A 72,089-nucleotide genomic window follows, 5' to 3' on the forward strand; every position below is an offset into this window, starting at 1 on the left:
GGTACAACTTGTGCAAGAAGAGGATGAAGTGTCCATTCTCCAAGTCAAGGATGTGACCCAAAAGTTGGAGAGATATTGATGCTAAGAAGAACACTATTGCAGACATCCAAAGAACCATTGTATAGGAAATCTCTCTTCAAAACCACATGTAAGTGCAAGAATAAGGTATGTAAGGTTGTAGTTGATTCAGGTTCTACTGAAAAATATGGTTTCAAATGGAATGGTTAGTAAGTTGAATTTACAAAGGATTCCTCATGAGTTGCCATATAGGGTGTCATGGTTGAATGATAAGCAATCTCTTTTGATTAATGAACAAGCCATTGTTGATTTTTCTATTGGTGATTATAAGGAAAAGGTGCTTTGTGATATTGTACCCATGGACTGTTGTCATTTGCTTCTTAGAAGACCCTGGCAGTATGATAGGCATGCATTGTATGATGGGAAAGAAAATACATATACTATAGATAAAGGAGGACAAAAATACACATTGTTTCCACTTCTAGAGGATGATGAGGGTGCATGTACAAAGACTAAGGTGATCATCTATGGGAAGAAGGAACTCATACCAGTTGACAAAAACAATAAGTGTTGTAGCAGACAAACTGAAAACTAAATCAAGTGTAAAGGATGAGTGGGTGGTTGATTGAAAGGCTAATGTTTTGATTGGAATGGTAGTATGCCCTTTAGTGTAGGGTAAGGTCAACAAACCATGTTAATGTGCAGGTACAGATGTACAAGGTGTTGTTCAGACAGTGAATTTAATGATAGATGTACAAGGACAACTTGGTCACGGTGATGAAGAACATCATGCACATGAAGACGCGGTGAAGAAAGAGGTAAAGGACAGGGTTTCTCGTCAAGGTAAGAGTTTGTGTGAGTGAAGGAGGAAAACTCCAATACCATGTCTCAGTCCAAGGACAACAAACAAACCATATTCAGATCTAAGTACCAAAGTGCAGTCCCATTTACAAACCAACAAGGATATGACTCCAAGAAGGCAGCCACAACTCCAAGGCTTGGACACATGGAGAAGACCTGTAGATGATAATGTGTTTGGAGAGAATAATGGAGTGTATATCATTACTTACTCATGGGACATGAGTTCTTTTCTAAGGGGGTTGTATGGTGCAAGAGGACCTAGGCTACCATCAAGCCTCTATGAGGCAAATTTTGAATATTTTGTGTTTTGAAGTATGCAGGTTATAATAATGTCTTTCAAGGCCATATAAGATGTAATAAGACCATATATGTTGTAATAAGTTCATTGAGACCAATAGTTTGTATGTTGAGTCCTAATGGGGGCCATGTTGGCACATATTGACAAAATTGGCCTAATGTGGAAAACATGTCTCAATAGGTCAAGTATGATGTTTGATGTTATGTAGGGGTTTTATGAAACTATTTGGACCTATTTGTGTCATTTTTGAGTCATTGAAGTCATAGGTTGGGTCTAGGATTAAAGTTAGCCAAAGTTGTCAATAATGTCAAAAATTACTCAATGCAACTTTTTGTGTTTGAAGGGGTGATTAGGTGTTGGTTAGTAATGAAAGATCAAATGTTGGTTTTAACCATTGGGGAAGGAATTAAGACCTTTAAATAATCCTTTCCATGACCTGAGTAAAGGTTGATGTGTTGGAGAAGAAGACAATTAATAAAATTTTATTGTTTATTGCACTTTTTTTGAGAACTCCCACGTAATAGTCTGTTCAAACTCATTATTCACCATTAAAATGCATTGATCCACCCCTAGAGTTATTTGTGCATTGAATGAGGGTGAATATAGTTTGATTTTTCTTTTGTGGCATTTGATTTTATTAAGAATTTGTAGAGATGTCTTATTTTGACAAGCGGAATTGCCCTTCTTCACCAACACAGTATTGTTGGATCAGGCATTCGCCCATTGTCCAACATTCCCCACCGCTGCCCCCCGTGGTGATGTATTTTAGTGTACTCTTTCATTTTATATTAGTTGCAGGCCTCCATGATGCATTTTTCACGTGCCCATTGATGTCAAAGTGTTGATTTGACACTACACAGTCTGAAAACACAGAGTTTTCATGAAGATTTGATTGATATAAAAGCAACAAAGGTGTTGAATGGTGTTGTAAGTGAAGAGAGGGATGAGTAGGGCCCCCCTTGGCATGATCCAAGTGTGAAATAAACAAGGAAGATAATTAATCCATGGGAGTTATGATTGTCTTAAACCTTTGAGTTGGCTATCATAGTTTGACAGTGTGTTACAAAATTACTGCATTTACATATTTAGAAGTGGATTTGGTGTTGGTTTGAGTTTCAAGGGTGTGGTAGGGTGGATCCCCATTCTCATAGTTTGTATTTGAAGGGTGGTAAGAAAATAATAGTCCATTCAAATATGGATGTACCTGTCTACTACATGACTGTCCCAAAGCATGTTTGATTGTCCTAATAAGCAATGTGTTGATTGTGAATGAAGGGTAACCATGTTGGGTAGGTTGGATGGGTATAGAGTCAAGAGTAGGGGTGTTATGAAGTCCTTTGGAAGGGTGAGTAGTTACTTGGCTTGAGGGTTGAGACAATGCACAATTGGTAGATCTATTAGGAATGGTTCTTGTGTGAATGGAACGTAGTGGGTTTAGGTGTGATTTGGTTGTTGGAAGTCCTTAATGTGGACTTGGGCAAGTTGTACAAACCTAGTCCAAGATATATCAATGGTTGAAGATATGTTAAGAAGCATGAGTGTGGGTTTGATGTATTGTACCTTGTGAGTACTAATAACCTTGTGAGGGGTCATGTGAGGTTTTAGGGAGTTACCACCTTATTGTGTAGGTGAGTTGGGAGAAAGATCTCCCCTAATTATTGAGTTCCTTGGATGCTCTGCATCAATTACATATTGATGTGTAGGGATAATGAAAACTACATCACTTAGGTGAGATTGCTAGTTTCCAATGTTTGATTTTTCATTAGAGCAAAAACAAGTTTTGAAGGGACCTCAAATACCTCTAACAAGAGAGAAAATTTTGACTTAACAAGACATTAAGACAAGACACAAAAAAAATGAACAAAAAAGCTCCACATAAACATATAGAATAGTACATACTTGGGGCAAAACAAAGGACGAACAAAGAACTAAACAGAAAAAACCAACAGAAAAACCAACACAAGACCAACAAAAAGACAACATTAATCCAGTAGCTGCATGGACTGCTCCATCTCTTTTTTGATATCCCTCATGGTACTAGTGATTTACCTTAGCCTTTGAAAATCAAGAGGAGGAACCACAATCTTTGTCTTCAGAATACCTCTGGTCCTTTTTCTTGGTCTAGAAGTAGCATCCTGCTCAATAGTATTATCCTCCACACCCTCCTTCAGTTGAAACCAGTCCTCGAGACTATTTATCATGTTTTTGAAGTTGTCAATAGTGGCACTTAACACCCCACGACTATTATTAACCACAAACTTAATAGCTTCCTTGATTTTTTTCACTTGATCTTCCTGCGCTGCCATCCTAGTCTCATAGCTCTTTTTGAACTCATCAAAAGTTTCCATAGTATATTTGATGCAATCAATAACCGAGGCCTTGTCTTTCAAAGATCCAAGGCTAGGCTCGTCCGCAATTTGAGACTACTCCAATTGCTTGATTTTATCTTTCACCATGTCAATATTGTTGCTATCGTGCCTGTGAAGTGTATACCTGTTCCTACAACACAAAACACTCAATAAATCATTACAAGCATGGTTAATGAATTTAAAGCAAAGAAAGATAAAACCATAGCTAAGCAATCTATCGCCTCCTAGTAAATGCGAGTATGAATTTTTCTCTCAGATTTGGTTAGGCGAATTCCAGTGACTTGACTACACCTAGATGGAGGATTTTGAATGATAAATGATGCATTTAAGCTAGCAAAGATAATGATTAAGCTACATGATTCCATGATTATGCTAGAAAATATGCTAAAATGATGCAATTAAGCTATGATAACAATGCTCAAATGATAAACTAAGATTGCATATGCCTATAGTAACAATACATGAAAATGCAAATGAGATGGGATCCTTATTGCTCCAAAATGGGGTCTATTTATAGGATTTCCAAGGCTAGGGGTGAGGTGGCATGAATCAACGGTCAAGATTAAGTCTGAAGATATCAATGGTGAAATTGGATGAGGTTGGAAAAGAGGTTGGATGAAAGGGAACACTTGTCATCTCTATGGTGACAAGTGTCAAGAGGCTTCTAGAAGAGGTTGGATGAAAGGGAACATTTGTCATCTGTAGGGTGACAAGTGTCAAGAGGATTCCAAGAGAGGGGACATGTGGCCTAAGAATTCCATGTGTCTCAAGGGGAGAGTATCCACACCATTAGAGGTTAGGATGTGCAAGCTACAATAGGTTTAATTAAACCCAGGGTTAGATGGAATGGGTTAGGTTTAGGTGGTTAAAAGTTAGAAGGCATGTGGGCAATTTGAATTTAGAAATTCAAATAATAAGAAAATACTAATTAATTCTTAACAACTCATAAATTGATTTGTTTTAATTAATTAGGAGATTTAGAAGAAATGAATTTGATGGGGAAGAATTAATTAATTTGAATTAATTAATCAAAGGGGATCATTGAAATGAACCTATTAAATAAATCCTTAGATTTATTAATAAGTAGATGAAAAGGGAGGATTTAATCAAATTTCTGATGAATTCATTTAAATTGGGGAGGGGGATTAATCAAATAATTTCTTATTCAATTAATTACCTTTAAACCATTTTTAGGTTTATACAGTTGCTACTCACCCTCTGCTTCAACTGCAAATCCTTAATCTCATGAAATATCCATTTGAAGATCTTGAACGTATCAAAAGCCTCATCCCAGGATAAAGCCAACATATCAGTTACCACCTTCTTATCAGAGCTGAGTAGATTGGAAGAAGGATCTAGGCTGTTAGGGAAGGGTTGGTGAGTCTTAGGGTTCTGAACAGGATGAGGGTCAAAAGAGGCCGAGGGAGAGGGAACTTTTCTCTGAGTAGCTTTCCCCTTATTTTTCTTAGGCGATAGGGGGGAGAAATCCTCATCCTCCGAAAAAGTATGGTAATCATCCTTTTGGGACTGATTCTTCTTAGAGATAGAATTAACCTCAAGAGGGGAGGAGGGCATAGGCGACACAGATTTAGCATGTTCAGAGATCAACAAGATAAGACCAACATGCAACATAGGAAACTTAAAATTCAGAAGGAAGGCTACCAGTTATGAAGTTCACCAATTGGTGGGTAGAATGATAATTTCTCAAGCTAAGGGGAAAGAACATTGTCTTAACCTATGACTTAATGAAGAACTTGGATTCTTGTTCCTCAAGGGGTGATGAAACAACACAAGACATAGAGAGGCCCAAAGGTGGGAATCCTAAGAGACAAAAGGATGCAGTGGAAAGTTCAAAGCATAAGGAGTAGAAAATAAGCAAAGCAACTTTCACAATCATCCCTTCTTTGATATAAGAAGTTGGATCATCCACAAACGAGGGTAAAGCTCCAGTCGTGAATGATCAATGAGTTGAAAGGGAAATGCCTAATCCACTTCAAGCAGAACAAAATATAGAATTAATTTAGCAAACCATTCCTGATGGTTCAATAATAATAACAAATATAGACTTGGAAAATTTTTAAGCTGAAATTCCAGAAGAGGGTTCTCAAGAAGGAATGATTTTCGCCCTCAAAGGAATTGGAGAGATTTATGAGAATTTTTTTTTAATAATACTTATTAAGAACTAAGACATAATTCATTGTTCAATTGTTGGCGAATTTTGTCTATTTTTGCAAGTTAGAATGGTTTCTTGACTCTCAATAGAGTAGATTTAATTTTCAAGTTGTTAGATTGAATGAATGATTTGATAGGAATTGTTCAATGTGGAATCACGTGTTCATACTTTTGATAATTGCATGATTTTTAGTTATTATGCAAAGTTAGCTTAAACCAGTAAATGAACTTTAACTTCTATTGCTTTATTCATTGTTCAAAATGTCGGTGAATATGAGTGATATGAAAATATTTTGATTTCCTTAGAAGATTGCACCCATTCTTGTGTAGTTGTTGAATTTGGCATAGCAAGAATTGGTTTTGGATTCCACTTTTGCAATTTTCGTCTCCAAAATTCAAAGGATTAGATTAGGATTAGAATTAGCCTCCTAAACCCTCATCATTTTGCCTTTTTTTTACCAAGTCTAGATAGAAGTAGGATTGAAAATAACTCATTGAAAATCATTCCAAGAAAGAAGAAAGTTACAAGTGTCAGCAATCAGTGGAATCCTTTGATTGATTCATTCCTTGAACAATTACATAAGTCCTCCTTGAGATTACCAGCATACCACAACGAACCAACTGAGACAATCCGCATGAATATGGAACCTTGGAGTCATCTTTGTGATCACACAGTCCATCTATTTAGCACATAGAAGATTTTGATCAAGAGAGAATAGGATCTTTGGGTATTTTATTTTGAGTTGAGCATGCATACAAAACACACCAACACGCTCGAGACCGCAACCTCAAATGATTTTTGAACCTCGTTTCTATCTTTATCTATATGCCTCCATCTAAAGCTAAGTTGTAGAGAAAAAAAGACATAAAAGAAGCTTTCTATTTCAACAATTGATTTGTCTTAGGAGTGAATATTTAATAAAGATGAACCTGGAAGAAATATCTTGAGTGTGAGAAATCGTCTTGTTGCTTCTTTTAGTGGCTTGGGCAAGAGAGACATATTTGAAATTTAAATTCAAACAAATGTCATTTTTATCATTAATGAGTGTGACAATTGGATTAGGCAGAAATTGCAATGATCGTGATTGTCAAAAGTTAGAGGAGTGCAACAAAAAATAGAATGGAAAACGGAAGACGAAAAAGTCAAATAACAAGTCAAACGGTAGTATGTGCTCTTTAAGCCATGCCCTATTTTACTACTAATTCAATTGACATACTTTTTCTACTTTAGATCTTTGGTGATATCCAATGCATTTGTGAAGATACAAGTGTGGCCTAACAAGGTGGCTCAATTGACATACTTTTTTCTACTTTAGATCTTTGGTGTATATCCAATGTATTTATGTAAATAAAAGTGTAGCCTAATAAGGTGGCTCTAAAAAGTGGCTCACCTTCAAATCTTGTTTGATCATTGGGGTAGTGCTCATTACATGTGGTGTGCATTCCTCCTTCACCGCCTCAAGGCCAATTCCCATATCAAGGTGAAAGATGTGGTCACAATGGAACTTCTCAACAACACTCCAAAGTTGAGGTCATTGGTCACCTTCAATCACCTTCTCCACTAGCAAGTCATTACATTAGGTGGTTCATCTGCAATTCCTCCCTCTTTCATGTCTTCTCAGTGACATGGGTGGGATCCTTCTACTAGACAATAAATTTCATTGATTACTTTTGGCTATTTCTCCTCAGCAATATATACTAGATAGTCAATCTCTAACCAAGAGGAACAAAATGGTGATGACAGGGACCCTTCTCTAGCTATTGGCTTTATCACTCTTGCTACTTTGTTATCTTTTCATGTTAAGAACTTCAAAAAAATTGATCAGTTATTTCCTTTTTGGGGCTATTGTTCGTGACTGTGTGATATTTGATGTTTTCCTTTTTTGAAGCTTGATCCAATTTGTGTGATTTTGGGGCATGATTCCATTATGTCCACTCTTTTTTTAAATTATCCATAAATAATTTGTGCAATAATATATAAAATTATTGCATAAAAAATTATTAATTAGATTTATCTATAAATCAAAGGACTGCTTTCTTTACAATGTTTCAAGTGGCAACAACATATTTACGCATAAACGGTTGTACTTGGACTCAAAAAGTGCACTTGAACAGAAGAATAAATCATTTCAAGTAGCATGTAATTTTTTTTCTTGTAATTGGAGAATGTCTCAAGCTTTGTTAGCTCTATATAAACTTGGCAATGCCAGAGTTAATGTGTTGCATCTAAGTTTTCTATTACATGTAATTCATAATAAATCAACCATCATACAAGGTCACACTTTTTAAATATCTTTAACCCAATAATAGATTAATTGCTCAATAAATTCACCGAAAGAACCAAAATAATTTTCATCTATCTGATTTATAACAATTAATACACTGAGTTAATTAACAAATGAACAACGAAAGGAAATTCAAATGAAACCAATCACACAAACACAGTTAACACCTATATACCCAGGAAACCCCAGTGTGGGGAAAAACCTGCAAATGTTGAATCTTCTATTTAGCTTCAAGAGCAAACTTTCCTTCTGAATGCAGTCCTAGTTTCTACAACAATCTTACATATATAGCCTTCTTGATGAAAACATTAATTATGCAGGAGAAGTGAAACTTTCCTCATAAGACACATCCTAAGAGAAACTTCCTTACATAACTCAAGAAAGAAACTTTCCTCATATGATTCAAATTGGAACTTTCCTTACATGATGCAAGAGAAAGGAAACTTGTCTCACATAACTCAAACTATCTTACACATAATATTTATCTTGGTGTTAACCTCACAACTCTAGGAAATTTTCTAATTAATAATAAAAAACATTCTCTTGCTTAACATCCAACACGAGCTACACTTAAGCAACTTCCACAACCACACCTTCTGAACTACATAAAACTTAACACTCCCTCTTAGTGAGGAAGGTGTTCTACATAACACCTAGCTTATCCCTGAAGAATAGAAACTTGCTCTTCATCAAGGCCTTCGCCAGGTTGTCTTCTATTTACTCATCTGTAGGAATGTACTGTAACTTCATTGTCCCCTTCTCCACACAATCTCTAATGAAGCGGTACTTGATCTCAATATGCTTTGAATTGTCATGAAACACTGGATTCTCAAAGAGTTTGATACAACTCTGATTATCATAGTAAATGATTGTAGGATCTAGCTCTTGATCAAAGAACCCAACTAGAAGCTTCTGAAGCCAAATAGCCTCACATGTAGCCATACTGGCTACCATATACTCGACCTCTGCAGAACTCAATGCAACTGAATTTTGTTTCCTGTTGTACAAAGAGACTGCTCTTGATCCCAAATTAAAACAACACCCTGAAGTGCTCTTCATGTCAGCTGTACTTCCTACCTAATCTGCATCGGAAAACCCCTTGAGCTTCGCTCCATCTTGCTAAATATACGTCAGCCCATAATCAAATGTGCCTAAGAAATACCTCAAAAAATGTTTCATAGCTACCTAGTGCACACATTTAGGTTCTACCATAAATTGACTGAGTTAATTCACTGCAAAATAAATGTTTGGCCTAGTGTTGACTAGATACATAAGAGAGCCTATCAACTATCTGTACAAAGTTGGGTCCATTGCCTCTGATTTGGAAGCATCAATCTTCTTCCACTTGGTCACAAGTGGCGTGGACATGGGCTTACAATTTTCCATCCTAAATCGCTTCAAGATATCAATTGTATACTTCCCCTGTCGAAGGAAGAACTCTTCCTCTTTCTGCCACAACTCCAATCCCAGAAAGTAGTGCATCAAACCCAAGTCCTTCATCTCAAACTCTCCTGCAAGATTCCACTTGCAGTGTGCTATGAGCTCTTCTAACCCTGTAAGAAAAAAGTCATCAACATATAACACCAATATGAGAAGCTCACACTTCACCTAAACATAATATAAGTTTGCATTAGCATCACTCTTAGTGAAGTCCACACTCTGCAAGTAACCATTAATACATGCATACCATGCCCTGGGAGCCTGCTTGAGCCCATGCAGTGCTCTCTTCAACTTGGACACATGAGAATCCCTCCCATGCACCTCAAACTCTCTAGTTGTTCTATGTAAATCTCTTCCTCAGTCACTCTATTGAGGAAGGTTGTATTCACATCCATCTGGTGAATCCTCCAACCCATTTGTGTTGATATAGAAATGATAGCCCTTATGGATGACTACCTAGCTATCGGAGCAAAGGTCTTATCATAGTCGATCCCTTCCTTCTGAGAAAATCCCTTAGCCACAAACCTTGCTTTGAAATTTTTCACACTACCATCTGCAATATGCTTGATCTTATAAAACCATTTCGACCCCACCACTAACTTGTTTTCAGGCCGTGACACTACCTCCCACTCACTATTCTTCATGATAGAAGAATACTTCCACCATAGAATCCCTCCAAACATGATTCTTGGATGCCTCCTGAAAGCTAGAAGGCTCCACTTCAATCAGTTCACTCATGAGTGCCATATAATAAAAAAACCGTTTGGGAGCCTTTCTCTATCTGACTAGATTGTGAGGATCACCAACATACTCCTGGGCCTCTCTTAGTGTCTACTCAGATGCCATGTTTCTCCTCCTCCCTGTGATAGGAGTTTGAGACTGAGAAATCCTCTGTTCTTCCTCTTGATCAACTTGCTCGGCCTGCCTGCTCTTCTCTCTAACTTGTGTGACTAAAGTTTGAGGAATTTGTACAGTCTCAACCTTAGGTGTCTGCTCCTCCTGAACCTCCATCAAGCTTCTAAACTTCTGAAGAGCCCTTTCCTCCTCAAACTTCACATCTCTACAAATAACTATTTTCCTGATGGCAAGAATGTAAACACGATAGGCCTTAGAAGTTTCACTGTACCCAACTAGGATACCCCTCTCTATAGTTGATTCCAACTTGGTTCTCTTCTCCACAGGAATATGACAATACACAAGGCATCCAAAGATGCGAATGTGCTCTAGATCTAGTTTCTTCCCAGTGAACGCCTCTTCTGGAGTCAATTTGCCCAACACTTTGTGTGGGCTCCTATTCTGTAGACACGGTTGTATGGCAAGCTTCTGCCCATAAAAACCAAGGCAAATCCTGATCATGAAGCGTGACCTTGGCTACTCCAACTATAGCCCTATTTTTCCATTCAAGAACCTCATTTTGTTGAGGGTTGTACGAAATTGTCCACTCTTTCTTGATACCTTCCTAAGCACATAAATCTTTGAAGGCATTCAAGGTATACTCGCCTCCATTATCAGACCTCAGTATCTTGATCTTCCTCCCTATTTGGCTCTCAATGAGAGCCTCAAACTCTTTGAACCTACTGAAGACTTCATCTGTATTCTTCATAAAATATATCCATGTCCTTCTTAGAGAAATCATCAATGTAGGTAACATAATACTCATACCCACTCAAGGATGTTGTTGACATGGGCCCACATACATCTGAGTGTATGAGATCCAAAATTCCTTTGCATCTAGTGTCATTGCTTAGAAAATTGGTCTTAGCATATTTCCCAAGAGCACAACGCTTGCACACCTCATGCTTTTTGACCTTCATCTCAGGCAGCCCCGCCACTATTTCCTTGAGCACATTAAGTGCTCCATGGTGAAGATGAGCCATCCTCCTGTGCCATAATTCTCGAAGCCTTCTACAGCTGCTCAACAATGCATGTGTTGGCTCAAACTGTAATCAAAACAAGCTACCATACCTGACTCCAATCACTTTTTCTACCTTGGAATTCTTAGGACCGATATAGACTTTGTCCTCTTCAAAGGTCACGATGTAACCCTTGTCCTCCAAATTAGAAACAAAGATTAAATTCTTTGTCATGCCAGGGACAGACAACACATCCTCCACCATAGAGGTTTGTTAGACTCCCTCTGAAACTTGGCTGTGCCAACACCAGTTGCATGGTACTTGGCATTGTCTCCAAGCTCAATACAAAAGTCCAACTTCTTCTCCTCCAACTTGGTGAAATAATCTCTTAACTCCCGTCATGTGGTAAGAATCCCCACTGTCAATATACCATACACTTTTGGCAATTGAACTTGAGAGACAGACAATGAGTGAAAAATCATTCTCAAACCATGTTGCAAACTCATCCACCTCTGCAGTAGCCGCAACTTGCTTCTTCGACTTATCCTTGTTTTTCTTATTTGAGCACTAACTAGCATAGTGACCTATCTGATGGTAGAAAAATCACTTTATCTTACTCAGATCTTTCTTCTTCCCATCCTTGGAATAAAACCCTTCAGTTTGCCCTTTATTGAATTTATACTTGTCCTTGCTTGTAAGAGCAAGATTTTCTTCATCTTCAACCTTCTTTGTCAGACCTACCCGATGAGAATTTTCATGGATTTCTTCATGGACAAAATCATCCCAAAGCCTCGCCCAGTCAGGTAGGCGATCTCTGTCGACAACACACTTGACAAACACTTCCCACTGCTTCAAGAAGCCATTCAGGCCTATCCGCACAAGCTTATCATCAACAATTGTCTCCTGTTGGATCTCAAATCAACAGATTGGATAGGTTCTAAGGAAATGCCAACTCCTATGATCAAACCCTCCAATTGACTTGGCCAATTTATAGAGTGAACCTATTTGGTTACTAACTCCCTCACTTTAGGCTCTGCAAGACCTAGACGGGTATACCTATTCACTAGTGGTTTTCGATGACTAATGCTTTTTTATAGCAGATTGAGTATCTTGGTCTAAATTCTTCCTTGCCTCAGAATAGCATAGTTTCCTAGGAGAGGTGATTTTAGGTGAGTTCAAGATTGTTGTTGTGGAAGCTATTCGATCTTTGTACTTGAAATTTATATGTATGTATACTATTGCTAATTGGTTCTATGAATCCTACTCACTCATCCTATATTTTTAATGCAAAGGTAATTAATATGGTAAAGGTTGTGATTTGTGAATGCCCAGTGTCTTTCCTATTATCTGGGCTACAAAGTTATATTTTTCTAGGACTTAATGTATGATTTGTGAGACAGTTTTTAAACCTACCCCGTTTGGTAAATCTGTCAGTTACTATTTCTTATGAGATCTGCTAAATGTTTATATCATTAACCGCTTGAATGAATTTAACCCTAACCTTAAGGGACCATTCAAGCAAGAACTACAAGGAACAATTACAATCCACGAGTAGGTCTTTTTAATCCAAATTTATAACATAGGAACATAGACTTCGTTGTAAGAATACAAATAACCTTATCTCCTTTAGATAATATCACAAACAACTGCCTACAGAAAATGAGATAATCCGCAGCACATATGCAAAAGAAAATGACTGATTCTATTAAAAACTTCAAAATGGTGCAATAGTATGCCAGAGACTATAGTATCTATCCAGTATCTAATATTCTATTAATAATCTTCATTTTACAAAATTTGCTCATATAAGTATGTGAGCAACACCTATTCTATGAGAAGTTATGTCCCTTCATCATTAACAATCTGATTACAATTTCTTAACAAAGTGAAAAATAAAAGATTAAGCATGCTGAGATGATTAATATAATTGTCATTCTTATAGCATCTAGCGGCCACACTCTTCCTCTTCATATCTGTCTCCAATGAAAAGAGATCAAACACTGTCTGGTTGACATGTGGGGCTACATCTTCATCCTGGTCAAATCTAGCCACGACTTTCTCCTTAATTCATGCAAATTCTTTTTGCCATTGCTCTAATGGAGTTAGTTCGCCTTCTCTGTAGACAACCCATATTGTTGCAACACAGTCCTCATCCAATATTTGGAGGTCTTTATTTAGTGTGTCTGCATATTTGTCGTGCTCTACCAGGTATTGGTCCCCTTGAACTTTCTCTTCTATAGTCATGGCCTCATTATCCTTCAATACATCTTGCAATCTCGCCCTCAACCTCTCATGCTCTTTTAGAGCTTTCACAGTCCCTGTGTATACTCTCCAATATTGGTTAGCATATGGCAACATAGCTTTGAACCTGTGCTCAATGACATCATTTGCCAATTTGTTCATCTTCTGTCGGGCATTGGTCAATTGCTTTGCTAAGTTTTCAACCTTTCTCCTATAGTAGGAAGCATCTGATATAGCATCTAAGACCTTTTGTCAGGTTTAAACCCCATATCTGGTTCATCTCCCCCCATAATAGGAGTCTTTTGTGACAATTGTCCTTGTAGCCTCTGGGTTTCTTTAGTAGCCTTCTCATACAAGCTTTTGTAAGTGTTGTTCTCCCTGACCAAAAACTCTGTTTGTTCCTAATTCAGTTTTGCTACATCCACGTTCAACTTGGCTGTGATTCTGGGATCAGTTTTCCCAACTTGCTGGATCATCAGGTGGCCAAAAACTTGATCTGTATCAACAAGTATGGGTCTCTTCTTCTTCGGATACAAGGCCCATATTATGAGAGCCTTTTGATCTAGATCATAGCCTAAGCCCATAAAGATCTTGTCTATCTCTTCTGGTATGATCTACTTGTTGGGATCTTGCTTCTTGAGGAAACCGTCAAACAGTATTGCAAACCTCATGTCCCACCCTAAGTAGATTAGCACACCAGCATCCTTGAGTAGCTGCCTTCCTTTCTCAGGGGTCATTTCTCTCTTAGCAAGGTCCACCTCTTCTTGTAACCTTTGGGCTTGTTCTTCCTCTGTTTTCTCTTTCATAATATTCCTAATCTGTATTCCTTTATGCTGGTATAAAAATGTATCGAACTCTCTAGAGGAAACTAAATCATTATCAACAATGAAATCTTCATGTTCAAACATCCTTATATCTCCAACATCTTGGACATTGTACTGTCCCGTCATCAGATCCATCTGCACACCACCCTCAAATCCAGGAGGATATTCTTCTCTAGGGGAATCAATTGGAATAACATTAGAGATGGATTGAGGAGACAATTGAGCCAATGGCTCTATATCCCTGACAGTTTTAATGTGCCCCCCATAGACATAGGCAAGCACTCCCTCAAGCAACTCTAGAACATGCTCCATAAGTTTGTTTGTTGTGTCTAAGGGATCTTTGATGTTTTGAAGCATGTCCTCATTTATTCTCCCTCAGAAGAGTTTCCATTTGTAGGCTTGTAACACTCGCTCATACTTAGCCCTTTTTTCATTAGCCTCTTCCCTTTTCATGTTTCTAATGAAATCATCAGGTATGAGCAACACATGCTCTCCAGCCTTAAGTTTCTGGGATGACCTTGCTACCCCTATGTATCCCTCGAGATCAAAGTTTGGCTTGGGGTCACTTTCCACCATCTTATGATAATTCAATTTATTTTGCAACAAACCATAACTCTTTGAACTTTTGACAATAAAATCTAAAAATACCAGTAATCCAGGCACAATGGATTGTTTTCCATGGTCAGTTAAGTGTTGGGCACTTACTATTGACAACTGCCTGGCAATTTCTAGGCATGCCACTCTGTTAGGCACAGTGATAGATAATACATATGGGTTTCCTTCAAATCCATACACTCTTATTTGAGTGCAATTCGAAAAGCAGTAAAAATATCCCCAATTGTGCTCAATTGCGGCGTCTTCGCCATAATCTTTTGGCCTTAAGAATCTTTGAATTTCAGGAGACAATGCATGATCACACGGGTATCCCAACAATCTATATAGTGTCTTAACAAAGTACTCCTCGAAATGCCAATACTGGTTGTTGTTGTATCTTTGGTCCCATGAAGATATCCATAGTTGCACAGGCTTCCTTATCCAAGCCTTATCATATGCCCTGATGCATAACTCATCTAGCCATAGCCCTTTGTCTTGTCCAACATACAACAACATGTGCATAAGAACAAAATAGTACTTGTAATGCACATTAATCACATCTCCTTTCAGTTTTTCTAGTCCATGATTGATGACATCAACAAGATAAGTAGAAAAATCAAATAACCGGGGATCTTTAGATTGCAAATCTGCACAGATGACCATGGCAACTATATCCATCAAGGGATGAGCCTATATTCCCAGACCTGAACCTGAGCAACGCAGTAGTATGTATACTTGAAGTAGGGATGAAACAAATTGACATCATAGGGAGCTTTGTTATCTTTACCAAATGGCACTATTGATCCTACAACCCTGGGTCTATGGATAGGGAGTCTCCACCTCTTATAGATGTCCTCAAGGTTGAAGTACTCTTGTGCCAATTTCTTAGTACCAATTTGCTCTTCGAATCCCCAATCCAGATTAAACACAGTATCAACAATTTCCCTAGTAATTGATAGTATTGGTTCCCTCATGTAATCATATATAGTTTTGGTCTTGGGGTCATAATTGTTGGCTAGGGATTTCATAAGTTCAACATTAACAAAGACATTAGCTACTGCTAGTTTTCCCAAATTTAGTCCCCTGAAATTGTTCACAAGTTCAGGTGCGTTCCTTTTGACATACCCAAAAAAAAACAACTCATGGCCTCTTATCTCTGTCCATATATCTCCAAGATTCTCAAATCTGTCTTCTAAACCCTCCTCATTAGCCTTAACCTTTTTAGACCTGAGGCTTGACGAGGGACATTGATCAATCAAATCTTGGGCCAGTGAACGCCCTTCCCTCTTTTGTCTCTTAGGTTTATCATCTATAGATTGGGTTTCTTTTGCTTTCCTAACCTTGCTGGCTTTCGAAGATGACGACTTCATTTTAATTATAGGGTTCTGAGGGTGAAGAATGAACTTGAATTCCGAGGGCTTCTCTTGTGAATCCTATTCCAAATTGTTTGGTTCTGAATCGCTCTCTGTGAATTCTCTTAGGCACTGTCAGCAACATATCCTTCTTCGTCGATTTATTGAACATTTATGGTTAACTTACCAGTTAATAATTCCAGTTAAGCAACGGTCACATAGGTATTCGTTTTGAATTTATGGTGATGTGACTTTACTAAGATTTGTTTTGATCTTTGCGGCAACAGGTAATCATTTGTCTAGTAGTGTTTCAAATTTTCCATCGACGCTTATTTAATATTACACCTGTGTTGTACTTCGATGAAATCATATGTCTCGATGGCTTTACCTTATGTTTCCCCGAAACATCATATTCCATTGACATCATTCTTTACTTCGGTGAAATTAACATCATCGTCGACACATCTCTTGGTCTCATCGATGTCCGTATTTTATCGAAGCCTCACTTTAAGTGTCTATATCGATGTAATGTTTTATTAGTTCATCGAAATCTTGCTTTCAATGAAAATCCTTTTATCGCTAAGTCTCTCCATCGTCTTATCGATGTTAGAATTCCATCGAAACAATTTTTTTATTATCCAGCCCTTGTACTAGCGTTGATGAAATTTCCCCTTTTGGTGAAAGAAGAATACTCTCCTTCGACTTCTTATGTTTGGCCGATAACAAGTCATCGATGGAAATTTCTTGCGTTTCTTCGATCCTTTATCCTTCAATGAGAAAACTATTTTCGATCAGCATCTTTTATGCCTCTTCGATACCCTCTTTTCCTCAAAATAGCTTCATCGATAAAGTATCCATTGTTTCCTTCGATATTACTCTTTCGGCCAAATTTCCTCCCTCGGCGAGCTGTTCACATGTCTCATCGATACCCTTTATTTTATCGATGGGACCACTTCTGATTTCCTCAATGTACTTGTTGTCGATGGAACTAATGTTTTCGGTGAATCCGTTTGGTGATCCATCGTGGCCAAGGTTAGTTCGATAAGTCACTTTGTCGATAGGATATTGGTAAGTTTCTTCGATAGAATCATTTTGGTCAGACTGGGCATTTTGATGAAGGATGAACACCTATTACTGACAACTTTAGTTTAGGCGATGACCTAGGGATGTTTGGTATTGGTGGGATTTTTATGGTCTCTATCGAAATTATCAAGGACATATTTAGCCTTTTATTATTCTTTTCAAAAAATTATCTTAGCTCCCTATAAAACCATGGATTTTTACATTTTTAAATCTAATGCTCAACATCTCCAACAACAACCAACTCATTCCCGACCTCTGTCAATTTGGACAAGAGGTCACACTCTCACCCTTGGATATCTCGGTGTTATGCAACTTGTCCTTGAGCATCATCTTATGACTCTGATAGTCGCTCTGATAAAGTTTTGTGAGCGTATCCCACATTTCCTTGGCAGTGTCTTTCCCAGATAGATGAGGAATCAAATGATCTTTTACCCCATCAAGGATAATCCTCTAAGCCTTGGCCTCCTTGATTTCATGCGAATCTAGGGCAATAGGATCATTTACTAGTGGAGTCACTTCTGTACTAGCATAGGTCCACAACCTATTCTTCTTGAGAATGGATGTAATCCGAACCTTCCATTGTAAGAAGTTAGACGCACCTTCAAGCCTATCCTCATACCGAAAACTAGTTGCCATTGCAAAATAAAACCCTCGAAGAAATTGAAGACTGAAATCTGAAGGAATCTATGATACAAAAACTTGGCTTTGTATTAAGACTTTAGAGCTCTGATACCATGTTAATTTCTACAACCCAGCAACAGATTAATTGCTCAATAAATTCACAGAAAGAACCAAAACAATTTTAGTCTATCTGATTTATAACAATCAATACACTGAGTTAATTAACAAATGAACAACGAAAACAAATTCACATGAAACCAATCACACAAACACAACTAACATTGATATATCCAAGAAACCCCAATGTGAGGAAAAACCTATAAATGTTGAATCTTCTATTCAGCTTCAAGAGCAAACTTTCATTCTGCATACAATCCTAGTTGCTACGACAATCTTACATATATAGCCTTCTTAATGAAAACATCAATTATGCAAGAGAACTGAAACTGAAACTTTCCTCATATGACACATGCTAAGAGAAACTTCTTTACATAACTCGGGAAATAAACTTTCTTCATATGATGCAAATTGGAACTTTCCTTACATGACGCAAGAGAAATGAAACTTGTCTCACATAACTCAAACTATCTTACACATAAAATTGCTCTTGGTGTTAACCTCACAACTCTAGGAAATATTCTAATTACAGAATAGAAAACATTCTCTTGTTGAACATCCAACACAAGTTGCACTTAAGCAACTTCCACAACCACACCTTTCAAACTACATAAAACTTAACAACACTTACACTAATTAATGGTAATGTAGAGGTGAATAGAACCATCTCGTACACATAATATGAGAGATTCTTAGAAACTTTTAGTTTTCACACTCTCATTACATTTACATAGAAATTAAACTACCACTTACATTGTTTCATGTGGCAACAATACAATCACTTATAAACATTAAATGGTAGTGCTTTGACTTGAAGCATTTCGACTAGCATGTACATAAATTTTCTTGTACTAGTAAAATGTCTCAAACTTTGTTTCCCATCTTAATTTTTTTTTAATTCCAGTCATGATCTTATTGAGTTGTGTTAAAAAAAAATCAAATAGCATCATAAATATAAATAAATAATAACTAAAATGATAAAAAGTTTACATAGGCATATTTGTCAAACATCAAAAAAGGTTTTATATGTATAATTCAGACGGACAAAATATCATCTTCAAATGATTTGAAACCAAAAGAAAATATGTGAGTAAATGCATGATGCATGATTAGTAATTCCTGAATTGAATACAAACGTAGATAGTTATCAACTAAATTATATATTGTTAGCAGGTAATAAGAAAGCCCGGCTCATTACATAAAATAAATGTCGAAGACTTTGACGTATGCATTCAGCATTATTAAATAGCTCAATTATATTTTGTTGGAAGGTGGTAAGAAAGTCCAGTCTATAAATCGAGGCTCGGTTATAAGCTACATTTACATGAGCTCATACTTCCAGAGTTGATTAGTACTTCCATTTTTTGCTGGCCGCTCATTTACTTTCAGAACTTGACAACTCTTTCTCCAAGAAATGTTGCATTACTTGCCAATAGCGCTCACCAGCCATATACCAAGTGTTCATATGAGTACCTTTTGGAAATTCTTCAAACATACACCTTCGATTGTGCTTTGTTTTTTCATATAGCATGCGCATGTGGGCTGGAGGAACCAACTCATCTCGAGAGCCAGATATGAATAAAATTGGTTGCTTAATCTGGAATGCAAAGAGAAAGTCAGAAAATGATCTAATGGACAAGCAGAAAAAAAGTACTTTCCCATACAGAAAAACAAATGTAAGAAATCCTATCTACATTTAGCATTATTATTTGTGGGTATCTTCTTCAAAATGATTTCCTACCATGACTAGGCCTAAAATATGCATTATTAGGTTAAAAACATGATTTTTGTAAAGAAATGTAGGATTTTTGGTCACGTTAACATTTACGATCATGACACCCTGATTTTGAGTTTGTAGATTGAATGGTTTTGTAGTATCCTATCTTTTGTAGTTTTTTTTCTGTTTCTTGGCTGTCCTTTGCTGTCTTGCTGTTCTTATTGCTATCTTTTCACTTGTACAACAGTCAGGCCCTTTCAAACTCCCAATAACATTTAGGATCACACCACGTGTTGGGATTGCAGACTAAAGCTCCTCTGAACATGATCTAAATTGAACTTCCCTACAAAAATCTACAAAAACAATAAACACCAGATTGAACATTGAATACCATATCTCTTATGGAAGGGGATCTACCCTTAATTTGAAAAGAGTCTCCTTCAGTGGCTTTAACTTAAGCCATCATCGCTGTTTGAGTTGTGATTTCCACTGCCTCCAAATGCCACTTGAATTAGTGATCTTCAAGCAATAACTTTGGCTTTGAATGCATTATTAATTATTGCCATAGAACAGTACAGAAGCAGACTGAAACCAGCACATTACAGGGTTTCAATGGTATATTTATTATTGACCAATCCACCAATTAACTGTGCTTATAATACCCAATATTACCACCAAATCTAGCCTTAAAATACTATATCTCCCAAGGATCGCCGTGAATGAATTAAACTTGAACTCCCATCCCTGCTTGAATTGTGATTTCCACTGCCTCCCTTATGCATTGCTCAATCTAGTAGTCCTAGAGAGAGCTTTTTTCATCCTCAATGCATTATTAACTATTTGTCATAGAGTAATCCATAAGAAAACTGTAACCAGCACATCATACGATTTCAATAGAAGTACATCAAGCAATCTGCCAATTACATGCACTCAATTTACTGAATGATAATATTATACATCAAGACAAAGGGCAGTTATGCTATTATTTAGTACATGATGAACCTGAAGAAAATCCAATACACTGAAATTAGAGGTATCAAATATACTCGCTAGACAATCAGAAAGTACAGATGGACTGGAAAAATTGAAACCATGTAGAAATCTGCTTCATTTTTGACAGTCAGGTATAGGAATTGGAATCCAGAGTTTTCCAAGTTCAGTACTGATTCTTCAGCTACGGATACATATAAGGCACATGTCTCTGGTACATGGTACCAAAAAATCTCAATAATTAATATGATTAACATAAGCTGGTAATCGTTATATTTGCAATTGAACATAAGGCTGGTTCCAAGGATGCATAGTTAATTGACGGATGTCCTGTTAATATTAATCTTCAAATGCCTTGTATTGCTGACCAGTTGTTTGCATTGTATATGAATATTTAATATTTATAGGTTATTTTGTATCTTATGGACTGTAACCCGTGTTGTTCCCCAAAAGATTTGGGACTGCTGAAGACTTCTTATTCTGTCGCATAGAAGATAGAAAACAATCAAGTGTAATAAAAGTATTATGATGTGTCATCAGCTTATCTATTTTAAATATGGGTATTCCACTTTATTGTATTCTCCTTCCATGACAATTATTTAGCAATGTTTCCTCATTTCTGGTTCCATTCCATCAGATAGAGAAAATTATTGCAACAGCAAAGGCACTGTAACTGGCACAGAGAAAAAAATGTTCTGTAATCATTGACTACCAATGCTTAATTCGATTTACTCACATAAGTGAAAAAATGAATATAAAAAGAAAATAACAATTTATTACCACAGTTCGCAACCTCACCTGATCTATAATATCAATAGTATTCCATGGAGAACGAACCAGAAAGTTTAAAATTCTTGGATCATTGGAACCAATAAAGCGCTTCAGAGGAGGTAGCACAACTCCAGCCATGTCCAATACAGAAGTAAATGTATTCTCCAGTATCAATGCTGAAAACTGTGATATGCCAAAAAAGAAGAAGGTGAAAACAATGTATTTCTACCCTTAATATCTCCCAAAAAAGCATCTGAACCAACAAATATCTATTCACTGACGTAGAGGCCATGAATTCACTGTAATGACAAAAACCATCAAAGAAATATAGTGTTGATATATTATCTGTGTTGAAAACTGGATTAATTCTAATTTAAGAGTTAGTTTGTTGTTTTATATTAGATTTACATCAAACTATAATCACCACAAATCTGAAGTCTGTCTGTGAATCAGCAACTATGGAGATAGAAAAAATCACAAATTTTTATATTAGATTTATATCAAACTATAATCACCACAAATCTGTCTGTGAACCAGCAACTATGGAAATAGAAACAATCACACATAACAACTCATATACCCTAGGAAGAACTTTCAAGAGAAACCCAGCATCAAATAAGTACCACTCACTATATCAATGAAATATGGTTATCATGCAATAAGCAAGCTAGTTGTAGTGTCTCCACACAATGGTCTAAATCTAGCAGCATTCCAGCAGCACCTCCTTATTCCAAACACAACAAATTTTCTTTGTGTATCAATCCAATGCTCCTATCCTTTACATATAGGCAAGAGGGAAACACGAAAACTTACTAAGATTCTCAAATTGATACAAGTGAGATTTCCCAAGATGGACACTCAAGTTTGACCCTACACCTGAAAGTCATTCCAACTTCTGAGGCAAAACCCCACATTAAATCTATTTTTGTGTGATCCCAAACTAAATGCATCTCCAATGTTATATACAACATTATAAAGTGGTCCCTAGGTTGTCTATCCTAGTGTGATGTCAACATCCCAAGGTGCACCACATCTAACCCAAAACAATATTACAATGTTTATGCAAGGTATACCACACTTAACCCAACAATCTCTCACTTGTATACATTCGAGAGGGAGCCAAACAAAAACAAAATATTACTTAATGGATAGAGGAAAAAGTTCCCTTGGCTCTACCACACCAAGAAACCTTCTTTACTAACTTCTTGGACAGCTTCTTCATGGAAAAAACAACGCTTTCCATCGATACCTTTTTCACAACCTTGTTTCAACTCACAACTCCAAATGTAGCTTGGCTGAGGTCCTCAAAATCCTAATAACCTCTATATTTTTTCTTCATTTGAGACACGTGTTTACACCCAATAGATTTCTTCCACTAGGTAACTTATGATTATCCACAAGACCCATGTAACCACCACATCCACCACTCAAAGCACTAGCATCCAATCTGTACAAACTTTGACATAAAATGTATTTTCAAGTGATCCCCAAATTAAAATTATCTCCAATGCCACATACAACATTATAGAGTGGTCCAATAGATTAATTTTTTGAAATGTGCACTCCTAGTTTCGACTAGGAAAATTGTGTTGCTGCAATTGGAAAGCATGGAGGTGGTGTTGGTTGAAAATTTTGTACACTTGGGGAAATCTACAAAACTGTGGCTTCAACCACAGTGTGTGAGTAAAACTCTCATAATTAAGGGAAGACTCCCCCTATCTATCTAATACTAAAACTAAAATAGGATGGAACAACAGTCTTTTTTTTTTTTTCAAGAAAGCCAATATCATTTTCTCTTCACAGAAAAGTGATAGCAATTTAATATAAAACAGCAGTAACAACTTTTTGAAATGAAATGAGAGAAAGGAAATAAAGTTTCCTGAAAGTTCAAAGACTTCCATCACTTCCTTCGGGATGGGACAGCCATATCAAGATCAAAATCTTGACTATGTGAAGTCTTATCTACCTTTTTCTATTCTAATGATATTAAGAACAAATTATGACAGCACAAAGTCTGAAACTTATTTCTTTCTACACAAGACAGCAAGAACTAGTGTGAGCTCAAAGTTTCACAGCTATTTCTTATTATAAAATTTACTTCTAATCTCTCTTAAGAACGAGTGTAAGCACAAAGTCTTACAACTTTTCTCAATAGAACTTCTACTTTAACTAAATTAATCTCCAATACTTGTAGCACAAAGTTTGCAAATCAAATTTGATTAAGCCCTTTAAGAAACACTTGCAAGAAAGGTAATATTGAACATAAACTCAAGAATATAGCACAAAGTCTCAATACTTGAGTAATTTTCTTATATTCCTTTCAATCCATCGATTTACACATAAAGCTCAAAGACTTCTTTGCTTCAAATTTGGCAGAGTTTTTGCTTGCTTTCCAAAAGATAAAAAAATACAATAGACCCCCTCAAGTATTTATAGGAGAGGAGTCATGAGAAAAAGGTGGGAGAATCCTAACTAACTTAAGAAATTCTCTCAACCACCAAGACTTATTCAATAACTAACTATGACTTATTCAAAGTTACAAGTTCTATTCTAAATTGACTTGTTACTCGTCTACTTGTAATTACAAAAGTGCGAGTAATGACTTGACTTGCAATTTACAAAATGTTTTTACAAGTAAATATGTCAAAGAAAAACTACAACTAAGAGATTACAATTCTGAAAAATGCAACTAAGTGTTGAAAAACACTTAAGTTGAAGCATGTGAAGACATGAATCATTCAAACTTCTGGATGATCGTTCGTAGCTCAGCAGGATTTGACTTGTGGGTATTCTTGGCAACAATCATGGTCTTCACAATGGTATCATGGCATTGAAGAAACATAGAGTTGTTCTTCTCCAAAGTGGACTGGATTTCATGCAAGAAGATTTGATGTTTCATCAAAACTTGAATTGAGGCAGCTGAAAATTGTTCACTCCTCCACTCATTATGAATCTTCATTTGTAGATCAGCGAGCACTTCTTCTTTTGGTATCAACTCTCCATTCCGACTCATGATATTGCAAGAGGCCTTCTCATAGTGAGAAACAACACCTTGGAATACTTCAACTCGCAATCTCATTGCGTCATCAATCTCTTCAATGAGGGATTTGAGGACGAGGGCTTTATTCTCTAGAAGCTCTTCAAATTCCAAATACATGACCCTAGAAGGAATAATGGCATGCTCCCGAAGAACACTCAACTGTTGTCGAGGCATCTTGCATCAAACCATCAAGCTATCTTCTACCCTTTCCAAGTTCTGTTTGAAAGTTTCAGAGGTATGATTCAATTTTTTTCAATGGTCTCCAACTTAATCATCATTTGGAATATGTCTTTTAGCACTTGCACACACAGATCATGAAGTTGATCCACCCAAGAGTCCAACGCTTGTACCTTCTGAGCAGCTCTTTCAACCAAAGATCCCAGACTCGGACTCGGCTCTGACTCGGCAAGGCTGACTCGGCTCGGATTCGGCAATGACTCGGCAACGACTCGTCGAAATAAGAAAACCCTTGAAATTTAGAGATTTTTAACAATTTAAAACTTGTTTCATACACCCATTATTGAATTAAGCTTAAAGACACTATAACATCATCAAATAGAAGCTCTTATGATGTGTGTAGTATCTTGAATATTAAGAATCTAAGATACATTGATAATTGTCACAGCTCTTACGATGTGTGTTCTATTTTTTTTTTGTTATATTTCTCAATACTTTCCACAATCTTATGTTTGCATATTACCAAACAATATCAGAACAGTGATTAGGCCAAAGTCAAAGAACTTCTTTACAAAATTGAATTTATTTTACTGGAAATCTTTAGAAAAAACACCTAACTTGCAGACCATTATTTTTTTTAGCAATGATTACAAACTGCAAATTATCTGATGCCAATAGAAATAGAATTTTGTGAGATTTCCAAAAAGTGATCACAGTTAAGAATCCAAGTCTTATTAAAAGTTTTATGACCTCCAAAAGTTGGCCTTCCAAACCTGCAGAACTGTGTTTTTTCTGTTATAACAGAGACTAAAAGGAGGAAAAACTGTAACTTGCAATACAAATAAGTGAAACCAAGTGTTGTGTTTAACATTGTGAAGGAATTTTCGTACCTACTAGCCTACAAAGTAGTTATATCCAGAATTTTTGGAGGAAAAGGGAACTTATGTAGGTGCATTTTCTAGAAAAAAAGAAAAGCATAATTTCAAAACTGTAGTCAGCAGGCTTATTAACCATGGCAATACCCGAAGAGTCTAAGGACTGCCCAGACAGTGTAAGGACTCATAAAGACAATCTACAGGTAACAATAATAAAGGCAAAACTGGTGATTCAAACTCGGGTGAAAAGTGCTCCCTGCATCATCCTCCATTAGGCTGTTAGATGCAGCAGTTGGTATACGATTCAAGTCTGTATGACAGTGAGTTAAGGATTCAATAGTATTGTTGGTGGGTATGGACTGTCCATGAAATAACCAGAGATCGTAGTTTAAACTTTAAAGCCACCCATTCTTCGTGGCAGACTGGTCGGGTCACGACCCTCGGACTCGGCGAGTCAGGGAGTGACTCGCTAACTCGGCGAGTCAGGCGAGTCACGCCCCCCGACCCGTCCGAGCCCGGGTCAGGGTCACCGTGACCCGGCAGGGGTCACCCGACCCGCTGACTCGCGTGACTCGCCGCGAGTCACGGAACTCTGCTTTCAACTCCCCAAATCGATTCTTGTGAATCGGAGGAACTTGAAGGATTACTCCCTTCACCAGCAGGCTTTGTGATTTTATGAACAGCTGCAACAAGTTGCATATTCTCCTCTTCTAGCTTGTCTTTCTTTGCCAGAAGTTCATCATACCACTGTACTAGTGAAGCTACAGATTGTTGGGCATCATGCCTAACCACTTCATGCATTTGTTTACCCAATTCTATCCTTGTAACCCTGTAATCAGTAGCTTGCATTTCCTCACGTGGCTTATCTGCAAAAGGCTCAACAATTTCAGCCACCTTCATCTTATTACTATCAACTGTTACCCTGGAGATTGTTTTGGCTTTTTTAGCAACCTTGGGCCTTGATTGTTTGAGTTGCTGATAATCAAAGACATAGAGAGATATTTCCCGCTTCATCCTCTTGGGAGTGAAAGAACTAAGCCATGGAGGTAAAACGACTAGTTCTCCTCTAGTAGCTACCGAAGGCAAAGGAGAAGCAGTTTTTGTTTGAACAGCCGTGGTCACCCTGGGAGAAGTATTTGTTTGGATGGCAACCATGGTTTGCTCGGTAACCAAAGGGCATGAAGATTGTCTCATAAACTCTTCAAAGCCAGAAGTAGAGGTATCAATCTTTGACAAATGAATGCATATAGGAGTATCCTCGAAGATTTCTAGCAAACTCTCTTGTTGATGATCAAGAGGTGGCTCAATTGCTGAAATGGGAACGACATTCTGAGGAGACTCATCCACTATTGTGTTAGGAGGAGATAGAGGCAGCTCCATGGAAACTGAGGAGGAAATCTCATGAGGTGACTCTGAAGCCAGTGACTTAGGAGTGTCATCAGATTGTTGTCCTTCCTCCAGATTATCAGGATCAATCACATGAATGTGAATTTGGGATTTTTTTTTTCCACGAATTGTCACCTCCTCAGGAGGAAGCACTATTGCCCGAATAACCCGCAATTTGATCCTAGTGCCTGAAGATGATGCACCTTCCTTGTTGTCGATTTGAATCTCAGACTTACGTCCAAGAAGCCTCGTAGAGTCATCTTCTTTTCCAACCTTAATCTTGATGAGTCTAACACCATTACCTTTGAGCCAAGTGTTGGTGTTAGCTAGGATAGGCTGAAATCTCTCAAGAATGGAAATGCATTCTTTATGTGACCATTGGATTAAAGGAAGTGGGGCTTCATCAACCCTTCGTGAGACATACTCTGGACCAAGCACATTCCCATCATCACAATCATCCCTTGCGGAATGTCCACCAGGTTCAAATCAATAACTTGCTCAAGGGTGAGCCTGTAGTAATCCATCTTGAGAACCTCCATTTTTGTACGGAGATCCACCCAGATATCCTCAATGCGATGCACATGTATGAAGGACTTTTTGATATTTTCCTTCATACCTCGGTAGTCAAAATCTGCCCTTGACTTAAACCTTTTGAGTTTAATCTCCTGCATCTCGGTCTCCATAGCTTTGGCTTTGGTGGATATGATCTCAATGGGTTGGTTGTAGAAATCCCCATCCCAACCTAATGTCTGACAGATTGATGTGCATGTACAACCATGATCTGTCTTCCCAACTCCATAAGAATAATCTTATCAGTCGAGTATCTAGGAAGCATGTATGGCTGCCCACTGTAGCATCTAACTCTTATATAAGTGAAAGTCGGGAATTGAAGGAACAAGCAACCATACTCATTCACTCTTTCCCATGCTTCATCTGACACCCTTTTGTTCTTCAGAGTCTTGTCAAACTGGCACATGAAGTAACCAAAGAATGCATCTTGAACCCTCCTGAAATGTTATATGTTGGGTCTTAAGGGTAGCTGATCATAGTATTCCCACACAAGTATAAGCGAGCGATCACCCTTGATAGAAAGACCAGGGAAATGTCTAAGTGATGCTGCTAAATACATTAAGTATGAATTCATGTAGAAGGTCATGGTAGTAGGGATTGCTGCAAGTTGTTCACACAAAGTGTCACTGATAATCTTTCCTCATGATATATGATGGGAATGCCTTATGAACATGGTAAACTGATACATCCAGGGCTCAAAAACATTAGAGTGCTTAAGACCCATCATCATGCTAAGGAGAGTAATGATGTCTCCAATTTCCCACTTGAAGTCACAATGGTACAACTTAGCCCACCTTGTGAAAGTGGCTCGTGGCTCATGAATCCATCTGTTAATGTGGCGTTTGCAGTCCTTTTCCCTCTTGACATAGTACTCAGCTGCACTATCCTTTAGAATCTCCATATATATAGGTGTTGATGGTATTTTGAAGACTTTCTCAATAGTATCCGCCACAAGGCGGATTATTGCCTCACCATCATCATTTCTAATGGTTCTCGTCTCCTTGTCGAAGTGGTGAGCGCAAGCGAGAACAAATTCAGGTTCTAGGGCAGCCACTACAAAAGAAGATGCATGATGAATGTGACTGTCCAACAACCGTTGCATATTACTATCTTGCGGATCCTCCACCCTTTTAATGAATTCTGACATGTCAACATGCCCTATCTCCGTATCCTTGATATGATCCAAAGGAGAGCAAACTTGTGAAGGGGAAACTTCATTCTAGTACTTGTCATATTTATACTTCATCTTCTTTGAAATGGGAGATGATGGTAAATCTGACATTGAAGAACAACCTGGTATGCTGTGATGAAGACTTAAAAGTGTTAAAGCAACTTCATAATCAACTGCAACTAACATTTTTCTTCTTCAAATGAGAAGAACTCCAACCCTTGAACTTCACAACTTTGTGAGAGAAAGATGGGAAACAAATGGGAATGCTTGAAACTTGACTTTGACCAATTTCGGATCTTGGAGAAAGTTTTACAAGTATACAAGTGGGGAAGAACAAACATGCAATCGGATTTTTAAAACTCAAATGCAAGTATACTTGTAAAATGGAAAATGGAGAAATAAGTGAAAAATGAGATTTTGACATGTGGGAAATGGCGTGAATGGAATGTACGGATAAAGGCAATGAGTATGAACAAAAATGGAAGGGTTTTGGGAATGTCATCTTCAAGAAAATGGGAAGAACTTTCAACATGTAATCCGGTTCGAAAAACCTGATTTTGAAAGAATGGGTATTTTTTCACTTAGAAAATTGGAATTTTGCCAAAAGATGATTAAAATATTCTAATCACATGGGAAGATCAATTATTTTCATCCTACTTGTAACCGGGATTTAAAATCCCGAATGTAAGTAAAGAGAGAAAATGGGGAAGATCAATGCAATGTAAAAATTGCTTTGCCAAGGGGGAAAATCTCTTTCACAAAACTGATTTTAGGGTAAAACCAACATATATACAAATTTACAACTAGAAAGATCAAATAAGAAGAGAAAACAAACAAAGCAAGAAAGCAAAAATCAAAAGAAAACTTACCTTGCTTATCCAAGATGCCTCTCCACGAGATGAAACAATCTTTGAATGGAGAAAGCAATCCTTTAAATAGAAATAAACTCCAAAACCCTTGCCATGTTTTTTTCAAACTCGGATTTGAAGAATAACAGCAAAAACGTGTTTCAAAATGCAAGAAGAATGGGTCAAATCTCTATCCAAACCCCATGCCTAGGAGAGAAAGAAAAAACGATTTAGGAAAGTGTTAAAATCGTGACAAATTTCAAGGAAAATCGCGGCATTAATAAACAAGTTTTTTGCTGATTATAAATCATAAAAACCTAGCGATTTGAACCTCCAAATGGCGTGGGACATGTTTACAAATGCATGAAAATAGGAGACAATCCAAAACACCTCTTACCTCCTAAAATTCCTCCACAAAATTTGCTTGAAAACTTCAACAAATTGCACCTTCCTTGGCTGGTCGGGTTCTTGGAGAAATGCAACAAGTTTCAATTTGCATGTAATAATGAAAATTGGGTTTCTTTCTTCATATTACAAGTTTAAAATGTCACTTTTCATTGCACAAAGGCAAAATCGGGTTTTTGTGAGAGAAATACAAGTTATAATAACTTGTAAGAGGAAAATAAAATCCCCTCAACAAGTTTTAATAACTTGACTTTAAAAAAGAACTTGTAATGGGGAAAATAAATTCCCTTTACATGTGACTTGAAAAACAATTTAAAAATAAAACTTGTAGTAGGGAAATAAAATCCCTATTATAAGTAAAAGTGATTTTATAAAACTTGTAATGGAGGAGAAAAACCTCTAACATAACTTAAAATCACTTAAGTGGAACTTTTAAAAGAATTACAAGTTTTATTTAAACTTTATAACTTAAAGTTCACTTGTAATATGTCTAAAAAATTCCTACAATGACTTAAAAGACAAAAAGCAACAAGGGGGAAATAAAAAGTAAGTTACAAGTTCTAATTTCATAAAGTGCACTAGTAATTAACTAAAAATTTCCCTACAAAGACTAAAACAAAGGAAAACATTAAAACTTGCACCTTAAGGAAAATTTCCCACCTGCAGCCAGGGAGAAAAAATCTGAAATTGAAGGAAAGACATAGCAAACAGACCCAGAATAAGATGAAATTCGAAACGTGGTTTGAGGATGGACTAAGGATTAGTCCAATCTAAAAGATGAGGTGAAATTATGCCTCGGGAAGCATGCCATAGAGTAAAATTTTCATTTTTTGACAATTTTTTTATGTAATAGTCCATCATTTTTGAAAACAAAAAATGAGGAGGACAACAAGTGGGATACCTTCATGTGGGTCTTCTCCTACATCAATGGGTGGGTTGGAGAAAAAGCTAGTTCAGGAGAATAATCTTAAGCAGATAATTTTAAATCTCCCACTCCTAAAAGTGGAGGAGGGTTCTCGATTTTCTTGACTAAAGAGGGCTTCTTCTTGAAGAGCATAGACAAGTTTGTGTCTAAGATGGACAATGCACTAGTGGAAAAGTTCTTTGGGAGACGAGCCAATATTTAGCTGGTTCATAAGTGGACCAGCTCTAAATGGAAAGCTAAAGGGAGTGTGGATGTCCTCACCCTACCCTAGGGTATTTTCCTTTTCTCATTCTCTCTCAAAGAAGACTATACAAAGGTTATGTTGAGTGGCCTATGGTCTTCGTGGAAAAGTTAAAACCAAACTCTTGCTTTACTAGTGGAAGCCTAGATTTGACCCCAAAGATGACTTTTCTAATTTTCTATTATGGCCCCAACTTGGTTTCATCTCCTCAACCTCCCCTTAGAGTACTAGGAAGAGGAGATCATAGCAAGAATCACTTATTATTTGGCTACTTCTTGAATCTTGACAATGTCCTAAAATGCGAAAGCTAGATTGTTTTTGCTAGGTGTTGTGTTAATGCGGAGTTCTACAAAGTGCTTCCAAATTCCATTGTTTTGGAGTCAAAGGTTGGATGTTGGGCAAAAAGCATCCTATCTGAAAACTCGGCCCTTTTTTCCCAAATTTGTTCTAAAATAGGTCAACCACTTAATGTTTGTCCTCGCAAGGCAAAAGATGAGAGAAACATTGAAGGTACAACAAAGAAAAGAAAATGAAAATTGTGTGGTTCTTCTGGCAGTGATGAGGAAATCTCTATTGCAGCAACAGGTTTGTCTCCCACTATGAAAGGTATTTTGGAGGAGGGTGAAATAGAGCCCCCTACTATGCCTATAATTGAACTAGGGAAACAAGGGGAGGGTGAGTTGGATGTTTCTACTAAAGGGCGCCCACCTGCTATTGTTGTTTTTTCCTAACCTACTAAGGTAGATGAAACAAGAAAACAAGGGGAGGGAAAGTTGGACATTTCTGTGAAAGGGTGCCCACTTAAAGGTTCTCCACCTACTGTGGCAAAAGAGGAAAATATATCCCATCAAGTAAAAGAGTCAATGGTGAAAACCCCTCTCCCTTCCCCATCAAGGCACCCCCAAAAGAAAGAAATAGAAAGATGGATATCCCTATAGCCTCACCCTCAACTCCATAAGTAGGCAAAGGGAAAGGCTACTTAGAAATTCAAAGAGCAAAGAAAAATAACAAACATTTGAGTAGACTCTAAACCTAGAAAATGGTCCAACAAGGAAACAAGAGTGAAGGAGATAGCAAGGGAAGTAGCTTATAGAAAACAAAAGACCTTGAAGGTGACATGCTCCAAGAAAGGAAAAAAATGAAATTCGCATCATGGAATATTGAAGGGCTTAATATCCTTTACAAGCAAAATATCCTTAAGAATTGTCTAAAGGATCTTAAACTGAACACTCTGCTTCTTTAGGAAACCAAAATGACTTCAAATTCCTTCTCTTCTATTAGCAAGAAAATTTGGCCTTTTGTAGAGTTTCAAGTTGTCAATGCAGAAGAAGCATCAATAGATGTCATCACCATGTGGAACACCTCAATTTTGGAAGGTACTCTTATCTCTAAACACAATAATTTTCTGAATCTTTTCACGCGTAAAATCACTAGTGATACTTGGATCTTATCCAATATATATGCGCCCAATACTAGACACCTTAGAAAGAATTTGTGGGAGGATCTAATTCTTTTCAAACAAAACTAACAAAATCATAGATGGATGGTGGTGGGGAATTTTAACTCCCCCCTATACCCCTCAGAAAAAAATGGGAGGAATCATGAAAATTTTAGATAGTATGGCAAACTTGGCTAGCTTTCACTCTAAAGGAGGTCTCTTGGATATTGAGTTGGGCAGTTCCTCATTCCCCTAGTCCAACAAAAGGGTAACAAACTATCTTATCCAGATCAAATACAACAGTTTCTTAATCTCATCTAACTAGTTTATAATGAATAAATGTGGCCTATCAACATCATTAAGAATATGACCTTATCATATTCCTCTATTTTTGGAGAGGGAAATGGATATCAAGAGAGGAAACCACCCTTTTATACTTTAAATAATATGAACCCTTCACCTCAACATGAAAAATATTATAGATAATTGATAGAAACTTGAGGTGAGTGGGACAACCTTGTTCAGAGTCTTCAGACTAAACAACAAAATAAAAAATGTTAAGAAAAACATAAACCTAGAGAACAAGTACTCTTTTTGGCAATATTTTTGAGCAAAAGGGGTCAAACAAAAACTACAAGAAATACAGCACAAAATGGATACTAAGGGAGCTAATGAAGAAATCTGCCAAAAGGAAAAGGAAATCATAAGCAACCATCATAGCCTTATAGAAAAAGAGGAAAGGTTTTGGAAGCGAAAATAAAAAATTCAATGGCTTAAAACTAGCGGAAGGAACACAAAGCTTTTCCACCAATCTCTCCTAAAGCATCAGAAAAGCTATAGTCTTAGAATTCTTCAAAAATGATGGAACTAAAATCTCTAATGAGAAGGAAATACAATAGGAGGGGGTCAAATCCTTCCAAGTTCTGCTCAATATTATATCTAACACGAACTAGTTTGAGGAAGAACTTTTGGAGGCTATCCCTTGTGCTCTTACAACTGATGATTTTGAGGAGATGGGATAGGAAAAGAGGTTAGTGGTGCCATTTTTTCCTTTGACCCATACAAAGCCCCGAGCTTGGATTGTTTTCCCCTTTCATTCTTCCAAACCTTTTGGAATATCATTGGTTCAGATGTCACCAAAGCTGCCTAAGAATGATTTTCCTTGGGGAGCTTCGTAAAGGAAATAATAGCACCTTAGTTCTCATAACCAAGAAGACATGAGCTAAGAAAATGAATGACTTTCATTGTATAACCTTTACAATATGATGTACAAAATCTTGGCTAAACTACTAGTGTTGAGGTTACAATCTTTTCTAAATAAAATCATTCAAACGAATCAAAGCAAGTCTATATCAGGAAGAAAAATTCTTCATGTCATTATCTCTATCCACGAAACTTTTCAATTCATGGAAAAGAGTAAAAAGGAGAACATGGTGCTAAAATTAGACATTTTTCATGCCTTTGATATAGTTTCTTGGGATTTTTTGCTAATTTTCTTACAAAAGTTCAGCTTCTATGGCCAAATCTTGTATCTCTTGAAGAGTTGTTTCACCACATCTATGTTCTTTGTCATAATTAATGGCTCCCTTGATGGCCATTTTTCCTCTAAAGGAGAATTAAGATATCTCTAAATACCAACAAAAGTTTCACAAAAGGTTTTAGAGCTGTTTCAGTCCTTAACCCTAGCTCTCATCAACAATTTGTTGATCACACCATCCTTGGGAAAACAACCATCACAACGGTAAAAGGCTGAAAAATATCCTCTCACAGTTTGCTATCATTTCAGGACAACATATCCTCTCACAGTTTGCTATCATTTCAGGACAACATATAAATCTGGATCAAAGTGGAGTTTTCTCTTTCAATACCAATAAAACCTTACATAATCAAATTGTTGATACGTTAGGCAACAACATAAAGCAACTTCTAGCCACCTATCTAGGAATGCCCTTGAGATTGGAAAGAATCCACAAAAGCACTTGGAACAGCCTAATTGAAAGAATTTAGAGGAAGTTGGCAAAGCTTGGAAAGATAGTTTACTAAGTTAAGGTGGAAAACTACAATTGATCAAATCTTCTCTTCAAAGTATCCCAGTATATCTACATTCATTGTTCAAATCCCCTACTTCCTAGCTGAAAAAGATGAATAAATCCAAAGATGAATAAATCCAAAGAATAATCCTTTGGTCAAGGATGGAGGACAAGTAAAAAGATTTCATCCATGGCATTGGTTATAAAGTTTGCCTCCCCAAGAAAGTCAAAGATCTGGGGATCCACAAAAATAAGGACTTGAATAAGGCTCTGATAGCCAAAACTGGCTAGAAACTCATGATGTCTAAGAATGAGTGGAGTAGAATTATGAAGGCCAAACATTGGCCAATTAGGAAGACCTTTCTCTCATTTCCCTAACTAGCCTCCCAGTAGGTTCAGCTATAAGGAACAATCTTATAAAAATACACTCAACTATTGAGAGAAGGCATAAAATGGAAAGTAGGGAATGGAAAGAATATCGAGTTTTGGAAGGACCATTGGATCTTTTGAGTGCCTCTTGAGTTCTCATTCCCATGTGCTCAAATTAAAGAGGAGTTGTGTGAAATATTTGCAAGGGTCATGAAAGGTTATTGGAAGTAGGAAAGGCATGTCACCTCTTGGAAGATCTTTACTAACATACCAAATATCAAACATTCTACTACTCTCAATGATTTAATTTCTAAAATCAGTCCTTACAGATTTAATCTCTTCCATAGAAGAGATGAAATTGTGTATAGTTGACCTATAGGCAACTATTCAATCAATCTGAATTCAACATGTTGAGTGACTCTTTGATGTCTAACTTCAGTTAGAGTTTGATATGGAACCACAACCTCATCCCCAAGATAAATTTCTTTCGGTGGGCCACATGTCAAGGAAAAACATTAACAATTGACAAACCTAAAAAATAGGAGTTTCTCTCTAATACAAAAAATGTATCTTATGCAAATAGGCAAAGCAATCCATAAACCATTATCTTATCGAATGTCCCTATGCCTATAAAATCAAGCAAGCCATGTTGGACAGATTATAAGAATAATGGTAGCTAGTCGAGTTCCCCCTTTTAGTCACCCTACAATGAAAGAAATATGGTTACAAGCCCTTTCTCACATTTGTTGGTGAATTTGGAAGGAGAGGAATAATGGGATTTTCATAAATAAATGCAAGCCTTGGAATGTGCTTCTAGTTAAAATAAGCTAGAACATCCAAGAGAATGTCAAAGCAATCCGAATTAAAATACTTGAAAATCTCCTTACTGTGGTTGAGAAGGAAATTGTTGTTAACTAGAACATTCTTTCCAGCATGGACAATACGGGTTATCACAAAAGTTTAGAAAAAGAGAAGCATAGTGTTGACCCCCCTCATCCAAGATGGGTTAAAATTAACTTGGATGGCTATTCAAAAGGTAACCTAGGTTGGGTAGGTGGGGATGGACAAAGGTGAGTTCATTGCTACTATTTTTGAAAACTTGGGGTTCCAAACAAACAAGCATATTGGAACCATTACAATTAAATAGGTCTTTGGAACTTGTTGATGTGTGTTTTATGCACATATGAACACAGAATAAAGTACCAAAGTATTTTACCCTCTTTTGAACAAAATCACCTCAAATGCTAAATATCTGATCAACTAAGATGATTCTAAGGTTTCTATGGTCAGTTCTTGACATGTGGGTAACTCAATGGCTTGATGTGAGATGTTGTTTTCACTTGGGGACTTACGTAATTGTTCGGATTTGTTGAGCTTATCATGGATTTGGAATTGCCAATGACTTAGGATTTTGCAATTGAGCTCTTGATCTAATTTAACAAGGATTTTCAAATAAAATGCAACAGGAATAAGGGTTTAGGAATTCTATTCTAAAACCTAGAATGCAAGAGGCAATGAACGATTCAATGGAATCTTACTAGGCAAGGTCTCACTATCAATGAACAATTTGACACAAATTTAGTGCAATCATCTAAGGTAAATTTTATAGATGTTCAAATTATCACCATCAACATCAATATCATCAAGGCAATGCATATTAATGGACGTGCAATAATTAAAGTGAAGTTCAATTCTAAATTCCAGTTGACCACACAAGGAAAATTTATAATCAATAAGAAGCTAGTGGTATGGATTAAATGGATTCCACACAAATGCATTCAATAACTCTTTCATTCAATCTAAGAAACTTGAAACAAATTCTAATCTAAACTTGGAGGCAATGAGAAACACAAATGCATACAACACTTAAAACAAAATCACCAAACTTTAATGATTATATTCAAATCTGCAGCATATAGGCGACAATTCTCAAAAATCTCTCTTACAAATGAGAGGCAATGGGGTTTATATATAGTCTCAAAAAGAATGAAGGGCCAAGATTGATTTAGAATCAAGGGCCAAGATCACGCCAACACTGCCCTAATTAGGGTTTACAACAAAAAAGGAATCACCAACACGTGACCCAATGGGATATCGACTAGTCATCAAGGAGGGAATCTTCTACAAGATTCCAGCCTGCATCCCTCTCCCTAGAAGCATATTCCAAGAATCTGGCCAAAACTAAATCAAGTTCCTCCATGGTGATGTTGGGCAAAGCCTCCTGTTGTGCATCCATCACATCTAGTGCATCAGAGAAAGAATCAAGGACATTTTCCCAATTTGGCATAAGCTTTTGCAAACTGTGGATGTGGATCAACAGGGAAACTAAATCATCGATTTGATTCTTCTTCAAAGAATCCAATTGATTGAAGTAAATAAACTCTATGTTACCCCGAGTTTCCGGGACATGGATGGCAGGGGACAGTGGGACAAGTTTCCAGGACAGCAAATTTTTTTGCCAATTTTGGGGACGGCGAGGGGACGGCTATATAAAACATAGGGAAAATTTAAAATATATAGGGAAATTTAAATTTTCATATGAAAAATAGATAAAGCATGTATATATACATTATATTCATATGAAAACATGGATAAAGCAACTATATGTACATTATAGAACCTTAAAATACCACATTTGTGTTCGGAATTCATTGTCAATACTCAATATACATTCATAATTCACAATTCATTGTAAATACTCAATATGCATTCATAATTGAAAATTCATTGTCAATATGCCAACACTTGTTTGATTTGCTAAAAAATTGATTTCTCTGCTTAAACAATTATTGTCGGAAATAATTATTTTTATCGCCCGTATCGCATATCCTTCCCTTTTAAATATATGAATATCATATGGTAAGAGATAAAATATTTATATCGTTCCCTTTTAAAGTTTTAAATATATCATATAGTCAAACATGAAATATGGCAACAATATTATGAATTATCGCATAGTCAAGACTTATATTAATAATTTAATATCATTGCCTTTTAAATTTTTAATAATGTTGTTATATGGAGCCTAATCAAACTCGGAGGTTAAATTTTCTCCTTTTATCGGCGCAATTTCCCCCCAAATTATTCAATGGGGGTTTGGGGGCAGCGTCCCTTGCAGGGTCCAGGGGCAACGTCCCCGCAGGGGTTTTCGAAAGCAGTGCCCCCGAAAGCTCAAATGACTTTATTTTATTTGCATTTAATTGATAGCATGCAATTCCTAACAAATAATTGGAATGATTTCGGGCTAATAATTTGGGGCCCACATTAGGAAAAAAAAAAATTTAAAAATATGACATTCTTTTATTATTTTTAACTAACCCCAGCCGTCCTCGGGATGGATTGGGGACGTCCCAGCCGTCCTGGGTTGTACGGTGTAATGTCCCCTTTTCTGCTTAGCTTGTTTTGGGGACCGTTGGCCAATCCCGAGACTTGTTGGTCAATCAGAGGCAAAATTAGGGTTTCCTTTTTTCTAGGGGGATGTTTTGGAAATTTTGGTGGCTCGCATGTTGGAGTTTTACAATTTTGATTCTAGATTCCTTCTAGGTTTTCGGAAAGATTTGCAATGATGGTACATGCGTAGAAATCAGTGGAGTTTGGTAAACTTACTATTTTTAGTAAGTGGAGGCGAGGACAACTCATTTTTCTGGGTTTTCAGAGAGCTTCGTGATGGTGTGACATGCAAATGAATCTGAAGACTTTCAAACTTACTATTTTTAATAAGTTGCAACGACTGCTCAGAATGTGGTTAAAATACATTTGGACACACTTACTATTTTTAGCAGTATACTATTTTTAGTAAGTGCTATTTTTGGCAGGTTTCAGTGGTCCAGTTCAAAGGCTATTTCTGGCAGTGCAATTTTTAGTACTTTTGGCCTTCAATTCACTAGGGTAGTTGTTCAACACATGGGAAAAGTATTTTTAATGTTTTTTAATGGTCCCCTTGGCCTAGGCGTATGACTTATGTATTTATAGTTATGACTTAAGGGGACGACTTGAGGTGATAAAGTATTATTTTATGTCATAAGGTTGGGCGATTTATTGTTGAGGATAAGTATTTTATAAAGTGAAATAGTAATAAGGCAAGATGAATGCCTTATGGGAAATAAGTTAATTTTATAATATATTTCACTTATCTACCTTGGATGCCACATTATTATTTTATTGTCATTTTTATAAAGCATATTTGCTTCTATGTGATGTCGACTTGGAAAGGAGGGGAAATGAAATGCAAATTTCAAATTAATGTAAAATGATCTTGCATTTGGATTCGACATCCATTTGGGGGAAATGTGAATTTGAATTTGGAGGCACCAAGATTATAAATAAGAGTGTTGGGCTCTTGTTTTGCCATCCATGAATATTTTATAACGAAATGCTGCCGAATTTGTGCCAGACTTGTGCTTCGAAGTTGAGAGCTTCCTAGCTTGTGTCAGTTTTGTGCTTGAGAGATAGCACCTAGTTGATTGGAGAGACTATTTCTCATCCAGAGGAATAGATTGAGCTATATTGAGATAGATTTTAGTGAGGTTTTTTCAGTTTTTTGATATTTTGGGGTGTTTGTGAGTTTCCAAGTTACTGGTTATTGTGGAACTGAAAGTGAAATTCAATCATAAGTCTTTGAGAGGGTTTTTGGTTCTTCTGGGTATTCTCTATGTTTTCCTTTGGCCTAGGCGATCCTTTTTGCAAATTTTCAAAGGTTTTAATCCATATTTGAATTTTATAGTGAAGTTCACCCTCTCTCCCAAGCCGTACCATGCTTGTGGCTGGATTGAGAAGCATGCAATATAAGTTAGGTGAGATTTGCTGCTTGTTAGGGGTTTGGGTTTTGGTGACTCCTCACTAGCCTTCTTTAGCATTTGATTTCAAGCCTATCCGTTGAGTTTTGGAAGAGTTATGAGCATTTTAGTGAGTTTTTATGTTGTTGGTCTGTATTGTCAGTTTGCCGGTTAAGTATATCAGATTTAGTGTTTGGAGTTTGGGGGGTTGTTTCTTTGGTGGAGAGTCTCTTGAAACTTGAGAATAACATTGAACATCATTTGCAGCTGTTGGATAGCAATACCTCTTGATTTGCAATTCATGTTACTTATTGTAATACTGATTAGTAGTACTAACAACATTCATTATGAATTGTTCCTTAAAGCCCATTGAATAAGTGGAAGAGGCTGGCTTCGTCGCCTATCTCTATTTCTTATTGTACTCTGGTCCTCTCGCTGAATAAGTGGTTGAGTGATAGTTTGGTTATATAGGCTGGCTATGCCGCTTATCTCTATTTTATATTGTACTTCTGTCCTCATGCTGAATAAATGGTTGAGTGATAGTTTTTGTTATTCCTAGTCCTCCCGCTGAAAAGTAGTTGAGTGATTGTCATTTGCTTAATTCAGCCCTCCCGCTGAACAAGTGGTCGAGTGATTGCTTTACTTTTAGAATTTCCTTTCAATGCAAGTTTTTTATTATCCTAACCTTAACGGGTGAATCTTGTTGTGTTGAAAAAATTAAAAAAAACTAAGGGGGACATTTCAGTTGTCTTAGAGCCGGTTTTCCTGCCACCTTGTGAGTTCAGTTGATTAATTTCTCCATGAGTGATAGAGAAATCAGTTATTCCTGCCATCCTGTGCTTTCAGCAAAAATTCAGAATTTAATAATGGGTTCATATGAGTAGAGGATTAGAGAAGAAATTCTTGGCATGTTTGAGGAATATGATACACTTCCTCAAGTTATTAAGGAAGAATTACCTTTCAATTGTTTCATGAACCACCATTCGAAATTATGCTACAAGACTGAGTTTGCAAAGAAAAAATACCATATGATAGCTCTTACTCTGTTTAATTGAGAAGAGGAAAGAAAAACTTCAAGTGAGGCGTTTGAATGTTGATGATGATTCCTATGACATGCATGCACCTACCATTGATGAGTTTGTCATTCAAGAAGAAAAATCAGTAGCTGAAGTTGTGCATGATGAGTTCCTTAATGTTTCCTATGGAGCTAGTGACGGTGTTGAATGCACTCATATGCTTCCAGAGGAAGAGCAGATGAAGATTGAAGAAGATACTATCATTGAGATTAGAGAACCAGCTATGATAGATCAGCCACAAGGAGGTATGAATTCACTGGGTTCTCCTCTAATTGAGTCTAGTATTGCTTCATCACCTTCACCTCATCTTGGCAAGGAATCAAACCTTAGTTTGGGATTTGCTGAGTATAATGATGATGAGACAAGCTTTGAAGAGGAGGTACATGAGACTTGGGGGAGCCATGGAATCACTGCTGGAAGGTATGACAAAGATTCCGATTTTGGTATTCAGCATAGCAGCAGTTCACTTTCTTTGGAAAATTAGTTTGTGGTTTCCAATGATAACTCATTGTTTGAGATGGGTATAGAGAAGACATATGACAATCCACTTTTTGAGTGGGAAGATGGAACATCACTTGGTTCTAGCATTGCTCTTGGTGAGAATAGAAATGTGTGGAAACCAAGAGAAGATTCAAGGTCTAAGTTGGAGTTTGGTTTTCAGCCTGTTGATGATCTATGTTCACATAATGAAATAATTGGTTACCCTCATGGTAGACCACCAGATCTAGATAATACTTGGAGCTATGGTGAGTACTTTTTAACTGAACAAAGTAATAAGCCTCTTAGCATTTGGGATCCAGGTATGAAAGCAAGTAAGGACGACGAGGAAATTGTGTGGGATGAATTTCCCTTTGATCTTGATGAGGCTCAAAAAACAAATTGTATTGTAAGCTATGAAGAGGCCATTAGAGGAGAAGGTGTCTTTGGAAAAAGAGTTTGCTTGGAAAAAGTCCATAGTGACCCATTTGAGATGGTTGCAACCACTAAAGAAGAATATGTTTCTACAGAAACTTTTAGAACAACAATCAGCAATAACTCATTGATCAAGTTGGGTGCTACCACATCCTTTGATCAAGAGGACATTGAGGAGGATGTAGAGCTAGAGGACCATATGGTCCTTGATGATGGAAAGTTCAAAGAGGTTCTAAAACACAAATCTGATTTACCTATTCATGGAGTTGGTGGTAAGCAAAAACTTGAAGATTTAGTAGAATCTGATCCTCTTTATGATATTGAGCAATTGCAGCTAGTGGGTGGTGAAGAAAAAGAGTCTTGGAGCAGCTTTGAGGGCAGCGAAGACAAGAAACAAAGTTCTGATTTTCAGTTACAGCCAATCACCAATACACCACCTTTGCATGTTCACGAGTGGAAGGATAAATTCATAAGGTCCTTTGAGAATGAGGAAAGAGTTCTATTTGGGTTTGACCATACACATAGTTTGATAGAATAACTCTATTGGAAGGCTCAAATTGAAGAGAGACGGAAAGGAGTTAAGGATGAAGTTGCTCTCCCTAATTTGCAACTAATCAAAGAATCTTTGGAGACATTCAAATCAGAGTGCATACAACTGATCACAAATCGTGATTATGCCATCAAATTTGCAAAGAAGATCCTTAGTGCTTTCCAAGGAAAAGAGAGGAAAGTTGAAGAGCTTACTCTTGAGCTTGAGTCAACAAAGGACATGTTAGAAAATACTCGGTTCTAATGGAGGTAGAAGAACAATTTGCTGATTTCAAAATTTTCAGGAAGCAAGAGAATGCACAAAGAGCTGAAGACATCGAGCAAGTAATTGGTGAGCTTGATAGTCTTCGAGAAGAGTTTGATCTTGAGAACTTCACCAGAAAAACAAAAGTTGCATATGCAGATTCGGATCAGCAAGATGGCAGTGACCAAGAGGAAAGGGATGGCTTCCAGGTTCTTGATAACCCTCTCTTTGAAATGGGTATCGAGGAAAGTTATGAAAACCCTCTCTTCGTGATGGATGATAAAACCTGTGGTGAAGTGATTGAACATGAGACTGAGTATGGTTTCCAGTGTATGGATGATGTAATGTCAAACCATGAGGATGTGCCACGTTTTGTTAATAGTAATCTTCCGAGCCTGCTTGATACTGAATGTGTAAGTGGGGTTGAGGATGAAGACTCCACTTGGGAAGTGTTGAATCAGGATGATTTCAACATCTTTGGCATCAAGGTGTTGTCTAAACACAGTTTAGTAGCCGTCCAAGGTTTCATTGCAGCAGCAAGGAGTGAAGATTTCAGACTTGTTACTCATGAAGTAGGGGAGAAAGAAGGATCAGACCGTGGTGATTGCATGATTGATAACCTATACCTTGGGTTGAATAATAATAAGGCTCATACTAGTCCATTTTGGGAGTTGGATTTGAGGACAACATTGTTCCATACTCCAATGTTGTTGAAGCTTTCATGGTTAGGCTTCAAGGGTTCACTAGTGGAGACATCAATTTCTTAAGTATGCACTTGGTCCTTACTAGCACTTGGGGATGTGTTGAGTTTTCTTTTCAGTGTGTTGAAAATCACTTTTGGTTGGGTATCCAGGCTCGAGATCGTCAACATGGTTTGACGGAGCTTATTACATGTGGAAAGAAGGATCTTTGGAGGGGTAAGGAACAAATTTTCAGTCTTGATGGTGCTATTCCCTTCTTTACCAGCCATTTGATGGTTCCTTTTACTCATCAACTAGTGGGTTGGAAAGAGAGCAAAGAATGGTTCTATGTGGAGTTGGAGTCACTAGAGAGGATATTTCCAACCTTGGACGTAAGAAGATGTGTTGTTTTGGATGACAATTTCTTGTGTTGCAGCAGATGTTCATCTTCTTGGATGTTGATTTTCCTAAGATCAGATCTCAAGTCAATCATTTCAAACTTGGTGGGCTGCTGGTGTACTCTTTTTCAGACTTCACAGTCTCCTGGCAGGACGGGTTTATGGTCTCAGATGAGAGGTATGGTGAGTTGGGGCAATCAGTATCCATGTATGGGAAGTGTCCAAGCTCTAACTAGTGGTTATCCTTATGCCCTCTCTTCTACTTATGATTGGGACGACAAATCTTTGCTTTCTATGGTTCATCATTCTGAGGTGCTTGGTGTGAGAACTATAAGAGTTTTCAGAAGTCTCCATGGTTGTTTCAGAATAATTCAATTGAGGCCTAGTAGATTCATGTGGAGTTATGGGGATGAGTTTGTTGAGCTCTTGCAAAGGATTGTTTTCCTCTTTGTGGGGAGATTTGGAGAAGTCACATTTACAGTTATGGCTCTGCTTGACACCTTGGGAGTATATGTTGTGGAGTTTGATTATGAGTTGAGTAGACTTTATTTCCTATTTCCCAGGCTTGTGATAGATAGTGGCATTGTTGATATTGATTACTCAGAGCTTTATGGGCATGAGATACTGCATGATATTGATTTTAGTTCTTCAAGATTTTTCAATTTGAGTATCATGGATGGTAACATTTTGGAGTTACAAGGGAGGTTAGTGCAGTTTTGGCGTGATGTTTTCACTCATGTGATCAAAGTGGCGCAACATCGGCATGGTGGGTTCTTCCTGAGACGAACATGGGACCCAAAGATCGTACTTGCTATGGTGTGGATCAGTTTAAATTTTTTGGAGTTGTGGTGGCATGCTTGAGGACAAACAATTTTGGAAAGGGCGGACTGTAATGTCCCCTTTTCTGCTCTAGTTTGTTTTGGGGACTGTTGGCCAATCCCAAGACCTGTTGGTCAATTAGAGGCAAAATTAGGGTTTCCTTTTTTCTCGGAGGATGTTTTGGCAATTTTGGTGGCTTGCATGTTGGAGTTCTAGATTCCTTTTGGGTTTTTTGAAAGCTTCGCAATGATGGTACATGTGTAGCAATCAATGGACTTTGGTAAACTTACTATTTTTAGTAAGTTGGGGCGAGGACAACTCATTTTTCTGGGTTTTTAGAGAACTTTGCGATGGTGTGACATGCAAATGAATCTAAAGACTTTTCTGGACAATATTTTTAGTAATTTGCGACGACTGCTCAGAATGTGGTTAAAATGCATTTGGACACACTTACTATTTTTAGCAGTATGCTATTTTTATTAAGTGCTATTTTTGGTAGTACTATTTTTGGCAGGTTTCAATGGTCCAATTCGAAGGCTATTTCTGGCAGTGCAGTTTTCAGTACTTTTGGCCTTCAGTTCACTATGGCAGTTGTTCGACACATGGGAAAAGTATTTTAAATATTTTTTAATGCCTCCCTTGGCCTAGGCGTATGACTTATGTATTTCTAGTTATGACCTAAGGGGACAACTTGAGGTGATAAAGTATTATTTTATGTCATAAGGTTGGGCGATTTATTGTTGAGGAAAAATATTTTATAAAGTGATATTAATAAGGCAAGATGGACGCTTTATGGGAAATAAGTTAATTTTATAATATATTTCACTTATCGACCTAGGACGCCACATTATTATTTTATTGTCATTTTTATAAAGTATATTTGCTTCTATGTGAAGGTCGACTTGGAAAGGAGGGGAAATGAAATGCAAATTTCAAATTAATGTAAAATGATCTTGCATTTGGATTTGGCATCCATTTGGGGGAAATGTGAATTTGAATTTGGAGGCACCAAGGTTATAAATAAGAGTGTTGGGCTCTTGTTTTGCCATCCATGAATATTTTATAACAAAGTGCTGCCGAATTTGTGCCAGACTTGTGCTTCAAAGTTGAGAGCTTCCTAGCTTGTGTCAATTTCGTGCTTGAGAGATAGCACCTAGCTGATTGGAGAGATTATTTCTCAGCCAGAGGAATAGATTGAGCTATACTGAGATGGATTTTAGTGAGGTTTTTTCAGTTCTACAATATTTTGGGGTGTTTGTGAGCTTTCAGGTTGCTGGTTATTGTGGAGCTGAAAGTGAAATTCAATCATAAGTCTTCGAGAGGGTTTTTGTTGCTTCTGGGTATTCTCTCTATGTTTTCCTTTGGCCTAGGTGATCCTTTTGCAAATTTTCAGATGTTTTAATGCAGATTTGAATTTTATAGTGAGTTCGCCCTCTCTCCCAGGTCGTACCATGCATGTGGCTGCATTGGGAAGCATGCAATATACATTAGGTGAGATTTGTTGCTTGTTAGGGGTGTGGGTTTTGGCGTCTCCTCTCTAGCCTTCTTCAACATTTGATTTCAAGCCTATCCGTCGAGTTTTGGAGGAGTTATGAGCATTTTAGTGAGTTTTTATGTTGCTGGTCTGTATTTTCAGTTTGTCGGTTAAGTATATCAGATTTAGTGTTTGGAGTTTGGGGGGTGTTTCTTTGGTGGAGAGTCTCTTGAAACTTGAGAATAACATTGGACATCATTTGCAGCTATTGTATAGCAATACCTCTTGATTTGCAATTCATGTTACTTATTGTAATGCTAATTAGTAGTACTAACAACAACTTCATTATGAATTGTTCCTTAATGCCCGTTGAATAAGTGGAAGAGGTTGGCTTTGCCGCCTATCTCTATTTCTTATTATACTTTGGTCCTCCTACTGAATAAGTGGTTGAGTGATAGTTTTGTTATTCCTAGTCCTCCTGCTGAAAAGTGGTTGAGTGATTGTCATTTGCTTAATTCAGTCCTCCCGCTGAACAAGCGGTTGAGTGATTTCTTTACTTTCAAAATTTCCTTTCAGTGCAAGTTTTTGATTATCCTAACCTTAACAGGTGAATCTTGTTGTGTTGAAAAATTAAAAAAAACAAGGGGGACATTTCATACGAGCGTCCCTCATGGCTAGGGCAAACGTCCCCTCGTTTTTGGGACGTCCCAACAAATTCCCACATTTTGGGGATGGGGAGGAAATGTCCCTTGGCCGTCCCCAAGTCCTTGAAACGTCCCCGGGACCGAGACGGGGGTTTTTCAGGCCGGGGACGTGTCCCAGGGTTACGTAGAATAAACTTCATCTTTCCTCTCAGTTCTTCTAAGTGTAGACCGTTGGAAGCATCGACATCTACCCCTAACAACTCTTCAATAAATGTAAGGATTTTGGATTGAATTTCTTGGATTGATCCTTCCATCTCTGCACAATCTCATCTTGCATGATCATAAGTGGACTTCTGCATGGCCAATGAACAATACCATCCTTGAAAATCATAAATATCTCCCTCGTGCACAACTCCCTCATGGATCAATGTAGTCATCAAGATTCGCTTCAACACCTTGAGGCGAGAGATTGTCTTCTCCTTCATCGGTTGGAAATCATCCCAAACTCCTTCCAAATATTGTATTCTGAACATGAGCATTGATGATTTGTCAAATGCTTGGACAAATTGAGTTAGGAAAACATTTGCGTGGTTTGTAACATCTTCAATCCACTTTCCAAATTTTGTATGTGTATTCCTTGTTGCCTCATGATCAAAGGGAAATCCATGATCGATTGCAATAGGTGAGACAAAAGTGGGATCCTCACGCCTGTGGGAACTCATCCCTGGAATATCTTCCTTGAGCCTCCTATTCTCATCCTTATACATATTCTTCTTTTCAATTGTCCTATCCAATCATGCCTTGATTGCCTGGACCATATCATCAAGTTCCTAGAACTCCTGCCTCTTTGTAGTTCATCCAAGGTCAATCGTAGTGATTTGATAATCCATGGGAGTGATCGCATCTTTGGTCACATCACCCATCGGGATAGCTACTTGTGCAATTCACACACCGGTTTCATCTCTAGCCACATTAGAGAATATCTTAGCCTTCTTATGCTCCTCTTTATTTGTCCTTGCTAAGACATCATCAATATCTTCAATGGGTTGTGTCCCTATCATCTTGCTTTTCTCCATGCTCTGTAGTAACCAATCGAGAATGTTGGAAATCCCCATCCCATCATCAAGGCACATCTCTTGATTGAGTCCTCTCAAAGATGAGATAACATCATCATCTGCTTCCTTATCCTTAGTCAAATCGAACACATTGTTGCCCAAACTAACATTCAAATGGACTGTGGGAGATCCTGGTTGCTCTTCATCTTCATTTTGTGGTGCCGACTGCACTGTAGCATGTAACTCTTGATCATTTTCTGATAAGATTTCCGTATGGGAAATATGTTCTGACTCTATCCTTTTCTGGCATATTAATTTCTTTCATCGACGAGGAACTCGTGGTGGATAAAGGAGTGCTAGAATTATGCTTTTTCTTCTTCGATTGCTGACTAATAGTCTCCTTGATCTTTGCTTGGGATTCTCCAAGCATTCCTTTCCTTCTTTTGGGAGCATGACTCTCCTCATCTGCATGTATCTTTGCATCACTAACTGTTCTTTCATCATCATTGAGGGAAGGCTCCTCGTGTCTCATCTTCTCATAGGTAAAGGTGACGTTAATTTCTCTTAGCTTGTTGACGTACTCGTCCACCCATTCCATGGAGTAATCATTCACTTCTCTCATAAAAACATTCAAATCCACTACCTCCTGCTTTGTCCAACTAGGCAATAGGATAGGCCCGTTCTTTTCATTTTCATACTACGGATGATTATGATCACTATCATCAACTATTTGATCCGGAATGGAAAAGAGTTCGCATTTCCTCATAAAATCCACTGACATTCGAGACCACATTCTCTTCCTTACTGCGTGCTCATCCATAAGATTAGTCTAGCAATCCTCAATAGGAATCTTGTGTATAAACCTTTCTCCCTTAATCTTGACAACATTCTTGAATGGATCAAATCGATCACTGCTCTTATAAGTCCCAAGGCGATAGAACTCAAGTTCTCCAATGACTGAACTAGCTGTAGCCGCATTGTGGCACACCTCCAAAGTCTTCCCTAATGCAGTAGGGAGAGTTATCCCTGTTCTGTGCTTTTCCTTTTGGATGAAGTCAAATTCCAAAAGTTGTCTCACTACCTCAAATATGATCATCATGTCTGTCGGATACCTAGGAAGTTTGTAAGGTTTGGATCTAAATCCCTGAATCCGTAGGTATGTGAAGGTAGGAAACTGTATGTACCATGATCCATATTTTTCAATAAGCTGTGTTGCCTCCTTGGACTACCGTATGTTTGCATTTGAATTGTTTTACCTCTTCAAGGTTGAAAATGGCCATGCTTGGGCACAAATTTGTGGCTCGTAATGAAAAATCAGTTTGAAAACAACTTAGAAAAATGGAGTTTCAGACTGTAGCAGCTACGGTGTCCACACAAAATGCCCCCCAAACTCTCCAAAAATGTTGTCCAAATGAAATAGCCTAAGTGTAGAGATGGCTGGAAAATGATTTTCAGATCTGGAAATGAAATATTTAGTCAGTAACCAGCAATGGCGCCCATCTAGGGTGTTCAAACCCTCAATCAATGGTGGCCAGTCAACAATTAGACAAAATTGCCATGATTCCCAGCCATGGCGTCAAACAAAACATTCACAAATCGCTCCCAAAGTGTGAAGTTTCCAGCAAAACACAAAATTGTGGCCTTCCAATAATGGTGCCAAACTCACAAGTCGCCAAATGTGGCACAATCAGCCACTTAAATCGCTGTAACTCCTCTAATGGTGGCACCTAGGTCTGATTGGGCAAAATCGCCCCTCCAATCTGCAACTTGTCTTCAACAATGTTGTCAAAAGACACTTGGGCAATAATCACCCAGCTGGGACCTCCAGTCTGCCTTCAATCAGCCACTCAACTGTCACATCAGCACACTTATATTATTGTTTTAAAGCTGGCTGGGTATACCTATACTAGTTTTCACCTTGAAATTTCATCACACAAGCAATGTGGGATAAAAACTTGCCTTTTATAACTGCCTGGGGGAAAATCGATCTACCTTGGGATAATATTTAACATTAAATGATTATTGTTGGGCATTAAATTATTTGCAATAAAGAAAAAACAATTAAACTAGAGCCCACTTGCATTTAAAATTGTTCACTTTCATTAAATTTGAGCCAGCTGGAGAAAATCGATCCATGTTGGGACAAAATTTTGCATTAAAATTCATCAAAACTCATCACAATTGGCATTTGGGGAAAAACGACCCCTACTTGGACAACAAAATTTGCCTTATTTCATTCAATTTGCTCAAATCCACTTTGGGGAGATTCGACGGGAAAAACGTGGGCCATCTGGACTCCAAAATCATGTTCATTTCGTCACTTATGCGAACACATCTCATTTTGGGGAAAATCGATCCCCATTTGGACACATTAACCTCATCAATTTCATTAACTTTGTCCATAAATTGGTTTTGGGGAAAAACGACCCCCCATCTGGACAAGGAATTTTGTCCACAATTTTCATTGTCACACTTCACTTTTGATCCCAGGGGAAATCCTCACTTCATTGGGACAAATTCCAATGCTTAGTCAAATTTTCAAGCCTGCTAGTGGCAAAACATGGTCCATTAGGACTCAGTTCAGGACACTTGGGGAAAAACGCCCCCTGTCAGGACAAATAATGGGGAAAATCACACTCCATCGGGACAAAGTCCTAAAACTCAAGGGGAAAACGTCCTCCATTGGGACAAACTAATTATGACCTTGATTTCATGTTTTCCATCAAGACTTTGATAATTTTCACACCAAAACATGTCCAAACCTATCAAATTTCATCGTCATGCATTGGGACATTCATCATTTTAACTGGATTTTGAGCGAGAAAATTGGGATCTATCGAGACAATGTGCAATTTTGACTTAATTTACCTACTAGGAGCAAGAAAATGACCCCTAAAGGAACTCTTTGACACTCAAGCACAAAAATATCACCGACTTACAATACTTAGGCATATTTACGCTTAAATTCAAAACTTGTTGCAACTTTAAGACAAAATTTAGGATCGCTTAGACAATTTGACATTTTTACACGTTTGATCCTATTCAAAATTCAAAACCCTAATTGCACCTTGGGCCTGATCACTTCAAAATTGAGACGGGCATTGAAAAGCTCAAAACTTGCCACCTGACTGCCAAAAACTCTAAACTAACACAATGCGGAAAGCAAGAAAGAGGGGGTCCCCGTTTGCAATGGGGCGATGTGTGAAAAGGTCACAACAAGACTCAATTTCGCAGTGTCTTTTTTTTTCTTAAGTCCCTTCCCTTTTTATTTGGCATAGCCCTATTCAACCCATTATTGGTAATCAATCTACAATCATCCTAAGTGGGTCCCAAAGTGTCAAGAGATGAAAAAATCTAAAAGAAGAGTAAGTCTAGGCTATTTTGGTGTTTCCTTAGTTTTTTTTTTGTATTTGTCAAAGTTACAAACTTTCGGGGTTTCCTTTGATGTCATTCCTTTTCCTTCAACCCTGATATCCTAGTCCTTTGCCTCGAAAAATTTCCAAGTCCTTCAAACTGGACTGTCAACCTTTCTCGTCACCAAGTACCATTTCCCTCCAAACCTTATCATCCTAGTCCTCCACTAATTAAAAAAATTCCTACATGTTTTAACTTTCGTACTTGCTCCCACATGCATACCTTCCTATCCAACTCCAAATCCCTAATGTTGATGTCATCATGACATCATATTTGTATGATGCTGATGTCAAAGTCGTGCTAACCCATACCTACTAATGTCACCATGACATCATCATTTCATGCTCCAAAAATTTCTAAGGCTTTTGGAGTCAAAGTTGTAGCCTCTCCTTAACTATGGTACTCATTTCTTGCCACTCTAAAAGCCTTAAACTCTAGTATTCCTTTATAAAGACCTTTTGGAGTCGAACTTTTAGCCATTCCTTATCTAGGTACCAATCATAATGACCATCGGCCGCCTCGATCCCAACATCTTGAAGCCTTGTCCCTTGTTGGGGTTCCCCTTTTAGACTTCCACCATCCCATATCCCACTTTGGTATGACTTCCTACTCACCCCCAAACCTTGATGCTCTAAGGCATGAGTTCCCCCTACCTTCAGTAATTCAAATCCCCCATCCAAGTGCACTTCCAATGGTTTTTCCCACAAGACGATTAGCTTTTGTTCGCTCCCCTCTTCAATTGAACATAGCAAGTGCAATAGCAAGCTTCACTTCCAATGGAAATCTTTGCAATTGATCACCTTCCTTCCTCATTATAGAACTTCACCCTCTATCTACACTTTCCTCATTTCCAATTGCATATCTAGTTCAAACGAATTCTCTCGCAGCCCCTCCATCACTGATGTTGCTCCCACATACTGACATCACCATCCACCAAGCGATCTCCCTTTCCATCACAATGTCATGCTGATTTCATCTCCCTTCCACCTTGTACAGATTCCTCACCCATCCGAACCTCACCTCCCGTGTGCACTTGACTTCACGATTTTCCTACCACCTCCTCTTGCACAAATCTAACCCCCTTGTTGCACTTCCATCCAATTCAAACCCATTTTCCTTTCATTACTTTGTAGCTCCCATCTACCCTCCTGATTGACCTAGAAAGCATTTAATGAACCAATTTGGCCCTACCAAAAAACCATATTTTAATCAAGGGCATGGATCTATCCATCCATCAGCAATGCTTCTGGTGACCCCTACCATCACTTTCTGAGAGAGATAGATTGTTGACTGAGATTCTTTGGATGCATATACTCAATTTTTTTCTGAATAGGCACTACATATATTAGGATTTATATTCCAAAGACGTCTCCACTTGGCTTTCTTAGCTGCAAATGAAAGCCAAATATGATGTGAATAATGCAGATAAAGATTCATATGATCTTATTAGTGAGGTTGTGCCTTATCATCACTTACACAAGATCTTTGTGAGGTAGAGAAAACCTTGGTAGAAAGATTGGAAATGGCATGTTGATACCCCTTTCCACAAGTGTACTCCCAACAAAGGGGATATTCTCTCTCTACATCAGTCTACGATTTAAAAATTGAACATAAGACAGTCTCTTCAAGAACCTTCTCACATCTAAAAAAAGCATTTCCAAACCATTTGGAATTATATTGTGGAACCTAAGTTTGCTCATTTTGTGTGGTCTCTTCCTTAGCAAGGCCTACCTACTAGCAAAAAATTGGTCCAATTTGATGTCCCACACACTAGATGCCCCTTTTGTGGTCACTTTGAAGACAATCAAACATCTATTTTAATTTTATGCTTGTACAAAAGCTGCATGATCTTGGATTCATGACCTCTTCAAACCCTTTAGTCCAGAGACTTTCACATGACACATTGTTCTTCTAGGGAATCGGGTTCATTTTCCTGCTAAATTTGTCCAACTTTACCATGCTTTCAGACTGGAGACATTATTTGTCATTTGGAAGGATAGATATATAGCTATTTTTGCTAAAATTCTATGGACAAAAAATTTTCAACTTACACCAATTCTTTGGTGACTATTAATTTGTTCCATAAGATCCAAATTCAAACCAATAAAGGGGCCCTAGAGGTGGCACATCTACAAACATTTTTGGATTACTAGTGTAATGCTCCTTGTACTGTGGCTCAGGTTACCTATCTTTGCCACCCGAGAAGAAGTCTTCCTGCCAGAACCAAAAGCATGGATCCTCTAACTCCCTTGATGCTGCTCTTGGAGCCACTGCAGATCTCCTCCACTGTCTAATGAACAGACTAGGTGAACTATGCCACCTCACAGTGCAGCACTATTCTACATCTTCACAGAGGCGCATATGAGCTCTGCATAGGGGCTAGGACAAATTTCTCCACTTGAATCTAACTGTCTCACCTCAGCACAATGAAAACTAAACTGCAAATATGTCTGATGCCCAGCCACAGAAGGATGAAGATAATGCTCTCACTGATTGGGAGCCAATTGATGATGGAAAGGACTCGCTAGAAAGAGGGTGACTTCACCCTGATGATCAGGAGCCTCCTCCTAACATGAACTTTATAGCTTTGCAGCTTAGTCTTCTATTTCATGTTTTTTGTGACTTTGTGATCAGCTGTTTCCTTTCTAGGGCTGAGTTTTTGTTATGTGGTTGTTGCATTTTGAGGACCACTCGGAACTTTGACTTGTTTGTGTGGCTTTGGGATGTGATCCCATTCCATTCACCTTTTTTCTGGATAGATTGTATTTATTGAGTAATATATAGATTTATTTCATCAGAGAAAAACTATTCTTGTTTTTATTTGGTCCTAAATTTCCACACACCTTTTCAGGATTATTTTTGGCAAGCGCTACTCCAACAGCCCCTCCCAAAGATCGCCCAAAGACAACTATTTTTGATCTATCTATGTCAGTCCTTTGAAGCAGATGTTCCAGTGCTGCCTGATCAGACTAACCACATCAGTAACATGACCCAAGTGTTGTATTGATCATAATGGCATAAGAGTTTAAACTAACCATTATATTTTAAGTACAGAAAACACTTCAATGCCTAAAATGACTCACTTGTGAATCACGGATAATGCCAGCTTGAGATGGGTAGCCATCACTTGCCCCATACCTGATTACAATATAGCTAAACATGCGTTAGACACTCTTACCTCTAACCTCCACATGATCTAACTCCATGCCGAGCATCCTCCAGTCGGAAGCAAAATACCCAAATCCATATGTTAAAAGCAAATGGATACGATGACTTAACACAATGGTAAAGAGAAGACATTTAAATTTAGATGGTCTAAAGATTGGAACACACCCTCTATAAGAAAGCATGAAAACGTTGCATTTCAAATTTTCTAACATGCTGCGAGTAAACCCAAGCGAGTCCCCTATATCTGCAGAGCAAATTGTTAAGGTGTTTCTCTTCTCTAATATGAAAAATTAATGTTTCCTATACCATTGTTTCAGTAATACTCCAATGACTGTTAAGCAGCAGAACCTCAAAGGATACTCCCAGCATTTTCTTGGAAATACAATATTGTTGGATCTGCAAGATAGGACTCTTTGTTAGAAGCAGTCCAAAGACATTCAAAATTTTCAAGTTCAAACAGAAACCATAAGAAGAAAAAGGCCAAGCCAGGGAGAATTAAAGTATCAAGCAGCCCCAAAAAGGAAACAGCTGATAAATGATCTCAAGAAAGATTCAGTCATTTAAAAAATAAGTTCATAACTTTAAAACAACAATTAAGCAGCAAGAGCAATGAGACCGGCAGTGAGAGGCTGATCCAGGTCATCAGTCCCCGCTACAGCAGGGGAAGTCTTGGGCATCCTCAATTGGCTCCCATCCAATTTAAGTTTTGAATTAGGACCTGCACAGTGTGGAAGGCGTCTGAGAAACCAGGCATGGAGGCGAACCCCATCAGCAGAAGTGAGCCAAACATCTTCATAGTTTAGGTGGAGGGAGGCAGGGGTAATTGAGTAGCCCTTAGTAGTGCCGGGCAGGACAGGAACGTAAACCAGTTTCTCCTGGAATGTCACCAGGAGTGCCGCACAGGTGCCCAGTATTCCCCCCACTCCATACACAATTGGTTTAATCCAATTTCCCATCTTGCTTTCCCTGCAATACAATTTTGCCAAATCAACTAGTGTGATTACGTGGCACTACGTTAAGCAAGCTTGCCACACTAACTATGAAGTGGGCTGGCTTTGATTTTACCTTGGAGGTAGGGAGTGGGTATGCCATGTAACAGTTAAGATTTGATGCCTGTTATCATAATTTTCACCAAACTTGGACTGCACGAAACTCCATCAAATTGTTCGAATCTAAAGCACACTTTTCTGTACTTTTAGACTCTTCCCAGCATAAGTGTATGAAGGGTTGTAATATTTATTCCTGCCTTAACGAAGTTATCATATGTGCTTGCATCCACCTGTCTTGGTTTAGTTTTATTCTTGTTGTACTGAGGTCATCACTAGGCGAAGAGTACCAATGTTAATAACCGTCATCTTATTGTCATGTTGACCCCCCAATAGCTGTCATAGTGAAAACACCATTAATAAATTTGTTTTGTACCAATAGCCGATCATTTTTTGTAATTAATTGGCCCATTTGTGCACAACTATTGGTATTGGGACATTTGTCAACAAGTACTAATGATTTTGAGTTGACGGTTAATGGGACATCTTTAGTTAGGTATCAGGTGACACTTTGAAATGTGCACTTTTTGACCTTTGTGCGCATAACTGATTCGACAACGTGCATTGTTACTACCCAGAAGCCAGATCAATAGCTGCAAGTAGTTAAGTCGCATGCGAAGACAACTAAAAAAAAAAATCAAAATCCGATGTACCGTTTAGGATATGTGGGTGCGCGAAGTTAGCTATGACGGCTACTGGTGCTCTTCCCCTAGTGTTAGCATGCACTTTTCTTTGTTTTCATTTTAAATAATTATTATAAATTTTGTTTGTTATTCTATAAAAGCTAGTATACATGTTTTAGTATCTATATTTCATTAATATTGGATTTTTTCAGTCTAATGTATCAAAATTTGAAAAGGGAAATAACCTTTTTTTAAATTTAGTTTGAGTTAATTTAATAGAATGTATGTTAGTATAGCATCTATTTTTCTAATTAATATTAGATATTTTTGTAGTCTATAAGTATTAGGTGTGGTTTCAATTTATTAAGATTTGAAAAGGAAAACAAACAATTCTTAAAGTTTAATTTATTATAATTTAATATTGTAATTGTAAACACTTAAAATTGTCATTATATTGAAAAAATATTTATTATTTATTTAATTATCTTATCTTAATGTCTTCTGTTAATTAAATAAAATATTTTATCTATTTAATTTACCTAGCCTTTTCCTCTATTAATTAAATAAATACTTTTCTTTATTTAATTAATCACTTACTTTTTTCCTCTTTTAATCCTAGCCCTCCAACTTGTTCACATGGATCATAATCTAAAATTCGTAGACATGTGACAAGTGCCAATTTCCTCTTCATTCACTTTATCCTTATCCAAAATCAACCCACTGCTTAATCATATCCCTCCATTTCAAACAAGTGACGCATTGCGTCAAGTTTTTGCCTATAAGTGTTATAATAGTTATTGTTAGGTAGAGTAGTTGATTATTTTAGTTAGATTAGTGGAAACATGGAGCATTTATGTACATTGTTAATCATCTAGCTAATTGTTGTTTTTCAATACTCTATATTAAAACATGCTTTATCAATTTTAGAATTGTGTACAAGTAGTCACGTTAAAATAAAATAAAAACATAGATGGTCGAGATTATTTGTAGCATCTTGCACCCTTTTTTACAATTCACAACCATGTATTTCAATAAATAGCTCATTGATTCCATATATGAAATGTCCTTAATATAAAAATAACAAGGTATTAAAAAAAATCAAAACATTAAATATGACCAATTGTAAAAAAAAAATGGTAATTGTTGCATAAACAATACATAAAGTAGGTAGATATTTTATAAATTACATAGTGTTTAAGATTTTTTTAAGATTGTATATTTAATTGGATAGATATGAATGACATTCAAGGAGACAACGTAATGTTAAAGTCAACAATGTACTTTTTATGATGATGTATAAAATATTTTATATATCATTCAAGTCATTGATTTAATTGACAAAATTTAAAAAAAATAAATAAATAAATAAATTTTGCAATGACTATTTCTGACATGAACCAATAGAGAGAAAGATAAATGACATTTTTTAAATTATTAAATGAAAAAAGTAATTATAGGCTATAGAATTGTTGCTCAATTTTTTTAATTTTGTAAAATGATTGGTTGAATTAATTAAAAAGTTGGATGCAATGAATGCATTAGTATCTTGCCTGTGGCAAAAACTAACAATCTCTTAATCCTATTCAACCTTATCTTTTATTTTTCCTCCTCTTAATCTCCTCCCTTCATCTTTACCGACCCTCAAATCTTATTGAGCCTCTTTCATCTATGAGATCATATCCATTCATCATTTAACCTCTTAATCTAAACCCTCCATTTTTAGGATGATCTCTATAAAAGAGGCTTCTTCCTCTCATACCACAACATACATAGCTTGAAGATACCTACATTATGTCAAAATCTATCTAGACCATACATCATCACAAGCATGGTTTTACATCATCATAAACACATCCATTCTTTTGAGCTCTTATGCAAGTGCAACATAGTTTTGAGAGCAATACTATCATATACAAGATCATGAGAGAGAGAGAGAAAAATAATGGAGACAAGCCTCTTTTACATGTGAAAGTATATTTGCTTATTTTATGTTATTTGCATGCATTTGTAGATCTCTATTGAATGTTTGTTGAATTGGTTTGTAGATCTAGGGTTTGTGTTGGATCTTAATAAGGTTTACAAATAGTTTCAAATTTAGCATAAACAATAATAGTTTAAACAATGTGAGTTCACTATTCTTAGACAAGAAATTAAACGGATGAAAAATATTTAGTTTGATACTTTAAGAATGTATGGAAGGTTGATATGGCACTAAAAACAATGTCTTCATACCAAGAATGAGAAATGATAAATTCATGTCAAAATTAGAATCTTTTTACTTTTTTTTATGTGTGAACTTTGTGAGTTGAGTATAAGTTCATAACTACAAATGAGTCATGTTCCAACAAACTCATCTTTATGGCGTGTCTTGTATTCTATTCTTTGCACAATCTAACATGTATCAATTTCTCCCTTATTTGATATCTAGGGAATAATGGTTTTAAAAATACCACCTTAAATGATTATTAGTAAGTTGCATGGAGCTTTCACCTAGATCAATCGAAGAAAAGTAGACAAAAATCGAAGACAACAAGCAAACGCCTAAGATGCAAAATTTATTACTAATTTTAATGCACTAAGATCCAAGTGTTTTTTTTTGTATTAATCTATCTTTAAATGTTGTAAAATGAGAAAAGACATTTCATGTTTAGATAATTTTTCAGATGGTTAAAATGAATGCAATAAATATCTTTATATACTAGCACATGACTTCAAATCATGCAAACATGTGTCCAATTGGCTTTAGATAAGAAAGATAAAAGGAACAACTAACCAAATTTTGGTTTTTTAAATTGAATCATGCTAGGATGAGGTCTCACTTAGGAGAATGTTCTCATTACTATGGACCCATCCTAGAGTTGAGAAGGGGCTAATTTAAGTGCATGATGCCTAGATGAATATAAAATGGATGTGATAATCAAGCAAATAGGATGACTCTATAGGGATATGTGGACATAGGAATAAATTAGGTGTAACATATATATAGATGTGTACAAATGGAGGTGGATAAAGATTAGATCAATGACCCCAACTTTATACAAGATTATGTTATGTGCATGTATTAAGACATTTGCTCAAAATGGGCACAAGACTAAATGGAAAACAACATGGGTATACAAATTTTTCCATTACATTCTACCACCGCTTTGAGGTACATTTGAATCCTAAATGACAATTCCATCTCAAAGTATGTAGAACTCACGATCAAGAAAAATATTAAAAATCTAGATACACAAAGAATATGGTCATGGGATCTACATAAAGTAATGGACCCTATAATATATCATCACGTGGATATGTCTTATGGAATGCAATCTTCATGATGACCCAACAAATAGAGGTGAAGATATTTCAAGAGTAGCTTTTGACTAACAAGTGAAAATCAAGTATTAAATATAAATGTTAGTAATCATATATTCCCACTCCAATTGATTGCCCCAAAAGAGTGCAAATAATTAAAGGAGAGAGAGATTTGTGTATGAATGTAAATGTAAATATAAAGAGAAGAATATAATCCTATAACATAAGATCAATAATGAATATATTGTAAGAAGAGCATGTGTATGTATAGTGAATGATAAATCATGATAAGTACATACAGTTAGAGGTGCCACCAAGGAAGATAGGTTGCCACTAGCATGAAAAATTTAAAGATAATGATGATCTGCAACCCTTAAATGTTGGAGACACTCATATGAGTAAGGTAGCATGATAATGTGATAAAGGGGATACAAGGGCAATAACTTGAATTAAGAGCTACAAGTAAACCAATGGGGCAATGTCCCTAGTGTAAGATATATTAATGATAAGATAAAATATCACTTCAAATCATTAAAGGAGAGGAAATAGAGCAACTTGACCAACAAGAAGGAGACAAATTCAGCATAAAGATCAAGTGCCTAAAGGACTTAAAGGTCATTGGTTGAGTCCTTTGTTAAGGAATTTCTAAAAGCTTTTGTGTTTTCCAAAATGACTTTGGATTCCATACCATGATAAGAAGGATTTCTCACTATTACATTCTTGAGGAACTAATATAACCAAAACTCTCAACAACATTCATAGTCACTGTATCAATTAGCTTTTGAAATTATTGTATTAATCAAGCTTTCTTTATCTCATTTTAATGGGCTCTATTAACTACTCATTATTTATGACTTAAGTTGCACACCTATATATATGATAACATGTAGCCAATATCAATACATTCAAACCTTTTCTTTCTTTGGGTATTTTTTGAAAAATTTAATTATCATTATTGCAATAATAAGAGATAAATATTATAATATCTCTTCCATTTAAATTAGATAATTTGTGGGTAAAAATGGTTTTTTACATCTCCAAGAGCTACATGTTTGTATAGTCAATGGGTATATAATATACCTAAATTCATCCCAATCATAACTAATGTGGCTATTTGATTGTTTAAAAAGTTCTTATTAAGACAATAAATTTAGTTTTTACATATGCCAATATCAAGTAAACTTTTATTGGATAAATTCAATGAAAAATAAATGGTAGGGAGATTTTGAATAGTTTTGTGAGGTATGAAAATGTGAATCTAAATAAAGTGGAATAATGTAATGAAAAATCCAAATTCACACTCATATTCACTCAATAAAGCTAAATATCTATGCATAAAATCAAATGATAAACAACAATACCATAGCAAAGACCTTAGATTGCTTCATAGTTTACTTGATATTGCTTGAATTCTTGATGTAGAATGATCTTAGATTTTTAGCATAACCTTGATATCAACATGATAAGATGAAGACTTGATACTTGATGCTTGATAATGCTCAAGAAAATGCTAGGATAACGATCATTTGATAACGATGCTAGTTATTTTGATAAGAAGAGTGCTAAGATGTGAAAGTGTTAAGGAAAAAATAAATGAGTGAAGGTCTTATTTATATGCCTCAACATCTAATCAATGGTAGAGATTAATTAGAAAGATGTGTTAGGAAAATTTCAACCATATATGACAAATCTCGACATAACCCAAATAGATAAATTTATGTAAACAAGTATTTAGAATCTATATGCAAAAGAATAGACAACATACCATGACAGATGACACAAGCTATACCCTAGGAAAACCATAAGAGGGGAAAACCAAGCTCCCAAACACATCCATTGTTCATGTATTATTCAACAATGAAATCATCACAATGCATCTTCAAAATCCTCAATGAACACTTTTGAAACAAAAGCTCTCTACAATCAAGTTCCATGTGAACGAGCCTATAACCAAACATCCCATGTAATGCTCTAACCTCTTAGCCAAAATGGCCAACTAGCCAACCTTAGACAACTATCCATATGCTTGCTTTTATAGACCTAGTAGTATTACATAAAATCATGTGACTAATACCATGAGATTACAAAACCATTAACCCCTCATTTAATATTGGTTAAGTTTTCCCCTTATTAAATATTTTTTCTATGTAGCCCATGTCTAACTCCATCTAGGTGTAATAAATTAATGCAAAGAAAGAATGCATTCAACTCAATAGACCAAAAGATCCCCTATAAAGCAAATTATTAACTAGATGTGTTTTATTTAATTATCAACCAAGGAAGCATCCCTTCTTCGATGATGTTTGCATTGTATGTGCATCTGAGTATACTATTAATTGTGTAAAGGAAATTAAATTGAAGCAATGTAAAAAATTGAATGTAATCATTCTAGAAGTAATCCTATCGGTATAACAATTGTTGTGAGTAACTGTTCCTAAAGAATTTATCTATACTAAATGTTAGCTACAAAATTTATCCTAACAACTTATTAACAATAACCAAGCACATTGATCCTTGATAGATAATTTCTCACTTGTAGCCATAGGAGTACTTACCAGTTTGGAATTCTCCATACCAAACTTTTTCAACAATTCCCTCAGATACGGGAGTTGCAGGCGAGGTCGTGTCTGATGTTGGCGACTGGAGCTGCAGGCGAGGCCATGAGGCAGTGAGATTGTGCAAGCGGCCATCGCTGAAGGCCGCGAGGCGGCGAGACCATGCATGGTGAGAGGAAGTTGCAGGGGGCGGTGACGGGAACAGTAGGGTGAGTGGCCATTGTTGTAGGCCGATACAGCCAGACATTGCAAGGTGACCTAAAGTTGCAGGACCCTGTTAGGGTATTCTCCAGGAAGCAAAAGGTACGATGCAACCATTGCAATAATACTAAACCCAAACTGAGAGGTGGCAAGACCTATGGGGGCGATAAAGGGAGTTGCAAGTTGGGCGACAGTGATACTGGGTAGCGGTGGTGAGACTTGCGACCTCAGTCAAACGGTGGAGATAACAAGTAACAGAGATCGCCCGTTGATTGGGAAAACATGCATTGAGTAACTCGAAATGATGTAGTGAACCATGCAACTAGGGTTACTAGGACCTAGACCTGTGGGAGTTAGGCGGGCTAGGTGGCAGGTACACGATAAAGAATAGACGCTCTTTTGATGGATTCAAACAGTTTTCAGGCAGGCTTCAAGATAAGGGGAGAGAAAGAAGATTCTCGCGACATCGTCTTGCATGCCGACTAGATCGAACACCACAACCTCCGTTTGACATTTGCGAGGGGACACCACCGTTCTCACATTGTTCTCTATCTGAATCGCAGGCTAATCCTGCTAATCTTCCATCATATGTGACTTGGCCAAACAATACCCAGTTGATAAACCCCAAATTTCTTTCAACCCCAAACAATCTTCCAATAAACAACTTGCGCCAAGGAGCAGCCTTCAAACCAAAACATATTACACAGAATTGGAGAAAGAAAACCCCTTGCATTTTCTACCTGATACACAAGCACAAAATTCAGATGCAGAAGGAAATGGGCAATGTTTAAATGATACAACTAAAGAGGGTAGTCGGGCTCCAGTCTCGCCAAAGAACATGATTGTTGTTAATACTGGAAAATCAGGCAAATCTAAAGGTGTGTATAAGATTGTTTTGTCAGACCACCTTCTTTAGCCTTAAATAGATCTGCTACGCACCATAACCCTCATTGGTAAACTTCATTATACTATTTCCTTTATGCAAATTTCATCTTGGGCTAAACAAAATTGGCTGGGCTTGAAGGATTATTTTTTGATGGATAAGCAGTCTCTCTTTTTTATTGCCATTTTTTATTCCAAAGAACATAGAAATAGTGCTCATAGATATAAGGGATGGTTTTGTAAGGGTGTTGGTATTATCACTTTGGCGTGGGTTCCAAATTTTAGTTTGGAGTCAGTTCCCCCTCTTTTCATGCCTTTTCAGATTACTCTCCCAGGGCTCCCGCTTGAATATTGTGGAAATTTTGGCTAATCAAATGGGTATTTTTATCAAGCATGATCTTATCTCATACGAACTTGCCCATTTAACCGTCAGGGTATGCTTATTGCTAAACCTCACAAAGCCACTTCCCAAGTCCATTATAGTGACTTCCTCCATAGGGAAATGGAATCAAGACATTTGCATACAGGGTACTAGAGATATTGATGACCAAATAGATAAATTGGGTCATTTTAATTCACAGTGTCAAGGATCGGGCATTGATGTTGTTAGGGTCTGCAAGGACTTTGTGACTGATTACCAAAAATGCTCCTTTTATCAATCTGCTCCATCTCCTCCTTCTACACCAAGTGGGACAACAAGTGTAGTTGACTCAACAAAGAGCTCTATACCTCTGAATAAAGTTGATAATATTGCAAGACCTTTCCAGGGTGTTCAATTTCAGGATGTTCCTCCTCTCTCTCTGATTCCTTCTCAATCCTTTTTGGGCCCTATGGCCCATCCTTTACTTCTAGCAGAAAAAAGAACAAAGCCCTCCAATTGGAAGAAATCTCCTCAATATCAGGTTGCTATTTCTGGTTTAAGTTCTCTGCAAAAATTTGTGGGTAGATACAAGAAAGTATCTTTTAAGATCCATTGCTCTTCAATCCTGGTTGATTGGTTGTATAAGAAAATATTTGCTTCCTCTCTCTTTAGGCAGCCCACTTCTTCTCTTTTGAGTCTAACTTATGTGGGAACCTCAGATACTCAATTCCAGAAAATTTATATATCACATAATGCAAAGGTTAACCTAATTCATAGCTTGATGTTTAATTGCCAACCTTTCCATGTGGTTCATCGCAGTCCTCCCATTGTTGGATCCTCATTGGATACTCCAAATATTGAATTAGTGGCACATGATATCCTTATCTCTGCTGCATCGAACTTGATAGATGAAATTGCTCTTGAGGAATTTCCGGAAATTCAGGGTGTCCCTATTGTTGATGCTATGCCTCTTGCTCTCAATACTTCACCACCCATTTCCTCACCCCTATTAGAATCTATTTAGGTTGAACACCTTGTGGCTGAAGATAATTCATATCATCCCTTTCAGCCTCCCACATAGTTTGACTTTGATTTGCTCAACATCTCTCTCTTCCTCTCCTTTGTTATCTAAAACACCTAAAAAAAGAGGTCGGAAGCCAAAGATTCTTAAAACCCAAGAAGAGATCGCAGCAGGTATCCAAACTACAATTGTAGATAAGTTTTCACCCCACACAAGACAGAGAAGAACATGTTTTTCTTCTCGGATGCAATGAGGATCATATCTTGGAATGCTAGAGGTTTGAATGCCTCTGACAAGAGGGGACGAATCAAGCAACAACTGGATTCCTCCCAAGCAGACATCATTTTATTACAAGAAACGAAGCTTTTAGATGAAGCCTCTCAAAAGATTTTTTAAAAATGGACTTTATTGGATTTCATACATATTCCTGCAGTAGGGGCTTTTGGTGGTATTCTGACCTTGTGGAATTCCAGGACAATCAAAGCAAAAACTTTGAGCCAAGGGACAAATTGGTATCTTATTCTTATTGAAAATTTTGATTTATCCTTTGTTCTCTTTAATATCTATGGCCCAATAGCTCCTCAAGAGAAACATGCTCTTTGGAATACTCTATCTTGTCAGATCAAACAACAGGGAGTTTAGAAAATCATCTTAGGAGGTGATTTTAATGCCATCTTGTCTCAGGATGAGAAACAAGGAGGCAATCCTACTGCGTCTAAGGTGATTGAAGATTTTAGATCTTTTGTGTTTGATAACGCCCTTTCTGACATTTCACCTTCTAATGGTCAATTTACATGGACAAACCGGAGAACCTCCCTTCAAATTGCAAGTAGATTGGATAGGTTTTTCACTTCATATGAATGGATCCTTCAGAAATATACTTTCCGCTCTAAAATTCTATCGTTCTCTGGATCTAACCATTTTCCTATCTCATTATGCTTGGATAAACATGAAGTTTTTCATCATAGACCTTCTTTTAAGTTTGAAAGAATGTTGTTTCGACACCCACACTTTCATGCTCTGCTTCGTCAATGGTGGGTAAGTGCCCCCTTCTGTAGGGGGAACAAAATATTTCAACTTTATATGAAAAATGCAGTTTGTAAAAGCAAATATCAAAGTCTGGAATAGGGAAGTATTCAAAAATATCTTTGCAGAAAAAACAAATGTAGAGAAGGAATTAAAGGACATCAATGAACTTATCTTTTCTATTGGGATTAATCCATAAACTTTCTCAAAGAAAAAGAATTTACAAAGTTACTGGGAAGAATTTTGCTCTAGAGAGGAGGAGTATTGGAGACAAAAATCAAGGGAGCTATGGCTAAAAGAAGGGGACAAAATTACTAAGTTCTTCCAGGCATCTGCAAAGATTAAGCAAGCAACATCTACTATCTTTTCTATAAATGTCTCTTCTTCGGGGGTAAAATTAACTAATGAATAAGAAATTAGGGAAGAGGGTGAACTCTTCTATAAAAATCTTCTTGCTCCCTCCCCTCCTTTTGTTCGTGAGGAGTCCAGTGTCGAGATATTGCTAGATTCCATCCCTTGTCTGATTTCACAACGTGATAATGATTATCTGATGCAACCTTTCTCTCTTGCTGAATTACAAGAGGTGGTAGTTTCGATGGCTCCTGACAAGTCTCCAGGCCTTGACGGTTTCACCATACTATTCTTTCAAAAGTGTTGGGACGTTTTAGGCTTTGATCTTTTAATGGCTTTGGAGAAGTCAAGACAAAAAGCTTTTATTCTCAAGAACTTCAATTTAACCCATCTTGCTCTTATCCCCAAATCCAATAACCCTCAATCTTTTGCAGATTATAGGCCTATCTCCTTGTGTAATTCAGTGTACAATATTTTCACAAAAGCTATCTATCTCTGATTAAAATCCTTTATACCTAAAGTAATACATCTTCAATAAGGAGGTTTTGTTCCTGGTAGGGAAACATCGGAAGGTGCGCTTGTGGCCCATGAAGTTTTGCACTCAATTAACTCTTCTCAGTCCCCTGCTTTCATAGCTAAATTAGGTATGTTGAAAGCATATGATAAAGTATGTTGGTCCTTTCTTTTGAGAGTGCTTAAAAAGTTTGGCTTTTCAAATAAGTGGTACAAATGGATCAAAAATTACCTCTCTAGGGCACATTTTTCAGTTATTGTTAATGGGAATCCTTCTGGGTTTTTTTTAGCCACCCAAGGAGTTCAACAAGGTGACCCACTATCACCTTATCTCTTCATTATCATGGCAGAAGATTTTAGAAGATTGGTCAATAAGTAGTTGAGTCTGGGTCTTTGGAAGGGGGTATGCATCCCTAATACCTCAATTTTTATCACTCACACTTTATTTGCAGATGATACACTTTTATTTGGTTGTTCTAATATTCAAGAAGCAAGGCATATTAAGAAAATGTTGGACATATATACTTCTGGATTTGGGCAGAAAATCAGTGCGCAAAAATCTAAATTATTCATATTCAATACTTCTGAAATGGTGTCTAGCAACATTATCCAGACATTGGGCTTTCCGGTGGATTCTCTTCCATCATCGTACTTGGGTATACCTTTCTTTATGGGAGCAAGGAAACCTTCTTTTTGGAATTCTGTGATTGACAGATTAAAAAGAAAAAAAATTGTGTGGAAAGCTAGATGGTTATCTCTGTCAAGCAGAATCCTTCTTGTCAAAACTGTTTTGGCTACAATTCCAAACTATAACATTTCAGTCCTTCAAGCCTCGAAATCTATTATTTCTCATATCGAGAAAATTATTCGGAATTTTATTTGGAAAGGTAATCTTTTAGAAGATAAAAAGATCCCGCTTATGTCTCTCAACAAAATGACTCCAAGCAAATCTATGGGTGAGGTTGGTCTGCACGATCTTTCAAAAAGGAATAAGGCCTTTGGGGGAAAGATGGTTTGGAATATTTATGAAAAACCACATGCTTTGTGGTGTCAAATTATGCAAGCAAAGTATTTAGATACTCCTACCCCATCACGTATATTTACTATCCTTGATCCTCCATCAAGGTCTGCAGTTTGGAACTTCATGATGGATTCTAGGAATGTGATCACTAGGTATTTATCATGGCAAGTACATAATGGCAAAGATGTCAACTTTTGGCATGATTCATGGAGTGGTCTCCCCCCTCTTAATCTTGAGGAATCCCTAGTAGATGCGATCCCTATATTTACTGCTCATTGGGGTTCTCACCTTTATGATTACATAGAAGATCTTGAGAAACCTTCAAATCATGTCATTTGGAAGAATCCAGCTCTACTCCCAATCTCCCCAGGTCAAAAGGTAAAATTTTCTTTGATTCTCAAGAACCGCATTATCTTTATCTCTAATGGTTTGGACAAATTGATATGGTGCCCTGCGAAGAATAGAAAGTACTCTATCAAGGAAGGGTATAAGGCAATTCATCATATGTCTATTCAATCCTATTCTCAAAGAGCCTATAATTTCTGTTGGAACAACAATGTTCTTCCCAAGGCAGGGATGTTTGCTTGGCTTGCTCTACATAAGAGAATACTCACCAGTGAGAGACTTGTTAAATTGAATATTGCACATCCATTTGCTTGTGTACTTTGTGGTGAGCACAGTGAAACATTAGATCATCTCCTCCTCCAATGTGATTTTGCTCACTATTGTTGGATGTTTGTGCTTGATAAGCTTTCCTTTAGCACCTCTCTTCCAAATAATGTATGGGATTTGTTCCAGTCATGGCCAGTCTTATACTCATCCTCTCTTTTTGCATGTATTTGGAAACTGATCCCATCCATAGTAGTATGGTCACTTTGGTGGGAAATAAATAAGCGTAATTTTAGAAAGCAAGCATCTCCTCTTTCTGATGTTTTCAATTATATTGAAAAATCGGTATCAGAACTAGTTAATGCTCATGTTTCAAATCAGTTCAATTCAAATAGGGAATTTACTTCTTGAGATGGTCAAGTTATTAATTGTTGGAAGGGTATTTCTATTCCTGTATAACCTTGTCTCCTGAGAGTGAAAACTAGTAAAATTGATAGAAATAAAGTGAAATGGTGTCCTTCGGATTCAATGCATTTCAAATTGAATTTTGATGGCTCCTCTAAAGGGAACCCGGGTGATGCAGGGATAGGAGTATGCATAAGGGATCACACAGGATTTGTTTTTGCTTTGAAATCTGCTTTTATTCCACCGGGTACTAACAACTTTTCAGAGGCATATGCTTTACTTGAAGGCATTCTACTAGTAAAAAAACTGAACATCTCTTATATTCACATTGAAGGTGATTCAACTATTATTATCAACGCTTGCATAAAGAGAAATATTGACAATTGGCAGATAAGATATTTACTTGAACAAGCATGGACACTTATTGATACATTTGCAAAATTTACCATTTCACATGTGTATAGAGAAGGGAACCGAGTTGCAGATCATTTGGCAAATATGGGAAGTTCCAAGGTGGAACTTAATATGATGGGTCTGAATCGTGATTTCGATTCTTATCCAATTCTCAAGGGAATTTTTTTGGAGGATATGGGTACAGGATAATATTTCATATAGCTATGCAGTGGTCTTTTTTCATAATGATATAAATTGGTATGTGTGGTATTATAAGTACAGGGTCCTGTGCTTCTGCTATATCTGTATGATGTGAATGGATATTGATTTGAGAAGTGTGCTGGATCACAAGTTGGATATATGCATAAGTGAGACAGATTGTGGACTACTATGTAAATGTGTACAACTCTCGTGATGTTATGTTTTGGTTCGGACTTCACCTTGTTCAATATATTGCAGATAGCATTTGATACTGGGGGATGATTTGTGGCACTCGATATTTTGGACATTATAAGATATATTGTATTTTTTGGCATATTAGAGATTTAAGTCTCCCAACCTTTCTATGTATTGTAGAGCAAGGATCAGAGTTTTTCTTACTAGTTCTTTTCTCCGGGAGCTCTTTGAATCAACTTTTGTAAAAGAAATATATATATAAATAAAATATATTAAGTGGCACAGCCACCTTTTTTCAAAAAAAACCAAAACAATAACTAAGCACATTAATCTAAATTCAAATATTATCTTAATAATTTATTTTATCAATAAAAAACTAACTAAGCTACTAGGAGTATTTCAATTACCTCAAGTGGCCCTTGCTTAATTAGCTACAATCCCAAATTATTTGTATTCAAATATCAACTCAAAGCTCCATTGATTGAATCTATTCTTTATTACAATTCAAAAAAAGTACATAAATTGATAATAAACGTATTGATTCAATAATGATATTGATAACCAAACCTAGTGAGTTATTGGTAACTAACTATCAACTATGATAGTACATCTAACATATAAATAATATCTTGAGAGTTTCATTATTTGTGGACTCTAAACAACTTGTAAACAAATGTCAATCCTCCCAAGAACATAGAGATAAGACTTATTCTATCATAAACAACAATAGGAATCTAATAGTGAACAAGTTTGAGTATCACAATTTTCTTAGAACTCTCTATCATTAAGGAAATAATTATAACTAAAAATGAAGAATAAAGGCACAATAATTTATGACACATGTTCTACCATATCCATAATTCTTATTATTCCTATAATTGTTGTCGTGCCTATGAAGTGTGATACATGTGATACCTGTAGCTGCAACACAAAACACTCAATAGATCATTACAAGCATGGTTAATGAATTTAAAGCAAAGAAAGATAAAACCATAGCTAAGCGATCTATCACCTCCTAGTAAATGCGAGTATGAATTTTACTCTCAGACCTGGTTAGGCAAATTCCGGTGACTTGATTACACCTAGATGGAGGATTTAAATGATAAATGACGCATGTAAACTAGCAATGATAATGATTAAGCTACATGATTCCATGATTATTTAATCAAATTCTTGATGAATTCAATTAAATTGGGGAGGAGGATTAATCGAATAATTGCTTATTCAATTAATTATCTTCAGACCATTTTTAGGTGTATACATTTTGCCCCTCTTTGAAGCAAGGTGTGATGACGCGTTGATTCAAAGAATAATCTCATTTTGATGATGATATTGGTTCGATAGGATGCCCCAGATCTTGATTGCTAAATTCTAGTATGATGATGCCCCCTTGGGAGATCAATTGAGATAATTGATCTTTGGAGTGTTTTGCGACTTTTTGCAAAATTGATATCCCGATTAGAAATGATTTGATTTCTGCAACTGTGTTTGAAGAAAATGCGAGTTCTACAATCATGGTTATGTGGTTCTTGATTATTGATAAATCTTGATTGGTTAGATTGATAAGATCAAGATTCAGTCTAGTTTCAAGAATGATACCTCCCATATAAGACAACGATGATCAAAGCGTCTGGTTTCAGGAAAGATATATCCTGTATAAGACATAGATTAGAACATATGGTTTCAGGAAGGATATATCCTATATAAGACATGATAGAATCAATTAGGTTTGATTGATTGATGGAAATGATAAGGCTGATTAAATAAAGAACTGACAGTTTGTTGATATTAAGTTGCAGAAAAATTCGGATATGTTGATGTTGGTTCTATTGAGAGAGATAGCATAAGATTTTTGCTGGGTCGACAATATCTGGAGAGATATGCGTATACACTTGTGATGATACCTTGATGATTCCTGTGATAGATTTAACCTTGGATAAAAGGAGCATGCGAAATCCCATGCAAGAATGAAATGCAAGCTAAAATGCAAAGCTACGACCAGATCAGTCACTAGATTATTGCATTTTTGTCATCATTGAGCTTTTTAAATGTGGGAAGTGACTGCAAACATCAATGGTATAATTAAACCATGATGACCTGAGCACTTCTTTCTTGGATTTTGATATAGCAAGTTAGCACAAGTATCGAGGTATAATTGAACCAAGATGACTTGAGTGTTGCTTGCGTAAAACAGGCAATATTAATCATTTTAATACGCAAATCATAAATGTCTTCAATGATACTCCGATGATCATGTCCCCCGAGACAAATTTGCACATATTAATGATTAATTTTTAGACAACAGACAAGAAAAATATCTGTTCCTTCCTTGTTCCTCTAGTCAAAGACATCCTAGAGTCCCTCAGAAATCATGATAGCGAAAATCAATATAGAAAAGTTGAACAATCTTGTTAAAATCATTATCCAAAAGATGTTATCCATTGAAAAGCATGCAAATGTGCATAGATTGACTTTGTGACAGTTTGATGGTTGATAGTTTGATCTCATGTTCAACATTGGATGTGTCTCAGTTTTCGCTTGATAAGAGTTGTCTAACTGTTGTTCTACCTGTTTGATTAAGCTCAAAATGATCAAGAGTTTTGCCCCCAGCTAGGTGTAGGATTTTGCCCCAAGCCTAGAAACAAAGTCATTATGATATACTCAATGATCCAAACCATGGCAAGAAGCCACCTGGGATGCTTGTGTATGTACACAGGCTTTATTATGATCAATGATGATGGAAAATGAATGAATGCAAGCAAAAAAAATGCATGAACTAATAGATGGAAGAGCTAGTGAATAGATAGCGCCTGTTTGCCAGGTTTTCACCTTTTGTTTTTATTGCACTTTTTCTCATATTTGATGTTTTTTTTTTTGGATTTTTCTGCTTTTTCACTGTTTTTGATTTTTTTGTTTTTTCATTGTTTTTGATTTTCCTATTTTTTCAAACATAAAACTTTTTCAGATGCATGCTATTGATAGGTTCCTCGAGCTGATATCCATCCTGTGTTGATAGCTGATATACTCCTGATCCAAATACTGTTGTGACCACAAATGGACCTAATCAGTTTGGTTCAAACTTCCCTTTCTTTTCTCT

At 36.9% G+C, this 72,089-nt stretch overlaps 1 protein-coding gene across 5 annotated transcripts; it reads right to left on the reverse strand.

Annotated features, from left to right (window-relative positions):
- Positions 1 to 19,215: 19,215 nt before the first annotated feature.
- LOC131034565 (alpha/beta hydrolase domain-containing protein WAV2) lies at positions 19,216 to 55,555 on the reverse strand. 5 transcript variants are annotated; one of them, XM_057966093.2, is made up of 8 exons: positions 55,355 to 55,546; positions 55,008 to 55,255; positions 54,650 to 54,685; positions 54,455 to 54,533; positions 54,205 to 54,259; positions 53,965 to 54,081; positions 21,634 to 21,789; positions 19,216 to 19,725 (listed from the first exon to the last, which is right to left on the reverse strand). In XM_057966093.2, exons 2-8 carry the CDS (start codon positions 55,243 to 55,245, stop codon positions 19,504 to 19,506), a joined length of 903 nt encoding a protein of 300 aa, XP_057822076.2. In that variant the 5' UTR covers positions 55,246 to 55,255; positions 55,355 to 55,546; the 3' UTR covers positions 19,216 to 19,503. The 5 variants fall into 5 exon arrangements, with proteins under 5 accessions (XP_057822076.2, XP_057822074.2, XP_057822078.2 ...); XM_057966091.2 differs by having other exon boundaries at positions 54,906 to 55,255; XM_057966096.2 differs by lacking the exon at positions 19,216 to 19,725 and adding an exon at positions 19,750 to 21,508 and having other exon boundaries at positions 54,906 to 55,255; positions 55,355 to 55,555.
- Positions 55,556 to 72,089: the final 16,534 nt, after the last annotated feature.

This window comes from Cryptomeria japonica, chromosome 5 (genome assembly GCF_030272615.1).
Source record: "Cryptomeria japonica chromosome 5, Sugi_1.0, whole genome shotgun sequence".
NCBI classification, from domain to species: domain Eukaryota; kingdom Viridiplantae; phylum Streptophyta; class Pinopsida; order Cupressales; family Cupressaceae; genus Cryptomeria; species Cryptomeria japonica.

Excerpts from the sequence above, each read along its gene's own strand:
- LOC131034565 (XM_057966091.2), bottom strand. The coding sequence starts at position 55,245 with ATGGGAAATTGGATTAAACCAATTGTGTATGGAGTGGGGGGAATACTG. Across the intron at positions 54,082-54,204 it reads GCATTATCCGTGATTCACAA|GCAGCACTGGAACATCTGCT; the intron begins GTGAGTCATTTT and ends TAGTCTGATCAG. Across the intron at positions 19,726-21,633 it reads CTATTGATATTATAGATCAG|ATTAAGCAACCAATTTTATT; the intron begins GTGAGGTTGCGA and ends TTTGCATTCCAG.